This window comes from Protomyctophum parallelum, assembly GCF_964188405.1.
Source record: "Protomyctophum parallelum genome assembly, chromosome: 17".
Classification (NCBI taxonomy): Eukaryota; Metazoa; Chordata; class Actinopteri; order Myctophiformes; family Myctophidae; genus Protomyctophum; species Protomyctophum parallelum.
This window is the reverse complement of record NC_139719.1, coordinates 44,033,344-44,103,843: the sequence shown is the minus strand read 5'-3', so window position 1 is coordinate 44,103,843 and position 70,500 is coordinate 44,033,344. Positions and strand designations below refer to the sequence as shown.

The window sequence follows — 70,500 nt, the reverse complement described above, 5'->3', positions numbered from 1 at the left end:
CCTCCCCTTCCTACTCTCCCCCTGTCTGGCCCCTCCCCCTTCTGGCCCCTCCCCCTCCCCCTGCCTGGCCCCTCCCCCTTCCTGGCCCCTCCCCCTGCCTGGCCCCTCCCCTTCCCCCTGCCTGGCCCCTCCCCCCTCCCCCTTCCTGGCCCCTCCCCTTCTGGCCCCTCCCCCTGTCTGGCCCCTCCCCCTTCCTTAGCATTAGCTTGTTAGCATGAGCTTGTTAGCATTAGCTTGTTAGCATGTTAGCATTAGCTTGTTAGCATTAGCTTGTTAGCATGAGCTTGTTAGCGTTAGCTTGTTAGCATGTTAGCATGTTAGCTTGTTAGCTCGTTAGCATTAGCTCGTTAGCATTAGCTTGTTAGCATGAGCTTGTTAGCGTTAGCTTGTTAGCATGTTAGCATTAGCTTGTTAGCATTAGCTTGTTAGCATTAGCTGGTTAGCATGTTAGCTTGTTAGCATTAGCTTGTTAGCATTAGCTTGTTAGCATGTTAGCATTAGCTTGTTAGCATTAGCTTGTTAGCATTAGCTTGTTAGCATGAGCTTGTTAGCGTTAGCTTGTTAGCATGTTAGCATTAGCTTGTTAGCATTAGCTTGTTAGCATTAGCTGGTTAGCATGTTAGCTTGTTAGCATGTTAGCATTAACTTGTTAGCATTAGCTGGTTAGCTCGTTAGCATGTTAGCATGTTAGCATTTGCTTGTTAGCATGTTAGCATGTTAGCTTGTTAGCTCGTTAGCATTAGCTCGTTAGCATTAGTTTGTTAGCATTAGCTTGTTAGCATGTTAGCTTGTTAGCATGAGCTGGTTAGCATGTTAGCTTGTTAGCATGTTAGCATTAGCTTGTTAGCATTAGCTGGTTAGCTCGTTAGCATGTTAGCTTGTTAGCATGTTAGCATTAGCTTGTTAGCATGTTAGCATGTTAGCTTGTTAGCTCGTTAGCATTAGCTCGTTAGCATTAGCTTGTTAGCATGAGCTTGTTAGCATTAGCTTGTTAGCATGTTAGCATTAGCTTGTTAGCATGTTAGCATGTTAGCTTGTTAGCTCGTTAGCATTAGCTCGTTAGCATTAGCTTGTTAGCATGAGCTTGTTAGCATTAGCTTGTTAGCATGTTAGCATTAGCTTGTTAGCATTAGCATGTTAGCTTGTTAGCATGTTAGCATTAGCTTGTTAGCATGTTAGCATGTTAGCTTGTTAGCTCGTTAGCATTAGCTCGTTAGCATTAGCTTGTTAGCATGAGCTTGTTAGCATTAGCTTGTTAGCATGTTAGCATTAGCTTGTTAGCATGTTAGCATGTTAGCTTGTTAGCTCGTTAGCATTAGCTCGTTAGCATTAGCTTGTTAGCATGAGCTTGTTAGCATTAGCTTGTTAGCATGTTAGCATTAGCTTGTTAGCATTAGCTTGTTAGCATTAGCTTGTTAGCATTAGCTTGTTAGCATGTTAGCATTAGCTTGTTAGCATTAGCTTGTTAGCATTAGCTTGTTAGCATTAGCTTGTTAGCATTAGCTTGTTAGCATGTTAGCATTAGCTTGTTAGCATTAGCTTGTTAGCATTAGCTGGTTAGCATGTTAGCTTGTTAGCATGTTAGCATTAGCTTGTTAGCATTAGCTGGTTAGCATGTTAGCTTGTTAGCATGTTAGCATGTTAGCATTTGCTTGTTAGCATGTTAGCATGTTAGCTTGTTAGCATTAGCTCGTTAGCATTAGCTTGTTAACATGAGCTTGTTAGCATTAGCTTGTTAGCATTAGCTTGTTAGCATGTTAGCATTAGCTTGTTAGCATGTTAGCATGTTAGCTTGTTAGCTCGTTAGCATTAGCTTGTTAGCATTAGCTTGTTAGCATGAGCTTGTTAGCATTAGCTTGTTAGCATGTTAGCATTAGCTTGTTAGCATTAGCTTGTTAGCATTAGCTTGTTAGCATGAACTTGTTAGCGTTAGCTTGTTAGCATGTTAGCATTAGCTTGTTAGCATGTTAGCATGTTAGCTTGTTAGCTCGTTAGCATTAGCTCGTTAGCATTAGCTTGTTAGCATGAGCTTGTTAGCATTAGCTTGTTAGCATGTTAGCATTAGCTTGTTAGCATGTTAGCATGTTAGCTTGTTAGCTCGTTAGCATTAGCTCGTTAGCATTAGCTTGTTAGCATGAGCTTGTTAGCATTAGCTTGTTAGCATGTTAGCATTAGCTTGTTAGCATTAGCTTGTTAGCATTAGCTTGTTAGCATTAGCTTGTTAGCATGTTAGCATTAGCTTGTTAGCATTAGCTTGTTAGCATTAGCTTGTTAGCATTAGCTTGTTAGCATTAGCTTGTTAGCATGTTAGCATTAGCTTGTTAGCATTAGCTTGTTAGCATTAGCTGGTTAGCATGTTAGCTTGTTAGCATGTTAGCATTAGCTTGTTAGCATTAGCTGGTTAGCATGTTAGCTTGTTAGCATGTTAGCATGTTAGCATTTGCTTGTTAGCATGTTAGCATGTTAGCTTGTTAGCATTAGCTCGTTAGCATTAGCTTGTTAACATGAGCTTGTTAGCATTAGCTTGTTAGCATTAGCTTGTTAGCATGTTAGCATTAGCTTGTTAGCATGTTAGCATGTTAGCTTGTTAGCTCGTTAGCATTAGCTTGTTAGCATTAGCTTGTTAGCATGAGCTTGTTAGCATTAGCTTGTTAGCATGTTAGCATTAGCTTGTTAGCATTAGCTTGTTAGCATTAGCTTGTTAGCATGAACTTGTTAGCGTTAGCTTGTTAGCATGTTAGCATTAGCTTGTTAGCATTAGCTGGTTAGCTCGTTAGCATGTTAGCATGTTAGCATTAGCTTGTTAGCATGAGCTTGTTAGCATTAGCTTGTTAGCATGTTAGCATTAGCTTGTTAGCATTAGCATGTTAGCTTGTTAGCATGTTAGCATTAGCTTGTTAGCATGTTAGCATGTTAGCTTGTTAGCTCGTTAGCATTAGCTCGTTAGCATTAGCTTGTTAGCATGAGCTTGTTAGCATTAGCTTGTTAGCATGTTAGCATTAGCTTGTTAGCATGTTAGCATGTTAGCTTGTTAGCTCGTTAGCATTAGCTTGTTAGCATGAGCTTGTTAGCATTAGCTTGTTAGCATGTTAGCATTAGCTTGTTAGCATTAGCTTGTTAGCATTAGCTTGTTAGCATTAGCTTGTTAGCATGTTAGCATTAGCTTGTTAGCATTAGCTTGTTAGCATTAGCTTGTTAGCATTAGCTTGTTAGCATTAGCTTGTTAGCATGTTAGCATTAGCTTGTTAGCATTAGCTTGTTAGCATTAGCTGGTTAGCATGTTAGCTTGTTAGCATGTTAGCATTAGCTTGTTAGCATTAGCTGGTTAGCATGTTAGCTTGTTAGCATGTTAGCATGTTAGCATTTGCTTGTTAGCATGTTAGCATGTTAGCTTGTTAGCATTAGCTCGTTAGCATTAGCTTGTTAACATGAGCTTGTTAGCATTAGCTTGTTAGCATTAGCTTGTTAGCATGTTAGCATTAGCTTGTTAGCATGTTAGCATGTTAGCTTGTTAGCTCGTTAGCATTAGCTTGTTAGCATTAGCTTGTTAGCATGAGCTTGTTAGCATTAGCTTGTTAGCATGTTAGCATTAGCTTGTTAGCATTAGCTTGTTAGCATTAGCTTGTTAGCATGAACTTGTTAGCGTTAGCTTGTTAGCATGTTAGCATTAGCTTGTTAGCATTAGCTGGTTAGCTCGTTAGCATGTTAGCATGTTAGCATTTGCTTGTTAGCATGTTAGCATGTTAGCTTGTTAGCTCGTTAGCATTAGCTTGTTAGCATTAGCTTGTTAGCATGAGCTTGTTAGCATTAGCTTGTTAGCATGTTAGCATTAGCTTGTTAGCATTAGCTTGTTAGCATTAGCTTGTTAGCATTAGCTGGTTAGCTCGTTAGCATGTTAGCATGTTAGCATTTGCTTGTTAGCATGTTAGCATGTTAGCTTGTTAGCTCGTTAGCATTAGCTTGTTAGCATTAGCTTGTTAGCATGAGCTTGTTAGCATTAGCTTGTTAGCATGTTAGCATGTTAGCTTGTTAGCTCGTTAGCATTAGCTCGTTAGCATTAGCTTGTTAGCATGTTAGCATTAGCTTGTTAGCATTAGCTTGTTAGCATTAGCTTGTTAGCATGAGCTGGTTAGCATGTTAGCTTGTTAGCATGTTAGCTTGTTAGCATGAGCTGGTTAGCATGTTAGCTTGTTAGCATGTTAGCTTGTTAGCATGAGCTGGTTAGCATGTTAGCTTGTTAGCATGTTAGCATTAGCTTGTTAGCATTAGCTGGTTAGCTCGTTAGCATGTTAGCTTGTTAGCATGTTAGCATTTGCTTGTTAGCATGTTAGCTCGTTAGCATTAGCTTGTTAGCATTAGCTCGTTAGCATTAGCTTGTTAGCATTAGCTTGTTAGCATTAGCTTGTTAGCATTAGCTTGTTAGCGTTAGCTTGTTAGCATGCATTAGCATGTTAGCATTAGCTTGTTAGCATGTTTGCTTGTTAGCATGTTAGCATTAGCTTGTTAGCATTAGCTTGTTAGCATGAGCTGGTTAGCATGTTAGCTTGTTAGCTTGTTAGCATTAGCTTGTTAGCATGAGCTGGTTAGCATGTTAGCTTGTTAGCATGTTAGCATTAGCTTGTTAGCATTAGCTGGTTAGCTCGTTAGCATGTTAGCATGTTAGCATTTGCTTGTTAGCCAGGCAAGGGGGAGGGGCCAGGCAGGGAAGGGGGAGGGTCAGGCAGGGAAGGGGGAGGGGCCAGGCAAGGGGGAGGGGCCAGGCAGGGAAGGGGGAGGGGCAGGCAGGCAAGGGGGAGGGGCCAGGCAGGGACGGGGGAGGGGCCATGGGGGGGAGGGGCCAGGCGGGGGGGGGGGGCAGGCAGGGAAGGGGGAGGGGCCAGGCGGGGAAGGGGGAGGGGCCAAGCACGCACGCAGGGGGAGGGGCCAGGCAGAGAAGGGGGAGGAGCCAGGCAGGGAAGGGGGAGGGGCCAGGCAAGGGGGAGGGGCCAGGCAGGGAAGGGGGAGGGGCCAGGGAAGGGGGAGGGGCCAAGCACGCACGCAGGGGGAGGGGCCAGGCAGAGAAGGGGGAGGGGGCAGGCAGGGAAGGGGGAGGGGCCAGGCAGGGGGAGGGGGATAGGCCAGGAAGGGGGAGGGGGCAGGGGGGGGAGGGGCCAGGCGGGGGAGCAGGCAGGGAGGGGGGAGGGGCCAGGGGGGGGAAGGGGAGGGGCCAGGAAGGGGGAGGGGCCAGGCAGGGGGCGGGGCCAGGCAGGGGGAGGGGGATGGGCCAGGCAGGGGGAGGGGGAGGGGCCAGAAGGGGGAGGGGGAGGGGCCAGAAGGGGGAGGGGAGGGGCCAGACAGGGTGAGAGTAGGAAGGGGAGGGGCCAGGCAAGAGGAAGGGGAGGGGCCAGACATGGGGAGGGGAAGGGGCCAGGAAGGGGGAGGGGCAGGCAGGGAAGGGGGAGGGGCAGGCAGGGAAGGGGGAGGGGCAGGCAGGCAAGGGGGAGGGGCCAGGCAGGGAAGGGGGAGGGCCCATGGGGGGGAGGGGCCAGGCGGGGGGGGGGGCAGGCAGGGAAGGGTGAGGGGCAGGCAAGGGGGAGGGGACAGGCAGGGAAGGGGGAGGGGCCAGGGGGGGGGGCAGGCGGGGGGGGGCAGGCAGGGAAGGGGGAGGGGCCAAGCACGCATGCAGGGGGAGGGGCCAGGCAGAGAAGGGGGGGGGGCCAGGCAGGGAAGGGGGAGGGACCAGGGGGTGGGGGCAGGCAGGGAAGGGGGAGGGGCCAAGCACGCACGCAGGGGGAGGGGCCAGGCAAGGGGGAGGGGCCAGGCAGGGAAGGGGGAGGGGCCAGGGGGGGCAGGCGGGGGGGCAGGCAGGGAAGGGGGAGGGGCCAAGCACGCACGCAGGGGGAGGGGCCAGTCAGAGAAGGGGGAGGGGCCAGGCAGGGAAGGGGGAGGGGCCAGGCAAGGGGGAGGGGCCAGGCAGGGAAGGGGGAGGGGCAGGCAGGGAAGGGGGAGGGGCCAGGCAAGGGGGAGGGGCCAGGCAGGGAAGGGGGAGGGGCAGGCAGGCAAGGGGGAGGGGCCAGGCAGGGAAGGGGGAGGGGCCATGGGGGGGGAGGGGCCAGGCGGGGGGGGGGGGGGCAGGCAGGGAAGGGGGAGGGGGCAGGCAAGGGGGAGGGGCCAGGCAGGGAAGGGGGAGGGACCAGGGGGGCGGGGGGGCAGGCAGGGAAGGGGGAGGGCCAAGCACGCACGCAGGGGGAGGGGCCAGGCAAGGGGGAGGGGCCAGGCAGGGAAGGGGGAGGGCAGGCAGGGGAGGGGGAGGGGCCAGGCAGGGAAGGGGGAGGGGCCGGGGGGGGGGGGGAAGGGGGAGGGGCCAGGCAGAGAAGGGGGAGGGGCCAGGCAGGGAAGGGGGAGGGACCAGGGGCGGGGGGCAGGCAGGGAAGGGGGAGGGGCCAAGCACGCACGCAGGGGGAGGGGCCAGGCAAGGGGGAGGGGCCAGGCAGGGAAGGGGGAGGGCAGGCAGGGAAGGGGGAGGGGCCAGGCAGGGAAGGGGGAGGGACCAGGGGGCGGGGGCAGGCAGGGAAGGGGGAGGGGCCAAGCACGCACGCAGGGGGAGGGGCCAGGCAAGGGGGAGGGGCCAGGCAGGGAAGGGGGAGGGGGGCAGGCGGGGAAGGGGGAGGGGCCAAGCACGCACGCAGGGGGAGGGGCCAGGCAGAGAAGGGGGAGGGGCCAGGCAGGAAAGGGGGAGGGGCCAGGCAGGGGGAGGGGCCAGGCAGGGGGAAGAGTAGGAAGGGGAGGGGCCAGGCAGGAGGAGGGGGAGGGGTCAGGCAGGGAAGGGGAGGGGCCAGGCAGGGAAGGGGGAGGGGCCAGGCAAGGGGGAGGGGCCAGGCAGGGAAGGGGGAGGGGCAGGGAAGGGGGAGGGGCCAAGCACGCACGCAGGGGGAGGGGCCAGGCAGAGAAGGGGGAGGGGCCAGGCAGGGAAGGGGGAGGGGCCAGGGGGGGCAGGCGGGGGCAGGCAGGGAAGGGGGAGGGGCCAAGCACGCACGCAGGGGGAGGGGCCAGGCAAGGGGGAGGGGCCAGGCAGGGAAGGGGGAGGGACCAGGGGGGGCGGGGGGCAGGCAGGGAAGGGGGAGGGGCCAAGCACGCACGCAGGGGGAGGGGCCAGGCAGAGAAGGGGGAGGGGCCAGGCAGGGAAGGGGGAGGGGCCAGGGGGGGCAGGCGGGGGCAGGCAGGGAAGGGGGAGGGGCCAAGCACGCACGCAGGGGGAGGGGCCAGGCAAGGGGGAGGGGCCAGGCAGGGAAGGGGGAGGGACCAGGGGGGGCGGGGGGCAGGCAGGGAAGGGGGAGGGGCCAAGCACGCACGCAGGGGGAGGGGCCAGGCAAGGGGGAGGGGCCAGGCAGGGAAGGGGGAGGGGCCAGGGGGGGCAGGCGGGGCAGGCAGGGAAGGGGGAGGGGCCAAGCACGCACGCAGGGGGAGGGGCCAGGCAAGGGGGAGGGGCCAGGCAGGGAAGGGGGAGGGGCCAGGGGGGGCAGGCGGGGGCAGGCAGGGAAGGGGGAGGGGCCAAGCACGCACGCAGGGGGAGGGGCCAGGCAAGGGGGAGGGGCCAGGCAGGGAAGGGGGAGGGACCAGGGGGGGCGGGGGGCAGGCAGGGAAGGGGGAGGGGCCAAGCACGCACGCAGGGGGAGGGGCCAGGCAAGGGGGAGGGGCCAGGCAGGGAAGGGGGAGGGGCCAGGGGGGGCAGGCGGGGCAGGCAGGGAAGGGGGAGGGGCCAAGCACGCACGCAGGGGGAGGGGCCAGGCAAGGGGGAGGGGCCAGGCAGGGAAGGGGGAGGGGCCAGGGGGGGGAAGGCGGGGGGCATGCAGGGAAGGGGGAGGGGCCAAGCACGCACGCAGGGGGGAGGGGCCAGGCAGAGAAGGGGGAGGGGCCAGGCAGGGAAGGGAAGGGGGAGGGGCCAGGCAAGGGGGAGGGGCCAGGCAGGGAAGGGGGAGGGGCAGGCAGGGAAGGGGGAGGGGCCAGGCAGGGAAGGGGGAGGGACCGGGGGGGCAGGCAGGGAAGGGGGAGGGGCCAAGCACGCACGCAGGGGGAGGGGCCAGGCAAGGGGGAGGGGCCAGGCAGGGAAGGGGGAGGGACCAGGGGGGGCGGGGGGCAGGCAGGGAAGGGGGAGGGGCCAAGCACGCACGCAGGGGGAGGGGCCAGGCAAGGGGGAGGGGCCAGGCAGGGAAGGGGGAGGGGCCAGGGGGGGGCAGGCGGGGCAGGCAGGGAAGGGGGAGGGGCCAAGCACGCACGCAGGGGGAGGGGCCAGGCAAGGGGGAGGGGCCAGGCAGGGAAGGGGGAGGGGCCAGGGGGGGGAAGGCGGGGGGCATGCAGGGAAGGGGGAGGGGCCAAGCACGCACGCAGGGGGGAGGGGCCAGGCAGAGAAGGGGGAGGGGCCAGGCAGGGAAGGGGGAGGGGCCAGGCAAGGGGGAGGGGCCAGGCAGGGAAGGGGGAGGGGCAGGCAGGGAAGGGGGAGGGGCCAGGCAGGGAAGGGGGAGGGACCGGGGGGGCAGGCAGGGAAGGGGGAGGGGCCAGGGCAGGGAAGGGGGAGGGGCCATGGGGGGGGGCAGGCGGGGGGGGGAGGGGCCAGGGAGGGAAGGGGGAGGGGCCAGGGGGGGGCAGGCGGGGAGGGCAGGCAGGGAAGGGGGAGGGGCCAAGCACGCATGCAGGGGGGGGGGGCCAGGCAGAGAAGGGGGAGGGGAGGGGCCAGGAAGGGGGCAGGGGGAGGGGCCAGGCAGGGAAGGGGGAGGGGCCAGGGGGGGGGGAGGGGCCAGGCAGGGAAGGGGAGGGGCCAGGGGGGGTGGGAGGGGGCATTCAGGGGGAGGGGGAGTGGCCAGGAAGGGGGAGGGGCCAGGCAAGCCACACCCACAAACAAAGCCACACCCACAAACAATCAAGCCACGCCCATGAACAATAAAGCCACACCCACAAACAAGCCACGCCCACAAGCAAACAAGCCACGCCCACACACAAGCCACACCCGGGAGGGGCCAGGCAAGGGGGAGGGGCCAGGCAGGGAAGGGGGAGGGGCCAGGGGGGGCAGGCAGGGAAGGGGGAGGGGCCAGGCACGCACGCACACACGCACAGGCAGGGAAGGGGGAGGGGCCAGGCAAGGGGGAGGGGCCAGGCAGGGAAGGGGGAGGGGCCAGGCAGGGAAGGGGGAGGGGCCAGGCACGCACGCACGCACGCACGCACGCACAGGCAGGGAAGGGGGAGTGGCCAGGCAAGGGGGAGGGGCCAGGCAGGGAAGGGGGAGGGGCCAGGCGGGGGGGGGGGAGGGGCCAGGCAGGGAAGGGGGAGGGGCCATGCACGCACGCACGCGCACAGGGGGGAGGGGCCAGGCAGGGAAGGGGGAGGGGCCAGGCACGCACGCACGCACACAGGGGGGAGGGGCCAGGCAGGGAAGGGGGAGGGGCCAGGCGGGGGGAGGGGCCAGGAAGGGGGAGGGGCCAGGCAGGGAAGGGGGAGGGGCCAGGCGGGGGGGGAGGGGCCAGGCAGGGAAGGGGGAGGGGCCAGGCAGGGAAGGGGGAGGGGCCAGGCAGGGAAGGGGGAGGGGCCAGGCAAGGGGGAGGGGCCAGGCAGGGGAGGGGGAGGGGCCAGGCGGGGGGGGAGGGGCCAGGCAAGGGGGAGGGGCCAGGCAGGGAAGGGGGAGGGGCCAGGCGGGGGGGGGGGAGGGGCCAGGCAGGGAAGGGGGAGGGGCCAGGCAGGGAAGGGGGAGGGGCCAGGCAGGGAAGGGGGAGGGGCCAGGCAAGGGGGAGGGGCCAGGCAGGGGAGGGGGAGGGGCCAGGCGGGGGGGGGGGCAGGCAGGGAAGGGGGAGGGGCCAGGCACGCACGCACGCACGCACGCACACAGGGGGGGGGAGGGGCCAGGCAGGGAAGGGGGAGGGGCCAGGCACGCACGCACGCACGCACGCACGCACAGGCAGGGAAGGGGGAGGGGCCAGGCAAGGGGGAGGGGCCAGGCAGGGAAGGGGGAGGGGCCAGGCGGGGGGGGGGGAGGGGCCAGGCGGGGGGGAGGGGCCAGGCAGGGAAGGGGGAGGGGCCAGGCACGCACGCACGCACGCACGCACGCACGCACGCACGCACGCACGCACGCACGCACGCACAGGCAGGGAAGGGGGAGGGGCCAGGCAGGGAAGGGGGAGGGGCCAGGCAGGGAAGGGGGAGGGGCCAGGCACGCACGCACGCACGCACGCACGCACAGGCAGGGAAGGGGGAGTGGCCAGGCAAGGGGGAGGGGCCAGGCAGGGAAGGGGGAGGGGCCAGGCGGGGGGGGGGGGAGGGGCCAGGCAGGGAAGGGGGAGGGGCCATGCACGCACGCACGCGCACAGGGGGGAGGGGCCAGGCAGGGAAGGGGGAGGGGCCAGGCACGCACGCACGCACGCACGCACACAGGGGGGAGGGGCCAGGCAGGGAAGGGGGAGGGGCCAGGCGGGGGGAGGGGCCAGGAAGGGGGAGGGGCCAGGCAGGGAAGGGGAGGGGCCAGGCGGGGGGGGAGGGGCCAGGCAGGGAAGGGGGAGGGGCCAGGCAGGGAAGGGGGAGGGGCCAGGCACGCACGCACGCACGCACGCACAGGCAGGGAAGGGGGAGGGGCCAGGCAAGGGGGAGGGGCCAGGCAGGGGAGGGGGAGGGGCCAGGCGGGGGGGGGGGGGGGGCAGGCAGGGAAGGGGGAGGGGCCAGGCACGCACGCACGCACGCACGCACACAGGGGGGGGAGGGGCCGGGCAGGGAAGGGGGAGGGGCCAGGCGGGGGGAGGGGGAGGGGCCAGGCGGGGAAGGGGGAGGGGCCAGGCGGGGGGGGAGGGGCCAGGCAGGGAAGGGGGAGGGGCCAGGCACGCACGCACGCACGCACGCACGCACGCACGCACAGGCAGGGAAGGGGGAGGGGCCAGGCAGGGAAGGGGGAGGGGCCAGGCAGGGAAGGGGGAGGGGCCAGGCCGGGGGGGGAGGGGCCAGGCAGGGAAGGGGGAGGGGCCAGGCACGCACGCACGCACGCACGCACACAGGGGGGAGGGGCCAGGCAGGGAAGGGGGAGGGGCCAGGCGGGGGGAGGGGGAGGGGCCAGGAAGGGGGAGGGGCCAGGCAGGGGGAAGAGGAGGGGCCAGGCAGGGAAGGGGGAGGGGGGCTGGGGACAGGAAGTAAGCTATTACACCCACTTCCTGACGTCCTAGAGAGACGGGACCACCACCGTTGCAATCGGGGCAAAAAAGTGAGTCTGGGGAACCCGCTCCCGTTGCTCAAAGACACTCCTAGGGTCTAGGGTCAAGGGTTGACCTTTGAAAGGCTTCGTTTCGGGCCTTGTGCTTTTAAAAATCTATAAAATATTCAGATAAAATCCTGTCTCTACAAACAAGACTGTTTCTGAATGTTTGAAGCATGCCGAATCCAATGGAATGGGTTTCGTAGCCCTACGACATTGCCAACTCTCCGCCAAATCAAAAGAGACACGTTTTTTTAGCCCCAAAAGCTCAATTAATTAAATAATTTTTCAAACACCACTTTTTCCGACTCACTTTTTCCAGCTGGATCTAATGGATTTGGTCCCGTTGAAAAAAAATGTTTTGTTATTTGTCTAACCACTTTAACGCTTATAAGTCAAAAACCCTTATATATTACGGGCCCATCTTTTAGTATGTTATATAGCTTGTCAAGACGAACAATCTGATATGTGGTTCATATGTGGTTCTCCACACACGGTCGTGTAATTCCTAACCCTAGGGTTACACTTTGAGGCGCGATAGCTCCTCCCACAAACGTCGAAAATGGGCGTGCCTTGCATCCACGCGTAGCTATCGATTAGACGAACGTGCTGATATGTGTCTCCCCGCGCACGGATGTGTGGTTCTCAAATTTTAAAATTTCAATTCCCCCTTCAATACACTGTCAGCTTCACCATGTCTATAAGGCTTCCGCTTTACACATGATAGTTGGAAAACTTTTGCTACGGGTGTCGCACGACAATGGCGGACATATCAGAGCGAAGATCTCGAAAAACTGAACACGCCCATGTAAATTACTTGGCTGACGGACTTATCGTTCTCGAGCTATCGCGCGTTGAAAACTAACCAATTAACTAGCCAATTAAGATAACCGTAAGTCCCTGTGCTGGGAAACACATATCGGCGTGTTCGGCTCGTCGTGCTGAGTCCGAAAATGGTCTCGGTTTTTTCCAGAAGGTTTCGGGGGGCTGGGGACAGGAAGTAGCCGTTTACACCCACTTCCTGACGTCGTAGAGAGATGAGACCACCACCATTGGAATCGGGGCAAAAAAGTAAGTGGGAATACATGCCCCTTGATTAGAAAAAATAATAGGAAATATCTTCTTTTTGGATGCATTGGTGCCATTTTTACAAACTTTGGCGCCCTTTTTCACCACTTTCCCAACGTCAGACAATCTCGTCGTTGATATATTCGGATTCAGCGGGAAAAAGTGAGTCTAGAAAGGTATTTTAAAAAGAAAATGCACAACACTCCCTGTAGTTTAACCGTTAGCGCCACCTTTAGGCCCTTTCCCAAAGTCGTTTTGTTTCAAACAAGACATACTTTTGTTCAGAAGGTGAAGCTGAATCTGGGGAACCCACTCCCGTCGCTCAAAGACACTCCTAAGGTCTAGGGTCAAGGTGTGGCCTTAGACAGGCTTCGTATGCGGCCTCCCAGCTCTAAAATCAATAACATATTCAGAAAAAATCCTGTTTCCACAAACAATACTGTTTCTGAATGTTTGAAGCATGCCGAATCCAATGGAAGGGGTCTCTAAGCTCTACGGCACTTCTAACTATCCACAAAATCAAAAGAGACACGTTTTTTCAGCCCCAAAAGCTCAAATAATTTATTTATTTTTCAAACACCACTTTTTCTGACTCACTTTTTCCAGCTGGATTTAATGGAATTGGTCCTATTGAAAGAAAATGTTTCGTTATTTGTCTAACCTCTCTAAGGCTTCTAAGCTACTGGATATTAAGGGCCCATACAAACTTTGGCGCCCTTTTTCACCACTTTCCTGAGGTCAGACAGTCTCGTCATTGCAATATTCTGATTCAGCGTAAGAAAGTGAGTCTAGAGAGGTACCTTTTAAAAAAAATAGCAGATCTACAAGCTCATAGTGCGAGTGGCGCGCTACGAGCTTGTAGGTCTGCTATTTTTGAAAAACACACACACACACACACACACACACACACACACACAGACAGACAGACAGACAGACAGACAGACAGACAGACAGACAGACAGACAGACAGACAGACAGACGGACGGACAGACAGACAGACAGACAGACAGACAGACAGACGCATGCACATATAGTAGGCTATTCTTTATTCAATTGTATGCATTGCAATTATTTGAAAACAAGACTTTTCAGAAAACCGTGTATTCATATTAGATGTTAAATAATTGGATGGCCAAAACAAATTTATGTTTTATGTTTTACTTTTGGCTGTCTGCTAATCACAAGGTAATTTTCTGCCTGTAGCACTTTGAGATTTGTTTCAAATGTAAAGTGCGTTATAAATACAATTTATTATTATTATTATTATTATAAAATATCTCATATTGCTTTCTCTAGCCCCCCCCTCTCTGTGTCTGTGTAACCCGGTTGGGTATATAATATTTTTTGGTTTCATGTTTTCTGTTTAAAAACGTTTTTGTTACTTCATAACTCATTTTTTAGGAGTTTGTTTTGTCTTGTTTTAAAAGAAAGCACTCATGGGGTTAACATTGTGTCTGGAACAGGGGGAGTGTGCTGCTGACGGACCGGCAGGAAGTGAACACCAGAGAGGATGTTGTTGCTCCATAAGAGGAGGGTGGCTGTAGCAAAGCAGTGATTCAGATAAACTGTGTCTTATATTCTCTAGTCTGCATTGCACAAACCTGCATGCACATGCTGTGTCTCCAGAGAGTTTACACAACAATCAGAGAGGACAGTCATCATGTTTGGAGAAGCAACTGAATGTCTCCACGGAATGCAGTGACAGTGACTGTCTTTGTGTTGACAACATGCTAACGCTAATGCTAACGCTAGCTCAGTGAGGTTAGTGGGATGAGAGGAGACTGTCTGTCTGTCTGTCTGTCTGTCTGTCTGTCTGTCTGTCTGTCTGTCTGTCTGTCTGTCTGTCTGTCTGTCTGTCTGTCTGTCTGTCTGTCTGTAGGATAATGCATCTCACAGGTCTGTCTGTTTGATTTTTTTAAAAGATTTTTCAATAGCTAAAGCACAACAAAAGGGGTTCCCCATTGTAGCTCTGCTATTTTTGAAAAACCTAAGACACTTTTAGAATCTGATCTCAGGTCAGAATGGGTAATTAATGAAACTGTCAGGATGTAGAGGACATTTTTAGAATCTGATCTCAGGTCAGAATGGGTTAAGCTGTATGCCTCACTGTGTGGAGTCTGGAATCATTATTTTGTGTAAGGCAACATCAAGGCTTGACTTAAACATTACTTTCCCAACTTTGTAAAACAAAATGTAACAAACACAGATATAAATGCACTGAATGATTTATTAAATAACTGTGCAACAATTAGACCAGGTTAATGTGTGAGCAGGCTAGCCTGGCTGCATTCCACATGTTATACTGTCAATACTACACTGCTGTGTCACAGAGGAGGTAGAGTTGTTTTCATACTGTAATTAACAAGGAGAGCAGCGGTTGTAAAAAAGCTCATCAGAGAAAACGATGGATTGTGAATTTGTTTTTTAAATCATTCTGACCTGAGATCAGATTCATACGAGGTTTCCACTGGGACACACACACTGGTCTGATGAACCCATTCTGACCTGAGATCAGATTGTAGAAATGTCAGACGTTCTTCGATTCTTTCAAAAATAGCAGACCTACAAGCTCGTATCGCGCCACTCGGTGGCGCGCTACGAGCTTGTAGATCGGCTATTTTTCAATAGCCGATCTACAAGCTCGTATCGCGCCACCGAGTGTCGCGCTACGAGCTTGTAGGTCTGCTGTCTGTCTGTCTGTGTGTGTGTGTGTGTGTGATTCTTTTTTTAATAGCAGACTTACAAGCTCGTAGCGCGCCACCGAGTGGCGCCATATGAGCTTGTAGGTCTGCTATCTGTCTGTCTGTCTGTCTGTCTGTCTGTCTGTCTGTCTGTCTGTGTGTGTGTGTGAGATTCTTTTTTAAATAGCAGACTTACAAGCTCGTAGCGCGCCACCGAGTGGCGCGCTACGAGCTTGTAGGTCTGCTATCTGTCTGTCTGTCTGTCTGCTGCTATGGTGCACGTTGGCTCATTTAGTGTATGGTGGTTCTCAAACCTTTTTAAATTCAAGGGCCCCCATAACTCTTAGAGGTACCATACCCATTTGGAAACCACTCAAGGACACTTTGAGACCCACTGGTGTAGCAGAGGGTTTCCAGTGAGCCAACATGCACAATAGCAGCACTCAAGACACTCTTTGTCTTGTTGGTTGATAAAGTACTCCTGATAAAGTACTCCTGATAAAGTACTCCTGACTGTAACGTAGCTTCTCTGCTCTCCTCTCCTGTACAGCGGTGAAGTTTGGTCGAATGTCCAAGAAGCAGCGAGACAGCCTCTACGCGGAGGTCCAGAAACACAGGCTTCAACAAGCACAAGCACAGGGTCAGGCGGCCCACCTCCTGCACTCCCACCCTGGCCTGAGCGGCCAGACGCCCGGGGAGGCGTCGCCTCTCTCCGCCCAGTATGGCCTCTCCGCTACGGGCCTCACGGAGCTCCACCATGAGCTGGGAGGATATCTGGAGCAGCGCTCCCCTGGGGAAGGTTCAGCATCCTCCAAGGTCTGTCATTTGTCATGTGGATCCCTTTAATGGTAATTTGGAATGTTTTGTTTTTGTTTTTATTTTAAACCATGGTGTGAAATTATGCACCATTCACAACCAGTTTACTACGGAGCCCGTGAATGGCCATGAATTCAAAATATATTTGATCTTGTACGTACAAGATAATATCTCGTCCGTACAAGATTTTATCTCGTACGTACAAGATAAAATATATTTTGAATGCATGGCCATTCAGGGGCTCCGTAGTTTTCAGTTCAACAGCATTTTATTAATTATTCAAGTTTCACCGTATTTCTTTTAGGTTGGGATGTGTTAAAACACCTTGAGGGCCCGGCCCTATTTAATCCATTAATAAAATGTGCCCATCGTCAGCAAGCGCCTCTAGGCTGTAGAGCGATGCCATCAGTTTTCATATAGCACTAATTTGAGATTATCAATCTCCGTCTCGGGGCACATGACCGTGCACTTGAACTTGACGGTCATGGGCCCCGATGGTGTTAATTGTGCCCCAATATTTCCCCGAATGAATGAGGTATTTGGTATCGGCATAATACTTTTACGGTTCAGTTTTCCATAGCTTTACTTGATTGGCGCAAAAGATGTGTCTTGGATCGTAATTGCATTAAGCCAAGCCAAGCCAAGCCAAGGAACGTCAGGTTACGTTTTGAGCACTATAACCCCCTGTGCCAGGACGTCAATAGAAACGCTGGCACCTGGTCTGCGTTTCTATTGTAATGTACTGGCATGGATTGTGTTTTAACCCATTTTGCGCGGGCACCCCTTTTGGTGTTAGCATTACGTTCTGCTTTAGCTATTGAAAAATACTACAAGCTCATAGCGCGCCACCGAGTGGCGCGCTATGAGCTTGTAGGTCTGCTACTTTTTTGAAAAATCGAAGAGCGACTGACATAGAAACATAGCTTTTTCAGAAAACTGTCAGGATGTAGAAGACATTTTTAGAATCTGATCTCAGGTCAGAATGGGTTAATAAAATGTAGGCTTTAGCACTAAATCATTGATCAGCATTAGTCTATCAAATGTACCGTAGGTCCTGGTTCACTTATTTGACTGACTGCTGTATATAAACGCCACAGTGATGCTTTTCAAAGTGGGGGGGGGCAGCCAGGGTGTGCAAGAGATAAGGAGCCAATTAGAAAAAGGCTCCAATAAGCCGTCGCTGCGTGACGTGTCGAGACGTTGTAGATCGGCTATTTTCAACATTTCTTTCTCCTACTTTTTATGGTTATTTCTTTAAACCATTCTGACCTGAGATCAGATTCATACGAGGTTTCCACTGGACACACACTGGTCTGATGAACCCATTCTGACCTGAGATCAGATTCATACGAGGATTCCACTGGACACACACTGGTCTGATGAACCCATTCTGACCTGAGATCAGATTCATACGAGGTTTCCACTGGACACACACTGGTCTGATGAACCCATTCTGACCTGAGATCAGATTCTAGAAATGTCAGTTGCTCTTCGATTTTTCAAAAATAGCAGACCTACAAGCTCGTAGCGCGCCACTCGGTGGCGCGCTACGAGCTTGTAGATCTGCTATTTTTCAATAGCTAAAGCATAACATGATGCTAACACCAAAATGGGTTCCCGTTCAGAATGGATTAATATGTTATTACCGTACATAATAATAATAATAATAATAATAATAATACATAAATAAAAAATACTTGGGCAAATTAGTAGCCCATACCTTTGCAGGATCAAGTGTGCATAATTTGCAATGTTTTCACCCCATTCTTAACTGGTTTGTTAAACAAGTGCGAGGTAGCCTAGGATCATTTAGTCTTCGGTGACATCATGTTTTAGAGACATTTGGTCGTGTGTATGCGTGCGTGTGTGTGTGTGTGTGCGTGCGCTCCAGCCTTGAGGCCTCATCCTGTTTAGCCTGTTCTTAGTAGTAAAGTCAGGAGGTTAAAACAAACCGAGACTGGAGACAATGTTTACACTTTACTCTTCAGATGTCTTACTACATTTTCAGACAAAAATAAATAATACATGCATTCTATTAACCCATTCTGACCTGAGATCATATTCATACGAGGTTTCCACTGGACACACACTGGTCTGATGAACCCATTCTGACCTGAGATCAGATTCTAAAAATGTCAGTCGCTCTTCAATTTAAAAAAAAATAGCAGACCTACAAGCTCGTATCGCGCCACTCGGTGGCGCGATATGAGCTTGTAGATCTGCTATTTTTCAATAGCTAAAGCATAACATGATGCCAACACCAAAATGGGTGCGTTTTCAATAGCTAAAGCATAACATGATGCCAACACCAAAATGGGTGCGTTTTCAATAGCTAAAGCATAACATGATGCCAACACCAAAATGGGTGCGTTTTCAATAGCTAAAGCATAACATGATGCGGACACCAAAATGGGTGCGTTTTCAATAGCTAAAGCATAACATGATGCCAACACCAAAATGGGTGCGTTTTCAATAGCTAAAGCATAACATGATGCCAACACCAAAATGGGTGCGTTTTCAATAGCTAAAGCATAACATGATGCCAACACCAAATGGGTGCGTTTTCAATAGCTAAAGCATAACATGATGCTGACACCCAAATGGGTGCGTTTTCAATAGCTAAAGCATAACATGATGCCAACACCAAAATGGGTGCGTTTTCAATAGCTAAAGCATAACATGATGCCAACACCAAAATGGGTGCGTTTTCAATAGCTAAAGCATAACATGATGCCAACACCAAAATGGGTGCGTTTTCAATAGCTAAAGCATAACATGATGCCAACACCAAAATGGGTGCGTTTTCAATAGCTAAAGCATAACATGATGCCAACACCAAAATGGGTGCGTTTTCAATAGCTAAAGCATAACATGATGCTGACACCAAAATGGGTGCGTTTTCAATAGCTAAAGCATAACATGATGCCAACACCAAAATGGGTGCGTTTTCAATAGCTAAAGCATAACATGATGCTGACACCAAAATGGGTGCGTTTTCAATAGCTAAAGCATAACATGATGCTGACACCAAAATGGGTGCGTTTTCAATAGCTAAAGCATAACATGATGCCAACACCAAAATGGGTGCGTTTTCAATAGCTAAAGCATAACATGATGCCAACACCAAAATGGGTGCGTTTTCAATAGCTAAAGCATAACATGATGCCAACACCAAAATGGGTGCGTTTTCAATAGCTAAAGCATAACATGATGCCAACACCAAAATGGGTGCGTTTTCAATAGCTAAAGCATAACATGATGCCAACACCAAAATGGGTGCGTTTTCAATAGCTAAAGCATAACATGATGCGGACACCAAAATGGGTGCGTTTTCAATAGCTAAAGCATAACATGATGCCAACACCAAAATGGGTGCGTTTTCAATAGCTAAAGCATAACATGATGCCAACACCAAAATGGGTGCGTTTTCAATAGCTAAAGCATAACATGATGCCAACACCAAAATGGGTGCGTTTTCAATAGCTAAAGCATAACATGATGCTGACACCCAAATGGGTGCGTTTTCAATAGCTAAAGCATAACATGATGCCAACACCAAAATGGGTGCGTTTTCAATAGCTAAAGCATAACATGATGCCAACACCAAAATGGGTGCGTTTTCAATAGCTAAAGCATAACATGATGCCAACACCAAAATGGGTGCGTTTTCAATAGCTAAAGCATAACATGATGCCAACACCAAAATGGGTGCGTTTTCAATAGCTAAAGCATAACATGATGCTGACACCAAAATGGGTGCGTTTTCAATAGCTAAAGCATAACATGATGCTGACACCAAAATGGGTGCGTTTTCAATAGCTAAAGCATAACATGATGCCAACACCAAAATGGGTGCGTTTTCAATAGCTAAAGCATAACATGATGCCAACACCAAAATGGGTGCGTTTTCAATAGCTAAAGCATAACATGATGCCAACACCAAAATGGGTGCGTTTTCAATAGCTAAAGCATAACATGATGCCAACACCAAAATGGGTGCGTTTTCAATAGCTAAAGCATAACATGATGCCAACACCAAAATGGGTGCGTTTTCAATAGCTAAAGCATAACATGATGCCGACACCAAAATGGGTGCGTTTTCAATAGCTAAAGCATAACATGATGCCAACACCAAAATGGGTGCGTTTTCAATAGCTAAAGCATAACATGATGCCGACACCAAAATGGGTGCGTTTTCAATAGCTAAAGCACGACATGATGCCAACACCAAAATGGGTGCGTTTTCAATAGCTAAAGCATAACATGATGCCGACACCAAAATGGGTGCGTTTTCAATAGCTAAAGCATAACATGATGCCAACACCAAAATGGGTGCGTTTTCAATAGCTAAAGCATAACATGATGCCAACACCAAAATGGGTGCGTTTTCAATAGCTAAAGCATAACATGATGCCGTTTTCAATAGCTAAAGCATAACATGATGCCGACACCAAAATGGGTGCGTTTTCAATAGCTAAAGCATAACATGATGCCGACACCAAAATGGGTGCGTTTTCAATAGCTAAAGCACGACATGATGCCAACACCAAAATGGGTTAAGCCTGTCAGCAACATGACATTTAACTTGATGATTAATTGTCATCCAAGTAATTGCGATTAATGATTTATTTTGTGTGTTTTTGACATTGAACATATAAATACAAATGAAATTTGCAGAGATGGAGACAAAACTGTGCAGAGATGGCAAATAACAAGTTACTGAGATATTCAATAATGATACTTAATAATGAGACACAGCATCGTCATGAGCTTGTGGATCTGTTTTAAATGTATGTTTGAAAGAGTCTATTATCTTCAATATGCCATTATGTAATTGTGACAGGCCCAGTGTCGTCAAGTGTAGCTTTGTTTTGATTACATGTTGATTAATTGCCCCGTGCCCACTGCCCACAGCCACGAGGGAGGAAACGGCGGAACAGCGATCGATCAGAAGATGGTTATCACTCTGACGGAGACTTCCCCGAGCAAGATTACAGGAGAGAGCAAGGGGACGACAAGAAGAGCAAGACCATCATGCTCTGGGGTCTGTCACTTCACGCCACAGAGGACCATGTAAGGCTTTCTACATCACTAATCCATTCTGACCTGAGATCAGATTCTAAAAATGTTCTTCTACATCCTGACAGTTTTCTGAAAAAGCTATGTTTCTATGTCAGTCGATTTTTCAAAAATAGCAAGCTCGTATCGCGCCACTCGGTGGCGCGATATGAGCTTGTAGATCTGCTATTTTTCAATAGCTAAAGCATAACATGATGCCAACACCAAAAGGGGTTCCCGCCCAAAATGGGTTAAACCCCAGAGGGGTTTAGGGGGGAAAGAGTTGGAAGTTGAACCGGAGACCAATTGGGTCTCCATTAACCCACTGAGCGCTGTTCAGAGGTGGACAGCCGCTGCCCCTGCTGGTGGGGGCAATGGGGCTTAATGCGTTTAGCAGAGCGACTAAAACGATTGCGGATAATCAGAATATGCAAAGTTACGCGTGAACAACAAGGTAAATAATAGAGGCAACTGTGATACCAGTTGCACAATGAACCTAGCATAATGGAAAGGTCAAAGATAATATGTTAAAGCTTAATGTGCGCACGGCTTTCAGGAGCTGTAGACTCTTAAGTAACATTCAAAGATTGTGGATTCATTGTCTGGTTTGAGAAACTACTTGTTTATTTTATTTGATTTATTTACAGGTCTAACTTTGAATGTTTGTCTTGTGTTTTAGATTCGAGCTGCCATGGAGCAGCTTGAAGGCCCCCAGCCAGTGGATGTCAGGCTGATGAAGAAGAAGACAGGTGAGAACCATGTGTGCCATAGGGCCATTCCTTCCCCCAGTCTTTGACCATAGGGCCAATCTGCTTCCGTTTTCAGACCCGTTTTGCCATAGCAACTGAGAATTACTTTTCATGATACGAATGGCTTAAAGAAAACATAAGAAATGTAACATTTAAATGTGGTAAGTGAGAGGAGCAGGGATATTTCTATTTGGAGAAAGTAAAAAATGCCGGGAGGCACACGTTTTTGGTTGAATGTGGTTCTTGCTGTGGCATTCAGGAATGTATTTTTCTTTTCTTTGTTGCTGTGGTAAAACTCCTAAATGGCCCGTTTTACTAAACCGGGCCTGGGTGGTGAAGCAGTTTGTGACAGTTTGCATAATATTGCCCATGGACTCTGACTAACACGCCTCCCGTCTATATCTGAATGCTGTCCCTAGGTATAAGCCGTGGTTTCGCCTTCGTGGACTTTTATCACTTGCAAGATGCTACCCGATGGATGGAGACCAATCAGGTTGCTTCATAATCGCCAAGTCTAGTTTTTGGTCTTGGGGATCTGGAACGATAACACAAAATGAAACCAAAAAAAAAGAAAAAGTATCAAGGGAGTGTGGAGGTTATACAGATGACATCTCTGTTTACAAAAAGAAAAAGAATATATATAAAAAAAAACTAATCCTGAGAGATATAAGTTATGTTTAGTAGATTGTACAGTTATATGCACAGCCTTGCTGCTGTCAGTTTAGTTACCCAGTTAAACCATGCAGTAACACAGGCCAGGAACATCTTTTATTTTACAACCTTCCAAATGTGGCCCTTAAAAAGAATGACCAGTTAACGTTTTAGAGTGGAACTTGTATTCAGTTTAAGTCCAACTGTCAGGAGCTGGTTTTCTTTATGTTTTGTTGGGGGTTTTTGTCTATAAATAATACTGTGAATGGGACATCTTTTCCCCCTTGATATTGGCTGTGGGAATTCAATCCCTGGTTTTGTCTCTTTCCCACTGTATGGTACCGGCTCCACTGGACTGGACTCCACTCGTCTCTTGGGGTTTTCTATGAGGTGAAAGTACCTCCAAAGGTTGACATGAATACACTGCAGACTACTGATAGATGAGAGTCAAAGGACTCTCCCTTCATGAATGCTCCCAAATACTGTTGACAAACTTATAGTAAACGGATGAATGAATGTCAACGAATCATAAATGAACAATTGCACGGCCAGGCCTACCTCATTCCTAAAATGGTAGCGGTTTGTCTCGGACGCTACACTACATACCTCACTTGGCACTCTCCTATCTGCAGTGGGAAGCAAAGCGAGTAGAGTGGAGTGGAGTCGAGCTGGTACCGTGCGGTGGAAATGTGACTTTAGAGAAAGCAGTCCAAAGGGTCTTATCAGGGTGACATTTATACACACACTGCTCCAGCTCAGTCTGGGCACTCTGGTCCCAAACACATTAAGAAAAGCCATCATGCTCACATACACATCAAGCACCTGTCGGGAGGGTCCCTGTCCCCCTTCTCTCCCTTCCAACACTGCTTGCTCTATTGGTGAGATCCACTCCAGCCATGGAAGTGTTGAGTCATTGTTGTCGTCCTCTTGCAGAAACGGCTGATCATCAGTGGCCAAAGTGTGGACATGCTGTACAGTCACCCCCGGAACAAATATGAAGACTGGCTCTGCAACACTGTAAGTTAACGTTCTGCCCACCGTATCCCCAACAAAGCCCCTCAAATGGCAGGCCTTTATTATCTCTGTACAATGTCCTAGGGATGCACAATTAATAATGTATCTCATCAGTATTGACCAATGTTTACTTAAAAGTGCGATATCTGCAATATAATCCACATATCTTTAGCCAATATTTTATGTTGTAATTTAGTTGAATGAAAAACTTTAACCCATTCTGACCGGGCACCCATTTTGGTGTCGGCATCATGTCATGCTTTAGCTATTGAAAAATAGCAGATCTACAAGCTCATATCGCGCCACCGAGTGGCGCGATACGAGCTTGTAGGTCTGCTATTTTTGAAAAAATCGAAGACACTTTTAGAAATCTGATCTCAGGTCAGAACGGGTTAATAATGAAACTGTCAGGATGTAATAGACATTTTTAGAATCTGATCTCAGGTCAGAATGGGTTAAATTATCCTCATTTCACAGTGTGAACAATAGGAGTATGAATGGGCCCTTATAGGCTGGGACTGAGGCGGGGCCAGCCAGGCTATGGGATGGAGCGGCTGCCCTAGGCGCTCCACTCCGCGTACATGACGGTGAGGAACACGGACACGGTGCAGCAGTAGAACACCAGGAAGGCCTTGTTGATCTTGGCGGCCACGGCGGTCCAGCGTCCTCCAGACCGCCACGCCGCGTCCTGTCCGCCCTGCAGGACGGCCGACGCCACGCGCCTCTGCAGCTCTCTGAGCTGGACAGACAGGTATACGCAGACAACAGAACAACGTTGGCTTCATTATAGGTTATAGTGACTTAAGGCTCATTCATAGTCTGGATTTTCGGTGGTGAGGTGACCACCGCCGCTCCGGTGGTGAGCTGACCACCGCTCCGGTGGTGAGCTGACCGCCGCTCCGGTGGTGAGCTGACCACCGCTCCGGTGGTGAGCTGACCACCGCTCCGGTGGTGAGCTGACCACCGCTCCGGTGGTGAGCTGACCACCGCTCCGGTGGTGAGCTGACCACCGCTCCGGTGGTGAGCTGACCGCCGCTCCGGTGGTGAGCTGACCACCGCTCCGGTGGTGAGCTGACCGCCGCTCCGGTGGTGAGCTGACCACCGCTCCGGTGGTGAGCTGACCACCGCTCCGGTGGTGAGCTGACCACCGCTCCGGTGGTGAGCTGACCGCCGCTCCGGTGGTGAGCTGACCACCGCTCCGGTGGTGAGCTGACCACCGCTCCGGTGGTGAGCTGACCACCGGAGCTGAAATAACGTTGAGCGGTGGTGAGTAAAATCAGAGAGAAGGGCTGGAGCGGTGGTTTGCTCTTCACCGCGGCTCAGTGATGTCATGTTGTAGTTCGGTGGTCACCTCACCACCGAAAATCCAGACTATGTATGAGCCTTTAGAAGGTATTGAGGCCTAAAAAAAAAAAAAACTTTGGTTTCCGATTGGCTGTCATTTTTGGGCTGAGTAGGTAGGGAATGTATTTTATTTTTTATTTTATTTTTTCATGGGAAGGATGGGTAGCAAGGACTTTATTTTATTTTATTTATTTTTTTTTTTCGTGGGAAGGATGGGTAGCAAGGATTAAAAAAAAAAATCCTACGGCAATGATGGATAGGCTTCTACATTTTTCATATTTTGGCTATGTGAAATAACTGGCAGTTTTAATGGTTAATACAACTTTACATTGTTTTCATTACACAGTGACATGCCTGGAGTAGAGGCAGCAGGTTTAGAAAATAGGGTTGCTGATATTTTCTGCTGCCCTGCGGTTGGCTTTGGCAATTTTTTTGGTGGCATTTTAATGTGCGGTGGCAATGGCACCACAACACACATGCAACAGAAACACAACACTATCGGCGTGTGTTATTCAATGTGTGTTTGTGTTTCCCATTGAACCGGGTCTGCATGTCACGTTAAAACATGTTCCCCTAAATATTTCTGTCGGAGGCAGCGCGCTTTAGTTGAGAGAGTTGCGACATCTCCGTTCACTGCTTATTGGTGGGGCTGCATGCGTCATTGATCAGTCCATTGTCGTCACTCTCTGTCTCTAAACGGCTCTAGTCTAGAGGCTGCGCTCCGCTCCGCGGTCAGAGCTGAGCAACATGGCGGCGCACAGAGCGCTCTGTTGACAGTGTTGACTTACAAACGATAGTGGTTCCTACGTGGATTATATTTTTTATAACGTAGGATGAGGTTGCTTGTCCCGATGGTCTCATCAAAGATAGTTTTAATGATCAAAGACCTTTTTGGTCTTGACTCGGTCGTATTCTGAGCTTTTTTTTTTTTTTCCACCAAATGCCAATAAAATAATATGGGTCGCGCATATTTAATAGAGTCGGTCGGCAACCGTAAACCAAAGTTTTTTTTTTTTAGGCCTGACCCATTTAGGCCTGACATCGAAATTGATTGATTGATTGATTGAAATATGTATTAACAGTTTGCAGAATTACAGTACACTTCAAGCACAAACTCAATAAAACAGACTGTTAACTGTGAGTGGACGACCCAATAAAGCATTACACATGTTTGCAACAGGGTCCACCATGTTCAATTCATCAAAACATTTAGACACGTACAAATAGACACTTCTATATAGTTAAAGAACAGAACAGGATTTCATCATAAAGGAGGTAAAAAGGGGAAAGAAACTTATACAGTGAGGGGGAAAAGGGGGGGGGGGGGGTCTTCTGAAAGAATATTCAAAGATCTGTGCCAAATCTTTGCGATTTTTCAAAAATAGCAGACCTACAATCTCATGGCGCGCTATGATATTGTAAACTTTTCATTATATATATTCATTAAATTCATTATAACTAAGATATTAGATTTTTTTCAAAGCCACCTGCAATTAGCGGACTAACGCGAACTCTGCTACAGTGTCACGCAAACCTACGAGATCTAAAACGTTTTTAACTTGTAGATCTGCTAGTTTTGTACCGATATGAACTGTTTGGTTGATTCCGTTCTAAAGGAACTATAGATCTGTGATTGAAGGGAAGTGTACTAGGCTACTTTGGACTTTTACGTTGAACGTGAACACAGTTCTAACCTCTGCAGCCATCGTCATCAGGTCACATGGTGTGTCTCCACCAATCACATCACAGCGTTGATTCTGTCTTCTTTCATCTAAAATGACACGTTTAATTAAAACATTAAAGCATTAACCCATTCTGAACGGGCACCCATTTTGGTGTCAGCATCATGTTATGCTTTAGCTATTGAAAAATAGCAGATCTACAAGCTCATATCGCGCCACCGAGTGGCGCGATACGAGCTTGTAGGTCTGCTATTTTTGAAAAATCGAAGACACTTTTAGAATCTGATCTCAGGTCAGAATGGGTTAATAATGAAACTGTCAGGATGTAATAGACATTTTTAGAATCTGATCTCAGGTCAGAATGGGTTAAAGGAATAGTTCACCCTGTGAGGCCTTGAATTCATGGAGATCTGTTTGTTTTTTTTATCACAAAAAACAAAGATGCAATACGTCACGAGAGAATACTTATTATAGGACAGACTGACAATAACCTTTATATTTGTGTGGCATTCAACCCATTCTGACCTGAGATCAGATTCATACGAGGTTTCCGCCGGACAAACACTGGTCTGATGAACCCATTCTGACCTGAGATCAGATTTTAAAAAATGTCAGTCGTTCTTCGATTTTTCAAAAATAGCAGACCTACAAGCTCGTATCGCGCCACTCGGTGGCGCGATACGAGCTTGTAGATCTGCTATTTTTCAATAGCTAAAGCATAACATGATGCTGACACCAAAATGGGTGCCCGGTCAGAAGGGGTTAAACACTAAAACCCCAGCATTCCTTTTTTTGGGGAGAACATTCACCAAAAATAGCAGATCTACAAGCACAACACTTGTAGATTGGCTATTTTTGGTGGGGCCCTAGCATTTGTGACTTTGGCGTGAGGCTGAGAGCGCTCGCCACACAATCAGTCAAAGTCATACGATTTGTAGTATTATTACTCAAACTAATACTCAAGTATTCAAACAAGTGCAAATCACGAAGCACACTTTCTGTTTTCATATCAATGCATCGTTGTATTTAAATGTATAGGGGGGGGAAAAAGCAATCAGGCATTTTCAGAAAATGCTCAAAAATGTTAAAAAATAGCAGATCTGCAAAAGCTGCACGTCAAATGATCGTCTCTGGAAATAATTCAAGGCTTCATGATGTGTGTTATTCATAGAAAATAAAGTCATGTTTTGGGTTTGGGTTTTGGTCTCTCGAGACAAAGAGGGCGCACTGTTTTCCTTTATTTGCCGATGGTGTTTTGGGTGAACTATTCCTTTAGGTGCAGTACTGTACAGTAACTGTCCATCATCAGTGGTCACAACAGTCCATGTCCTCAGTCATAACTATACCTGTGCCTTCTCCTTACTTCCACCAGGGGTCAGCAGAGGTTCCACTTTTTTATCGAGAACCAGCTGTATGTCATTGTCACTATTATGCACAGTGTCCTCAGTCTGTTGTTGTGGTTCATCATTGCCTGTTTGATGTTCAGCTGTTTATTAGTTGTTTGGACCGTGCATTTAAAAAACTATTAAGTTAACTTAAAGCAAATTAGTTTTGCACTTTATGCATCTTGTCTTTTGTTGTGAGCTTGGCTATTTTCACAATGTTTGCGTCTTTGTGTTATCTGGCTAATGTTTGACCAATTTTCTATATGATCAGCTTGTTGAGTACTTTTGACGCAGTCTTTTTATTGTCTTTCTTAAGTATTAAAAAGGTCTTAAAAGTCCTTAAATTGTCACGTCACCGTCATCATGGGTTTGAGAACCACTGATCTATGACACTGCAGGCCCCGGGCCGGGAAGCTTGTTGTCATTTATTTAATTTAATTTCGTATTGGTTCTTATTTCCGTTCCAGATGTCCTCCTCTCTCTCACCTCCGTCTCGGCCGTGGACCTTGCCGTCCTCCCGTTTGTCCTGTCGGTCCATCGTCAGGCTGCAGTCCGTGTCTGTCCCTGTCGTGCTGTGGAGGACGGGGACGTTGTCCAACTCCATCAGGTACGTCACCACCACCGTCACCAACAGGCTGAGCAGCATCAGACCAAAGATCACCATGCAGTAGGTGGCTGTGAGGGGAAACATCTCAACGTCAGACCACAGATCACCATGCAGTAGGTGGCTGTGAGGGGAAACATCTCAACGTCAGACCACAGATCACCATGCAGTAGGTGGCTGTGAGGGGAAACATCTCAACGTCAGACCAAAGATCACGATGCAGTAGGTGGCTGTGAGGGGAAACATCTCAACGTCAGACCAAAGATCACCATGCAGTAGGTGGCTGTGAGGGGAAACATCTCAACGTCAGACCAAAGATCACCATGCAGTAGGTGGCTGTGAGGGGAAACATCTCAACGTCAGACCACAGATCACCATGCAGTAGGTGGCTATGAGGGGAAACATCTCAACGTCAGACCACAGATCACCATGCAGTAGGTGGCTGTGAGGGGAAACATCTCAACGTCAGACCAAAGATCACCATGCAGTAGGTGGCTGTGAGGGGAAACATCTCAACGTCAGACCACAGATCACCATGCAGTAGGTGGCTGTGAGGGGAAACATCTCAACGTCAGACCAAAGATCACCATGCAGTAGGTGGCTGTGAGGGAAAACATCTCAACGTCAGACCACAGATCACCATGCAGTAGGTGGCTGTGAGGGAAAACATCTCAACGTCAGACCACAGATCACCATGCAGTAGGTGGCTGTGAGGGAAAACATCTCAACGTCAGACCACAGATCACCATGCAGTAGGTGGCTGTGAGGGAAAACATCTCAACGTCAGACCACAGATCACCATGCAGTAGGTGGCTGTGAGGGAAAACATCTCAACGTCAGACCACAGATCACCATGCAGTAGGTGGCTGTGAGGGAAAACATCTCAACGTCAGACCACAGATCACCATGCAGTAGGTGGCTGTGAGGGAAAACATCTCAACGTCAGACCAAAGATCACCATGCAGTAGGTGGCTGTGAGGGGAAACATCTCAACGTCAGACCACAGATCACGATGCAGTAGGTGGCTGTGAGGGGAAACATCTCAACGTCAGACCAAAGATCACCATGCAGTAGGTGGCTGTGAGGGGAAACATCTCAACGTCAGACCAAAGATCACGATGCAGTAGGTGGCTGTGAGGGGAAACATCTCAACGTCAGACCAAAGATCACCATGCAGTAGGTGGCTGTGAGGGGAAACATCTCAACGTCAGACCACAGATCACCATGCAGTAGGTGGCTGTGAGGGGAAACATCTCAACGTCAGACCACAGATCACCATGCAGTAGGTGGCTGTGAGGGAAAACATCTCAACGTCAGACCACAGATCACCATGCAGTAGGTGGCTGTGAGGGGAAACATCTCAACGTCAGACCAAAGATCACGATGCAGTAGGTGGCTGTGAGGGGAAACATCTCAACGTCAGACCAAAGATCACGATGCAGTAGGTGGCTGTGAGGGGAAACATCTCAACGTCAGACCACAGATCACCATGCAGTAGGTGGCTGTGAGGGGAAACATCTCAACGTCAGACCAAAGATCACCATGCAGTAGGTGGCTGTGAGGGGAAACATCTCAACGTCAGACCACAGATCACCATGCAGTAGGTGGCTGTGAGGGAAAACATCTCAACGTCAGACCAAAGATCACGATGCAGTAGGTGGCTGTGAGGGGAAACATCTCAACGTCAGACCAAAGATCACCATGCAGTAGGTGGCTGTGAGGGGAAACATCTCAACGTCAGACCACAGATCACCATGCAGTAGGTGGCTGTGAGGGGAAACATCTCAACGTCAGACCACAGATCACCATGCAGTAGGTGGCTGTGAGGGAAAACATCTCAACGTCAGACCACAGATCACCATGCAGTAGGTGGCTGTGAGGGGAAACATCTCAACGTCAGACCAAAGATCACGATGCAGTAGGTGGCTGTGAGGGGAAACATCTCAACGTCAGACCAAAGATCACGATGCAGTAGGTGGCTGTGAGGGGAAACATCTCAACGTCAGACCACAGATCACCATGCAGTAGGTGGCTGTGAGGGGAAACATCTCAACGTCAGACCAAAGATCACCATGCAGTAGGTGGCTGTGAGGGGAAACATCTCAACGTCAGACCACAGATCACCATGCAGTAGGTGGCTGTGAGGGAAAACATCTCAACGTCAGACCACAGATCACCATGCAGTAGGTGGCTGTGAGGGGAAACATCTCAACGTCAGACCAAAGATCACGATGCAGTAGGTGGCTGTGAGGGGAAACATCTCAACGTCAGACCAAAGATCACCATGCAGTAGGTGGCTGTGAGGGGAAACATCTCAACGTCAGACCACAGATCACCATGCAGTAGGTGGCTGTGAGGGAAAACATCTCAACGTCAGACCAAAGATCACCATGCAGTAGGTGGCTGTGAGGGAAAACATCTCAACGTCAGACCAAAGATCACCATGCAGTAGGTGGCTGTGAGGGGAAACATCTCAACGTCAGACCAAAGATCACCATGCAGTAGGTGGCTGTGAGGGGAAACATCTCAACGTCAGACCACAGATCACGATGCAGTAGGTGGCTGTGAGGGGAAACATCTCAACGTCAGACCAAAGATCACCATGCAGTAGGTGGCTGTGAGGGGAAACATCTCAACGTCAGACCAAAGATCACCATGCAGTAGGTGGCTGTGAGGGAAAACATCTCAACGTCAGACCACAGATCACCATGCAGTAGGTGGCTGTGAGGGGAAACATCTCAACGTCAGACCAAAGATCACCATGCAGTAGGTGGCTGTGAGGGGAAACATCTCAACGTCAGACCAAAGATCACCATGCAGTAGGTGGCTGTGAGGGGAAACATCTCAACGTCAGACCAAAGATCACCATGCAGTAGGTGGCTGTGAGGGAAAACATCTCAACGTCAGACCACAGATCACCATGCAGTAGGTGGCTGTGAGGGGAAACATCTCAACGTCAGACCAAAGATCACCATGCAGTAGGTGGCTGTGAGGGGAAACATCTCAACGTCAGACCAAAGATCACCATGCAGTAGGTGGCTGTGAGGGGAAAACATCTCAACGTCAGACCACAGATCACGATGCAGTAGGTGGCTGTGAGGGGAAACATCTCAACGTCAGACCACAGATCACCATGCAGTAGGTAAAATGGTGCATTTATATAGCGCCTTTATCCAAGGCGCTTTACAGAGATTGTGCATTACATTCACCCATTCACACACACATTCATACACCGATGGCGGAGGAAACCATGCAAGGCACCAACCAGCACATCGGGAGCAATTAGGGGTTCAGTGTCTTGCTCAAGGACACTTCGACAGTAACTCTGGGGGAGCCCACAGGGTTCGAACTGGCAACCTTACGGTTACCATCCAGGCACTCTACCCCTGAGCCACCGCCGCCGTAGGTGTTAGTGTGCAGATAGAGAAACGTCTCAGTCTCTCATTTAGACCTGAGGCCGTTTTCTGAAAAAAAAACAATGTTTCTATAATGTGGTTCTCAGACTATTTCATGTCAAGGACCCCAAAAATGATATGCAATTGGCCACCGACCGTAGCACAGCACTATGAGCTTGTAGATATGCTATTTTACAACAGCTATAGAATAACATGATGCTTAAAAGGGCTTGTTCTACAGGGGACTCATTTGTATGAGTGGTTTTCAATCATTTTCCATCTCGTGGACCCCCAAATGAATAACCAGACATGTCGTTTAACCCATTCTGACCTGAGATCAGATTCATACGAGGTTTCCGCCGGACACACACTGCTCTGATGAACCCATTCTGACCTGAGATCAGATTCTAAAAATGTCAGTAGTTCTTCGATTTTTCAAAAATGGCAGACCTACAAGCTCGTATCGCGCCACTCGGTGGCGCGATATGAGCTTGTAGATCTGCTATTTTTAAATGGCTAAAGCATAACATGATGCTAACACCAAAATGGTTGCCCGGTCAGAATGGGTTAAGATGTGTTTTACCAATGGGTGGAGACCCAGACATGTGATTTAAGATGTTTTACCAATGGGTGGAGACCCAGACATGTGATTTAAGATGTTTTACCAATGGGTGGAGACCCAGACATGTGATTTAAGATGTTTTACCAATGAGGGGAGACCCAGACATGTGATTTAAGATGTTTTACCAATGAGGGGAGACCCAGACATGTGATTTAAGATGTTTTACCAATGAGTGGAGACCCAGACATGTGATTTAAGATGTTTTACCAATGAGGGGAGACCCAGACATGTGATTTAAGATGTTTTACCAATGAGTGGAGACCCAGACATGTGATTTAAGATGTTTTACCAATGAGTGGAGACCCAGACATGTGATTTAAGATGCTTTACCAATGAGTGGAGACCCAGACATGTGATTTAAGATGTTTTACCGATGAGGGGAGACCCAGACATGTGATTTAAGATGTTTTACCAATGAGTGGAGACCCAGACATGTGATTTAAGATGTTTTACCAATGAGGGGAGACCCAGACATGTGATTTAAGATGTTTTACCGATGAGGGGAGACCCAGACATGTGATTTAAGATGTTTTACCAATGAGGGGAGACCCAGACATGTGATTTAAGATGTTTTACCGATGAGGGGAGACCCAGACATGTGATTTAAGATGTTTTACCGATGAGGGGAGACCCAGACATGTGATTTAAGATGTTTTACCAATGAGGGGAGACCCAGACATGTGATTTAAGATGTTTTACCGATGAGGGGAGACCCAGACATGTGATTTAAGATGTTTTACCGATGAGGGGAGACCCAGACATGTGATTTAAGATGTTTTACCGATGAGGGGAGACCCAGACATGGAGGGCAGCATGTCGTTTAAGATGAGCAGCAGGACGGAGATGGCCAGCAGCACGGTCACCTTGAAGCACAGGGATGGACACGATCAATTCAACCATTCATCAATTCAGCAAATAAAGCTGACTTTAACCCATTCTGACCTGAGATCAGATTCATACGAGGTTTCCGCCGGACACACACTGGTCTGATGAACCCATTCTGACCTGAGATCAGATTCTAAAAATGTCAGTCGCTCTTCGATTTTTCAAAAATAGCAGACCTACAAGCTCGTATCGCGCCACTCGGTGGCACGATATGAGCTTGTAGATCTGCTATTTTTAAATAGCTAAAGCATAACATGATGCTGACACCAAAATGGGTGCCCGCCCAGAATGGGTTAACCGATAATTATCTGTTGTTGATGAGCATCGACTTTGATCGATGTTGGTGTGCTGCTTATCTGTAGTCTACCACGCTGTAGATTCAGTTAACAGTTATTTGGTATAATGAAGAAGTATTTGTTTCCCTTGGCACTCTGAGAGTGTACACGTGGAATCAAATGGACTAAGGGGTCCATGTGGTTAAATTTGTACACTCTCAGAGTTACAGACCCATAAGGGTCTATAGAGCACCGAAGTTACTGACGTAACTCGCTCATCCCTTCCATTCCCCTGGTTATAAAGTCCTGACGTCACTCGCTCATCCCTTCCATTCCCCTGGTTCTAAAGTCCTGACGTAACTCGCTCATCCCTTCGATTCCCCTGGTTCTAAAGTCCTGACGTAACTCGCTCATCCCTTCGATTCCCCTGGTTCTAAAGTCCTGACGTAACTCGCTCATCCCTTCGATTTCCCTGGTTCTAAAGTCCTGACGTAACTCGCTCATCCCTTCGATTCCCCTGGTTCTAAAGTCCTGGCGTAACTCGCTCATCCCGACGATTCCCCCCTGGTTCGCGGAAGTAATTTCTCTATGGAGAATAACATGGGGTGATCTTAATATTATCGTCTACTATAAGCGTTGTGGTCCAAAAATAAACAAGCTGTCTCGGCGATATTGTCAGGGAGGTGTCTCTGTATCGTTTGCAACAGTCAGTCACTCATATATGATACAGTCTGCTTCTAGCGAAAACCTAACTAATTCAGCAGCAGTAACGATAGCGTTTTCTCTCAGTCAGTTGATTCTTCATATCCATATGAGTGAAGCGGCCGGGGTGACATGTTTATTTTTCAAACACAGTTGTTATATGAGGCGATCTAAAATCGCCTCAATGGGGATTTCAATGCAACTAAACAAATACATGAACCTGGGGACTGACGCCCTCTACTGAAAGTGACGTCAGACTTTGGTTCCAAACTAACATTTAGCTGGGGACCCCCTGGAACTCTCTCAAGGACCCCTGCAGGGCTGGGGGTCCCCGGACCCCACTTTGCACTGTCCTAGTGGATGGCTTAACCCATATTGGGGCGGGAACCCCTTTTGGTGTTAGCATTATGTTATGCTTTAGCTATTGCAAAATAGCAGATCTACAAGCTCATAGCGCGCCACCGAGTGGCGTGCTATGAGCTTGTAGGTCTGCTATTTTTGAAAAATCGAACGACTGACAGAAACATGGCTTTTTCAGAAAACTGTCAGGATGTAGAAGACATTTTTTAGAATCCGATTTCAGGTCAAAATGGGTTAATGGGTACTATAGTGATGGTACAGTGTTAGGGTAGTGTTAGGGTAGTAATGGTTAAGTTAGTGATGGTTTAACCCTTTGTGTACCTTGAAGCCCAGCTGGTCTCCTAGTGGATGGATTAATGGGTACTATAGTGATGGTACAGTAATGGTTAAGTTAGTAATGGTTTAACCCTTTGTGTACCTTGAAGCCCAGCTGGTCTCCTAGTGGATGGCTTAATGGGTACTATAGTGATGGTACAGTGTTAGGGTAGTAATGGTTTAACCCTTTGTGTACCTTGAAGCCCAGCTGGTCTCCTAGTGGATGGCTTAATGGGTACTATAGTGATGGTACAGTAATGGTTAAGTTTGTGATGGTTAACCCTTTGTGTACCTTGAAGCCCAGCTGGTCTCCTAGTGGATGGCTTAATGGGTACTATAGTGATGGTACAGTGTTAGGGTAGTGATGGTTTAACCCTTCGGGTACCTTGAAGCCCAGCTTCTCTCCGCGCTGCTCAGCGATCAGGAAGGAGCTGAGGTCCAGAACCAGGAAGAACAGGATGGGAATCAGGAAGTTGATGACACAGAGGATCGGGATCCTCTTCATTGTGATCTATATACGGTAGGACGGCGGCTTATCACTTCCTATTGGTCCATTGATTGATTAGCAGACCTTGTATTGAACCGTACCGTCTGGTGCTTGTCTTTGCAAACTGTCAATCAATCATTCAAGCAAGCAAGCAAGCATTGATTGATTGAAATATTGTGCAGAATTACAGTACATTTGAAGCACAAACTCAATACAACAGACTTAACTGAACAATAAAGCATTACACTTGTTTACAACAGGGTCCACCTTGTTCAATATTCATCAACACATTTAGAGACATACAAATAGACACTTCCATATAGTCAAAGAATAGAACAGGAATTCATCATAAAGGAAGCAAAAAGGGAAAAGAAACATATACAGTGAGGGGAAAGGGGGGGGGGGGTGACAAGTGGTGTTTACTTGAGTAGGCCTACTGTACTTGTTGTGTATGTAGTCCTACTTTGCTTCAACTACTACAGTGTATGTGATACTAGTGTTGACTTTGACAGCACATTTTGATTTAGTTTTAGTCATATTTTAGTAATCTGAACTGCTTTAGTGTTAGTCTAGTTTTAGTAGACTGTTTTGAGTGTCTTAAGTACCAGGTCTTATTCCCTAACTTGAGTAAACTAAAGACCTGGAGGCGTGACCAATGCTCTTTGGCCACTCAGAATAGCCAAAGAGCATTGATCACGCCTCCAGGTCTTTAGTTTACTCAAGTTAGGGAATAAGACCTGGTACTTAAGACACGCAAAATACAGCCCTAAATGTCATAAGATTTCAGTTGAATGTGTAGACTAAAATGTGTTTTGATGACTACAAAACAATACTACAACATGACTTAACGATATCATCCTGATGACTACAAAACAATACTACAACATGACGTAACGATATCATCCTGATGACTACAAAACAATACTACAACATGACGTAATGATATCATCCTGATGACTACAAAACAATACTACAACATGACGTAACCATATCATCCTGATGACTACAAAACAATACTACAACATGACGTAACGATATCATCCCGATGACTACAAAACAATACTACAACATGACGTAACAATATCATCCTGATGACTACAAAACAATACTACAACATGACGTAACGATATCATCCTGATGACTACAAAACAATGACTACAACATGACGTAACGATATCATCCTGATGACTACAAAACAATGACTACAACATGACGTAACGATATCATCCTGATGACTACAAAACAATACTACAACATGACGTAACGATATCATCCTGATGACTACAAAACAATACTACAACATGACCTAACGATATCATCCTGATGACTACAAAACAATACTACAACATGACGTAACGATATCATCCTGATGACTACAAAACAATACTACAACATGACGTAACGATATCATCCTGATGACTACAAAACAATACTACAACATGACGTAACGATATCATCCTGATGACTACAAAACAATACTACAACATGACTTAACGATATCATCCTGATGACTGATGATTTTTGATGAATTGAACAATGTGGACCCTGTTGTAAACAAGTGTAATGCTTAATTGGGTCGTCCACTCACAGTTAACAGTCTTTGTATTGAGTTTGTGCTTGAAATGTACTGTAATTCTGCAAACTGTTAATAAATACTTCAATCAATCAATCAATCAATGACTACAAAACAATACTACAACATGACGTAACGAATGAAGGGAAAACAGCGCCCCCTAAAGTCACAGATCACTGCTGATATCTTTGAATGTGGAATGCTCTATTTTGACTTTTCTGTTTCACTAGGTGTCAAATGGTCATATCTTCTTCATTTCCCCCCCAATTTCAATGAGCAATGCATCATATGAAAGGTTACAGTGTGCCGTTTCATAATATGTAAAGAACTGAAAAATGACCATGGCCCCCCTTGTATATCAAACTACTGTCCCTGGTCACATATCATCCGCTCCCAACCGGACCATGCGGCCTTTTGAAACAGAGACCCTATAGGCTTTCCTCCGAGGTGGAAAGCCCGGTGAGGCGAGGTCTACTGATGGCTACATACGGTGTACGTGACGCGGCTCCAGACTCCCGGTATGGAGGCGTTCAGGGTGTGGTTGTTACATACGGTGTACGTGACGCGGCTCCAGACTCCCGGTATGGAGGCGTTCAGGGTGTGGTTGTTACATACGGTGTAGGTGACGCGGCTCCAGACTCCCGGTATGGAGGCGTTCAGGGTGTGGTTGTTACATACGGTGTAGGTGACGCGGCTCCAGACTCCCGGTATGGAGGCGTTCAGGGTGTGGTTGTTACATACGGTGTACGTGACGCGGCTCCAGACTCCCGGTATGGAGGCGTTCAGGGTGTGGTTGTTACATACGGTGTAGGTGACGCGGCTCCAGACTCCCGGTATGGAGGCGTTCAGGGTGTGGTTGTTACATACGGTGTACGTGACGCGGCTCCAGACTCCCGGTATGGAGGCGTTCAGGGTGTGGTTGTTACATACGGTGTAGGTGACGCGGCTCCAGACTCCCGGTATGGAGGCGTTCAGGGTGTGGTTGTTACATACGGTGTAGGTGACGCGGCTCCAGACTCCCGGTATGGAGGCGTTCAGGGTGTGGTTGTTACATACGGTGTACGTGACGCGGCTCCAGACTCCCGGTATGGAGGCGTTCAGGGTGTGGTTGTTACATACGGTGTAGGTGACGCGGCTCCAGACTCCCGGTATGGAGGCGTTCAGGGTGTGGTTGTTACATACGGTGTACGTGACGCGGCTCCAGACTCCCGGTATGGAGGCGTTCAGGGTGTGGTTGTTACATACGGTGTACGTGACGCGGCTCCAGACTCCCGGTATGGAGGCGTTCAGGGTGTGGTTGTTACATACGGTGTACGTGACGCGGCTCCAGACTCCCGGTATGGAGGCGTTCAGGGTGTGGTTGTTACATACGGTGTACGTGACGCGGCTCCAGACTCCCGGTATGGAGGCGTTCAGGGTGTGGTTGTTACATACGGTGTACGTGACGCGGCTCCAGACTCCCGGTATGGAGGCGTTCAGGGTGTGGTTGTTACATACGGTGTACGTGACGCGGCTCCAGACTCCCGGTATGGAGGCGTTCAGGGTGTGGTTGTAACATACGGTGTACGTGACGCGGCTCCAGACTCCCGGTATGGAGGCGTTCAGGGTGTGGTTGTTACATACGGTGTACGTGACGCGGCTCCAGACTCCCGGTATGGAGGCGTTCAGGGTGTGGTTGTTACATACGGTGTACGTGACGCGGCTCCAGACTCCCGGTATGGAGGCGTTCAGGGTGTGGTTGTTACATACGGTGTACGTGACGCGGCTCCAGACTCCCGGTATGGAGGCGTTCAGGGTGTGGTTGTTACATACGGTGTACGTGACGCGGCTCCAGACTCCCGGTATGGAGGCGTTCAGGGTGTGGTTGTTACATACGGTGTACGTGACGCGGCTCCAGACTCCCGGTATGGAGGCGTTCAGGGTGTGGTTGTAACATACGGTGTACGTGACGCGGCTCCAGACTCCCGGTATGGAGGCGTTCAGGGTGTGGTTGTAACATACGGTGTACGTGACGCGGCTCCAGACTCCCGGTATGGAGGCGTTCAGGGTGTGGTTGTTACATACGGTGTACGTGACGCGGCTCCAGACTCCCGGTATGGAGGCGTTCAGGGTGTGGTTGTTACATACGGTGTACGTGACGCGGCTCCAGACTCCCGGTATGGAGGCGTTCAGGGTGTGGTTGTTACATACGGTGTACGTGACGCGGCTCCAGACTCCCGGTATGGAGGCGTTCAGGGTGTGGTTGTTACATACGGTGTAGGTGACGCGGCTCCAGACTCCCGGTATGGAGGCGTTCAGGGTGTGGTTGTTACATACGGTGTACGTGACGCGGCTCCAGACTCCCGGTATGGAGGCGTTCAGGGTGTGGTTGTTACATACGGTGTAGGTGACGCGGCTCCAGACTCCCGGTATGGAGGCGTTCAGGGTGTGGTTGTTACATACGGTGTACGTGACGCGGCTCCAGACTCCCGGTATGGAGGCGTTCAGGGTGTGGTTGTTACATACGGTGTAGGTGACGCGGCTCCAGACTCCCGTTATGGAGGCGTTCAGGGTGTGGTTGTTACATACGGTGTAGGTGACGCGGCTCCAGACTCCCGGTATGGAGGCGTTCAGGGTGTGGTTGTTACATACGGTGTACGTGACGCGGCTCCAGACTCCCGGTATGGAGGCGTTCAGGGTGTGGTTGTTACATACGGTGTACGTGACGCGGCTCCAGACTCCCGGTATGGAGGCGTTCAGGGTGTGGTTGTTACATACGGTGTACGTGACGCGGCTCCAGACTCCCGGTATGGAGGCGTTCAGGGTGTGGTTGTTACATACGGTGTACGTGACGCGGCTCCAGACTCCCGGTATGGAGGCGTTCAGGGTGTGGTTGTTACATACGGTGTACGTGACGCGGCTCCAGACTCCCGGTATGGAGGCGTTCAGGGTGTGGTTGTTACATACGGTGTAGGTGACGCGGCTCCAGACTCCCGGTATGGAGGCGTTCAGGGTGTGGTTGTTACATACGGTGTACGTGACGCGGCTCCAGACTCCCGGTATGGAGGCGTTCAGGGTGTGGTTGTACATACGGTGTAGGTGACGCGGCTCCAGACTCCCGGTATGGAGGCGTTCAGGGTGTGGTTGTTACATACGGTGTACGTGACGCGGCTCCAGACTCCCGGTATGGAGGCGTTCAGGGTGTTGTTGTTACATACGGTGTACGTGACGCGGCTCCAGACTCCCGGTATGGAGGCGTTCAGGGTGTGGTTGTTACATACGGTGTACGTGACGCGGCTCCAGACTCCCGGTATGGAGGCGTTCAGGGTGTGGTTGTTACATACGGTGTACGTGACGCGGCTCCAGACTCCCGGTATGGAGGCGTTCAGGGTGTGGTTGTTACATACGGTGTAGGTGACGCGGCTCCAGACTCCCGGTATGGAGGCGTTCAGGGTGTGGTTGTTACATACGGTGTAGGTGACGCGGCTACTATTGAAAAATAGAAGATCAACAAGCGCGTAGCGCGCCACAGAGTGAACTACAGTCTTTTCACATTGAAAATGACATTTCTAAAAGATAACTGTGCATGAATGGTTAGAATGCATCCCAGTGCTTCTCAATTAAGCGTTCGTGGACCCCCGGGGGCCCTTGGGGGATTCCCAGGGGGTCCCCAGTAAACGTAGGTAACGCAGCTACTATTGAAAAATAGAAGATCAACAAGCGCGTAGCGCGCCACAGAGTGAACTACAGTCTTTTCACATTGAAAATGACATTTCTAAAAGATAACTGTGCATGAATGGTTAGAATGCATCCCAGTGCTTCTCAATTAAGCGTTCGTGGACCCCCGGGGGCCCTTGGGGGATTCCCAGGGGGTCCCCAGTAAACGTAGGTAACGCAGCTACTATTGAAAAATAGAAGATCAACAAGCGCGTAGCGCGCCACCGAGTGAACTACAGTCTTTTCACATTGAAAATGACATTTATAAAAGATAGCTGTGCATGAATGCTTAGAATGCATCGCAGTGCTTCTCAATTAAGCGTTCGTGGACCCCCGGGGGCCCTTGGGGGATTCCCAGGGGGTCCCCAGTAAAAGGCTGAGTGTCGCGCTACGCGCTTGCAGGTCTGCTATTTTTGAAAAATGGAAGAAAAATAGCTTTTTCAGAAAACTGTAAAAGACATTTTTAGAATCTGGTACCCAGGCCGGTTACCCAGGCTATTGAAAAATAGCAGATCTACAAGCTCATAGCGCGCGCCACCGAGTGGCGCGCTACGAGCTTGTAGGTCTGCTATTTTTGAAAAATGAAACAACAAACAAAATATTAGTATAAAACTAGTTGCCTGCTAGTGACTGTAACCATGTTTTGCAATTATATACTGTTCATATCTCTCTCTCTCTCTCTCTCTCTCTCTCTCTCATGCCCTACACATCTGTCAGACCCCACTTCATTGCTGTACTGCAACGTCCCACACCTGTCCTCAGACGATTGACAATTAAAATTGCATTTCAATATCACACAAATGATGTTGTTGTATTGCTGTTGTATGTCTTATGATAACATTTCATGTAATAAACATACAAGCAGGACATGCTGCATTAAGCCTTCTATCACTGCAGGGACTTGAACCCCGTTTCAGAAAACTGAAAGTACCTTCTACCGGTGATTGTTTTGGCCATGCTAACATGTCCTTACTTGCATGATAAAATAAAACATCTGCTGATGCACAAACCTGGACTGTCAATGTTGTAATCTTGAATCATGTGATGTTTCTGCGTCTCTCAACAGGACACCGTCCACGGCTGATGAGACACCTTGAGTCCAAGTGGATTGACCTGTAATGACCATGTACAATAGCAAATTGGGTTAAGGTTATAGGGCTTATAAGGATGCTTTTAATGTTTTCTATCATATACATGTCCATCTCATTTAAAAACTGTCTCTGCTGTTTCTCTGAACATAGTTGGTTGGATGTAACTTTTTCTGAATGGCCTGTGTATCCATTGCAGCTTTAATTCAATACTTAACTAATGTCATATTAATGTCAATTTGTGTTGCTATACAAATGCTCATTTAACCCATTCTGGACCCCTTTTGGTGTTTTAAGCATCAATTATACTTTAGCTAAAATAGCCGATCTACAAGCTCATAGTGCCGGGCGGAGCAGTAGCAGGTTGCCTGTTGATGGTGTGGGCAGGGCTGATAATCTGCACACCTGAGGGCCTATACAAACATTTGTCTCTCTCTCACTGACAGACAACTCCTATGTGCCTGTATACCGAATGATGCATTCATGTAAGTCTGCTTTCCTATATATATCGCCTATGTTTCCTACTGTGTATTACGCCTGACTTATCCCCATTATTGATTGTTATTTATTCACCACTGCCATACCTGTATCTGCAAAGACTGAATAAACACTCAATGTCAATACTGTCTGGTCTGGTTCATGATAGAACAACATATTTTCCAAATTTTCCAGACATGGGTTTTTCAGAAAACTTTTAGAATACTTTTATCTTTTTGACACTAAGGAGTGCCCGGCACCTGCCCCTGGCAGCTAAATAAAACACTAAGGGGTGCCCACCTGCCCCTGGCAGCTAAATAACACTTTGGGGCAGGTGGAGTCTGCTTTACCTGTTGTGCTGTTTACCTGAGCACTGTTTACCTGATGTGCTGTTTTCACCGTTGCTACACTTGACATTATAAAATATCAACTGTGTGAACCCATAGTCATTCATAGCTACTGTGTGTAGGTTAATAAGGCTGTTTGCTGGATGTTTAGCGGTCCTTTTGGTGCTGTTATGTGGATGTTTAGCGGTCTGCTGTTATGTGGATGTTTAGCGGTCCTTTTGGTGCTGTTATGTGGATGTTTAGCGGTCCTGAATTGTTTGGGGAGTGGCCTCCTCCCCAGTAATGGGTAGGCATGTAAAATGGATCAATGTAATTATACAAGCTGAACAAAAGGGTTGATATTATATATTCTGTTGTTGTCTCTTATGATGTAATGTTTTGATTAGAGATTCCTAGAGATTCCCTAACGCAGACATCCAGATGGATGACAAATGTATTGACAGCATCAAACGTTTCACCACATTAAAGCCTTGGTCAGAAAGAGGCAATCTACAAGCTTGCAGATCTGCTATTTTCATCAAATCAAAGCCTTTGTTTACCAACTGTAGTTATGATGATGAAGATGATGATGATGTCAAAAACGGCTCATCTGCTTCATAAGAAAACAGGCTAAATATAGTTCTCAGCGCAGCAGCTCCTCTGGACTGACAGGCAGCAATGACATGACGTAGGGAAGCAGCGTCATGCAGGGTTTAGTTAATTTTTATAAATGAATGGGATAGAAAAAAGAGTCCTCTACTCAACAAGAATACATGGTAACAGTAGGGCACCCTAACATTTGACTGGTTTTATTTTTTGAGCTCATGTTGCAAGTGGAAAAAGAGAAAATGACCATAAATCCCGTTGGTTTCATATCCTCCGTGGCGTGACGGCTGCGCCTCGGGGTTTGAGATCCAATGCCCAGTCATACGCGGCCGGAGATCGAGACCCACGGGACCCACGGACCAAGGACTAAGGATCAAGAGAGAAAACATTTAGCCACTATGTACAGTACAAAGCATTTTAGCTGTAATCCATTCTTCAGCTGTAAATGTCTGCTGCCTGCGCTGCGCTGCTCTGGTCTCTCCTCCTTGCTTGCCTGGAAGTAAGGAAGGAATGATGTAATGACTGTCAGACCGGCCAATAGAAAGTCTTGTTACATAGCTATGCTACGGCCCCACTCTATTCTATATCCCATACCCCGGAAGGTACTGCCTGTGTAAGCAACCCGTGGCTGAGTGGGTAGAGCAGACGGACATAGTGTTTTTTTTTTACTGAGGCCGCTGGTTCAAACCAGGGCTCCGACATTTTAAATTTTTAATGTTCTATGAACAGGGCTTGGCTGTAAACAAGTGTTATGCACACTATCTGTGTGTATGATGAATTCCTGTTCTGTTTATGATGAATTCCTGTTCTGTTCTTTAGCTACATAGAAATGTCTATTTGTATGTCTCTAAATGTTTTGATGAATTGAACAATGTGGACCCTGTTGTAAACAAGTGTAATGCTTAATTGGGTCGTCCACTCACAGTTAACAGTCTTTGTATTGAGTTTGTGCTTGAAATGTACTGTAAATTCTGCAAACTGTTAATAAATATTTCAATCAATCAATCAATCAAAAGTGTGCGTGTGTGTGTGTGTGTGTGTGTGTGTGTGTGTGTGTGTGTGTGTGTGTGTGATTTATTTTAAATAACTCGGTGGCGCGCTATGAGCTTGTAGGTCTGCTGTCTGTCTGTCTGTCTGTCTGTCTGTCTGTCTGTCTGTCTGTCTGTCTGTCTGTCTGTCTGTCTGTCTGTCTGTCTGTCTGTCTGTCTGTCTGTGTGTGTGTGTGTGTGTGTGTGTGTGTGATTTTTTTAAATAGCAGACCTACAAGCTCATATCGCTCATATGTCTGTCGTCTGTCTGCCCCCCCCCCCCCCTGGCCCCTCCCCCCCCTGGCCCCTCCCCCTTCCGTGTGTGCGTGCGTGCGTGCGTGCGTGCGTGCGTGCGTGCGTACCCCTCCCCCCCCCCTGGCCCCTCCCCCCCCCTTTGGCCCCTCCCCCTTCCCTGCCTGCCCCCCCCCCCCTGGCCCCTCCCCCCCCTGGCCCCTCCCCCTTCCGTGTGTGCGTGCTTGCGTGCGTGCGTGCGTGCGTGCGTGCGTACCCCTCCCCCCCCCCCTGGCCCCTCCCCCCCCCTTTGGCCCCTCCCCCTTCCCTGCCTGCCCCCCCCCCCCCTGGCCCCTCCCCCCCTGGCCCCTCCCCCTTCCGTGTGTGCGTGCTTGCTTGTGTGCGTGCGTGCGTGCGTGCGTACCCCTCCCCCCCCACTTTGGCCCCTCCCCCTTCCCTGCCTGCCCCCCCCCCTGGCCCCTCCCCCCCCTGGCCCCTCCCCCTTCCGTGTGTGCGTGCTTGCGTGCGTGCGTGCGTGCGTGCGTACCCCTCCCCCCCCCCTGGCCCCTCCCCCCCCCTTTGGCCCCTCCCCCTTCCCTGCCTGCCCCCCCCCCCCTGGCCCCTCCCCCCCCTGGCCCCTCCCCCTTCCGTGTGTGCGTGCTTGCTTGTGTGCGTGCGTGTGTGCGTGCGTACCCCTCCCCCCCCACTTTGGCCCCTCCCCCTTCCCTGCCTGCCCCCCCCCCTGGCCCCTCCCCCCCCTGGCCCCTCCCCCTTCCGTGTGTGCGTGCGTGCGTGCGTGTGTGCGTGCGTACCCCTCCCCCCCCCCCTGGCCCCTCCCCCCCCTAACAAATGTTATCTACAAATCAAAGGGACGGCCATGGGAAAGCGATTTGCACCATCTTATGCAAACATTTACATGAGCATATGGGAACAGACAGCACTAGAAAAATGCAGACTTAAACCAACACATTATTATAGATTTCTGGATGATATTTTTGGAATATGGGAACATAGCAAGGAAGATTTCCAGGAATTTATTGATGTTCTTAATAGCCATCACAGATCCATAACGATAAAATTTGTGACACACACTGAAAGGATTGACTTTCTTGATGTAACAATCTTCAAGGGCCCAAACTTTAACACAAATGGGAAACTAGACTTAAAAGTATTCTTTAAAGAAACAGACACCCACGCCCTATTACACAAAACGTCATTCCACCCGACACACTGTTACACAGGGATAGTCAAATCACAACTACTAAGATTCCATAGGATTTGCACGCAAAGAAGTGATTTCAAAATAGCTTGTAAAACACTATTTAAAGCACTTAGACCAAGGGGATACACTAGGACATTCCTCCGGAAAGCTCAAAGTACTTTTTTAGAAATAAGAGTACGAGATCCAGGCCCTAAATTGGCCCTGATAACCAGTTATTCAACACAGAGCACACTAGCCAACAACAGAATAAAAAGGAACTTTGAGAACCGAACGGATGATCTTCTAAAAGATTATAAAATTATATCAGCCTACAGAAAAAACAAAAACCTTAAAGATTATCTAGTACACAGCAAACTAAAAGAAATCAACGCACCAGCACGCGAGGGACCAGAATACTTCAAACCCAAACAATTAGTCAAAAATAGAACTACAAAACGCGTTTTAGAGATTAAACAACGATTAACAAGCAGAACGAGCAACTGCATTTACTTAATCACATGTAACAAATGTGGTTTACAATATGTCGGAGAAACAGGTAAAACAATAAGTACAAGGCTGGGACAACACAGATACAATATTAACAATGGAAGAAAGACAACCACAAGATTTGTGCAACATTTTATGGCTCATGGCATTGAAGCTTTAACATGCACTGGACTGCAACACAATCCCAACTGGACAGTGGGACAAAGACGTTTTAATGAAAAACAGTGGATTAAGAACCTCAACACGGATTTCCCTGGAGGCTTAAACATACCTAAAATCAGATCTTGAACACAACAAAACCTAAACGCAGGATTAAACTGGAGAAATCTAAAAATGATTGGATCAGACTTCCTTCAAATACATGGCGAATGCATTTATTCCTTGCACTGTACCTACACATGATGCGACCTGCGGTCGCATCATGGGTAGGCACAGTGCACTGAAGTCTTTTAAATCCCTCCCCCCCCTTTGGCCCCTCCCCCTTCCCTGCCTGCCCCCCCCCCCTGGCCCCTCCCCCCCTGGCCCCTCCCCCTTCCGTGTGTGCGTGCTTGCGTGCGTGCGTGCGTGCGTGCGTGCGTGCGTACCCCTCCCCCCCCCCTGGCCCCTCCCCCCCCTGGTCCCTCCCACTTCCCTTCCCCCCCCTGGCCCCTCCCCCTTCCCTGGCCCCCCTGGCCCCTCTCCCCCCCCCCCCCCCTGGCCCCTCCCCCTTCCGTGTGTGCGTGCGTACCCCTCCCCCCCCCCTGGCCCCTCCCCCCCCTGGTCCCTCCCACTAACCCTTCCCCCCCCTGGCCCCTCCCCCTTCCCTGGCCCCCCTGGCCCCTCTCCCCCCCCCCCCCTGGCCCCTCCCCCTTCCGTGTGTGCGTGCGTACCCCTCCCCCCCCCTGGCCCCTCCCCCTTCCCTGCCTGCCCCCCCCCGGCCCCTCCCCCTTCCCTGCCCCCCCCTGGCCCCTCCCCCCCCCTGGCCCCTCCCCCTTCCGTGTGTGCGTGTGCGCGTGCGTGCGTACCCCTCCCCCCCTGGCCCCTCCCCCTTCCCTGCCTGGCCCCTCCCCCTTCCTGCCCCCTCCCCTCCCCCTTCCTGGCCCCTCCCCCTCCCCCTGCCTGGCCCCTCCCCTTCCTACTCTCCCCCAGCCTGGCCCCTCCCCCTTCCGTGTGTGCGTGCTTGCTTGTGTGCCTGGCCCCTCCCCCTTCCTGGCCCCTCCCCCTCCCCCTTCCTGGCCCCTCCCCTTCCCCCTGCCTGGCCCCTCCCCCTCCCCCTGCCTGGCCCCTCCCCTTCCCCCTGCCTGGCCCCTCCCCCTCCCCCTCCCCCTTCCTGGCCCCTCCCCCTTCTGGCCCCTCCCCCTGTCTGGCCCCTCCCCCTTCCTTAGCATTAGCTTGTTAGCATTAGCTTGTTAGCATGAGCTTGTTAGCATGAGCGTGTTAGCATGTTAGCATTAGCTTGTTAGCATTAGCTTGTTAGCATTATCTTGTTAGCATGAGCTTGTTAGCGTTAGCTTGTTAGCATGTTAGCATTAGCTTGTTAGCATTAGCTTGTTAGCATTAGCTGGTTAGCATGTTAGCTTGTTAGCATGTTAGCATTAGCTTGTTAGCATTAGCTGGTTAGCTCGTTAGCATGTTAGCATGTTAGCATTTGCTTGTTAGCATGTTAGCATGTTAGCTTGTTAGCTCGTTAGCATTAGCTCGTTAGCATTAGCTTGTTAGCATGTTAGCTTGTTAGCATGAGCTGGTTAGCATGTTAGCTTGTTAGCATGTTAGCATTTGCTTGTTAGCATGTTAGCTTGTTAGCATTAGCTTGTTAGCATGTTAGCTTGTTAGCATGAGCTGGTTAGCATGTTAGCTTGTTAGCATGTTAGCATTAGCTTGTTAGCATTAGTTGGTTAGCTCGTTAGCATGTTAGCTTGTTAGCATGTTAGCATTTGCTTGTTAGCATGTTAGCTCGTTAGCATTAGCTTGTTAGCATTAGCTTGTTAGCATTAGCTTGTTAGCATTACCTTGTTAGCGTTAGCTTGTTAGCATGCATTAGCATGTTAGCATTAGCTTGTTAGCATGTTAGCTTGTTAGCATGTTAGCTTGTTAGCATGTTAGCATTAGCTTGTTAGCATAGCTTGTTAGCATGTTAGCATTAACTTGTTACCTTTAGCTTGTTAGCCCCGCAGCGCACCTCGGAGCATTGCCCCGTCGGGCCTATGAGTTGTCGGACAAAAGGATGCCCCCCCATTAGCTTGTTAGCATGTTAGCTTGTTAGCATTAGCTTGTTAGCATTAGCTTGTTAGCATTAGCATGTTAGCGTTAGCTTGTTAGCATGTTAGCATTAGCTTGTTAGCATGTTAGCTTGTTGGCCCCTCCCCCTGCCTGGCCCCTCCCCCTTCCTGGCCCCTCCCCCTTCTGGCCCCTCCCCCTCCCCCTCCCCCTTCTGGCCCCTCCCCCTCCCCCTCCCCCTGCCTGGCTGGCCCCTCCCCCTGCCTGGCCCCTCCCCTTCCCCTTGCCTGGCCCCTCCCCTTCCTACTCTCCCCCTGTCTGGCCCCTCCCCCTTCTGGCCCCTCCCCCTCCCCCTGCCTGGCCCCTCCCCCTCCCCCTTCCTGGCCCCTCCCCCTTCCTGGCCCCTCCCCCTCCCCATGTCTGGCCCCTCCCCTTCCCCCTGTCTGGCCCCTCCCCCTTCTGGCCCCTCCCCCTCCCCTGCCTGGCCCCTCCCCTTCCCCTTGCCTGGCCCCTCCCCTTCCTACTCTCCCCCTGTCTGGCCCCTCCCCCTTCTGGCCCCTCCCCCTCCCCTGCCTGGCCCCTCCCCTTCCCCTTGCCTGGCCCCTCCCCTTCCTACTCTCCCCCTTCCTGGCCCCTCCCCCTCCCCCTGTCTGGCCCCTCCCCCTCCCCCTTCTGGCCCCTCCCCCTGTCTGGCCCCTCCCCCTCCCCCTTCTGGCCCCTCCCCCTCCCCCTGCCTGGCCCCTCCCCTTCCCCCTGCCTGGCCCCTCCCCCTCCCCCTTCTGGCCCCTCCCCCTCCCCTGCCTGGCCCCTCCCCCTTCCCCCTGCCTGGCCCCTCCCCCTCCCCCTTCCTGGCCCCCCCCTCCCCAAGTCTGGCCCCTCCCCTCCCCCCTGTCTGGCCCCTCCCCCTCCCCCTGCCTGGCCCCTCCCCTTCCCCCTGCCTGGCCCCTCCCCCTCCCCCTCCCCCTCCCCCTGCCTGGCTGGCCCCTCCCCCTGCCTGGCCCCTCCCCTTGCCTGGCCCCTCCCCTTCCTACTCTCCCCCTGTCTGGCCCCTCCCCCTTCTGGCCCCTCCCCCTCCCCCTGCCTGGCCCCTCCCCCTCCCCCTTCCTGGCCCCTCCCCCTTCCTGGCCCCTCCCCCTCCCCATGTCTGGCCCCTCCCCTTCCCCCTGTCTGGCCCCTCCCCCTTCTGGCCCCTCCCCCTCCCCTGCCTGGCCCCTCCCCTTCCCCTTGCCTGGCCCCTCCCCTTCCCCCTTCTGGCCCCTCCCCTTCCCCTTGCCTGGCCCCTCCCCTTCCTACTCTCACCCTTCCTGGCCCCTCCCCCTCCCCCTTCTGGCCCCTCCCCCTCCCCTGCCTGGCCCCTCCCCTTCCCCCTGTCTGGCCCCTCCCCCTCCCCCTTCCTGGCCCTTCCCCCTTCCTGGCCCCTCCCCCTCCCCATGTCTGGCCCCTCCCCTTCCCCTTGCCTGGCCCCTCCCCTTCCTACTCTCCCCCTGTCTGGCCCCTCCCCCTTCTGGCCCCTCCCCCTCCCCCTGCCTGGCCCCTCCCCCTTCCTGGCCCCTCCCCCTGCCTGGCCCCTCCCCTTCCCCCTGCCTGGCCCCTCCCCCTCCCCCTTCCTGGCCCCTCCCCCTTCTGGCCCCTCCCCCTGTCTGGCCCCTCCCCCTTCCTTAGCATTAGCTTGTTAGCATGAGCTTGTTAGCATTAGCTTGTTAGCATGTTAGCATTAGCTTGTTAGCATTAGCTTGTTAGCATGAGCTTGTTAGCGTTAGCTTGTTAGCATGTTAGCATGTTAGCTTGTTAGCTCGTTAGCATTAGCTCGTTAGCATTAGCTTGTTAGCATGAGCTTGTTAGCATTAGCTTGTTAGCATGTTAGCATTAGCTTGTTAGCATGTTAGCATGTTAGCTTGTTAGCTCGTTAGCATTAGCTCGTTAGCATTAGCTTGTTAGCATGAGCTTGTTAGCGTTAGCTTGTTAGCATGTTAGCATTAGCTTGTTAGCATTAGCTTGTTAGCATTAGCTGGTTAGCATGTTAGCTTGTTAGCATTAGCTTGTTAGCATTAGCTTGTTAGCATGTTAGCATTAGCTTGTTAGCATTAGCTGGTTAGCTCGTTAGCATGTTAGCTTGTTAGCATGTTAGCATTAGCTTGTTAGCATGTTAGCATGTTAGCTTGTTAGCTCGTTAGCATTAGCTCGTTAGCATTAGCTTGTTAGCATGAGCTTGTTAGCATTAGCTTGTTAGCATGTTAGCATTAGCTTGTTAGCATGTTAGCATGTTAGCTTGTTAGCTCGTTAGCATTAGCTCGTTAGCATTAGCTTGTTAGCATGAGCTTGTTAGCATTAGCTTGTTAGCATGTTAGCATTAGCTTGTTAGCATTAGCTTGTTAGCATTAGCTTGTTAGCATTAGCTTGTTAGCATGTTAGCATTAGCTTGTTAGCATTAGCTTGTTAGCATTAGCTTGTTAGCATGTTAGCATTAGCTTGTTAGCATTAGCTTGTTAGCATTAGCTTGTTAGCATTAGCTTGTTAGCATTAGCTTGTTAGCATGTTAGCATTAGCTTGTTAGCATTAGCTTGTTAGCATGAGCTTGTTAGCGTTAGCTTGTTAGCATGTTAGCATGTTAGCTTGTTAGCTCGTTAGCATTAGCTCGTTAGCATTAGCTTGTTAGCATGAGCTTGTTAGCATTAGCTTGTTAGCATGTTAGCATTAGCTTGTTAGCATGTTAGCATGTTAGCTTGTTAGCTCGTTAGCATTAGCTCGTTAGCATTAGCTTGTTAGCATGAGCTTGTTAGCGTTAGCTTGTTAGCATGTTAGCATTAGCTTGTTAGCATTAGCTTGTTAGCATTAGCTGGTTAGCATGTTAGCTTGTTAGCATTAGCTTGTTAGCATTAGCTTGTTAGCATGTTAGCATTAGCTTGTTAGCATTAGCTTGTTAGCATTAGCTTGTTAGCATGAGCTTGTTAGCGTTAGCTTGTTAGCATGTTAGCATTAGCTTGTTAGCATTAGCTTGTTAGCATTAGCTGGTTAGCATGTTAGCTTGTTAGCATGTTAGCATTAACTTGTTAGCATTAGCTTGTTAGCATTAGCTGGTTAGCATGTTAGCTTGTTAGCATTAGCTTGTTAGCATTAGCTTGTTAGCATGTTAGCATTAGCTTGTTAGCATTAGCTTGTTAGCATTAGCTTGTTAGCATGAGCTTGTTAGCGTTAGCTTGTTAGCATGTTAGCATTAGCTTGTTAGCATTAGCTTGTTAGCATTAGCTGGTTAGCATGTTAGCTTGTTAGCATGTTAGCATTAACTTGTTAGCATTAGCTGGTTAGCTCGTTAGCATGTTAGCATGTTAGCATTTGCTTGTTAGCATGTTAGCATGTTAGCTTGTTAGCTCGTTAGCATTAGCTCGTTAGCATTAGTTTGTTAGCATTAGCTTGTTAGCATGTTAGCTTGTTAGCATGAGCTGGTTAGCATGTTAGCTTGTTAGCATGTTAGCATTAGCTTGTTAGCATTAGCTGGTTAGCTCGTTAGCATGTTAGCTTGTTAGCATGTTAGCATTTGCTTGTTAGCATGTTAGCATGTTAGCTTGTTAGCTCGTTAGCATTAGCTCGTTAGCATTAGTTTGTTAGCATTAGCTTGTTAGCATGTTAGCTTGTTAGCATGAGCTGGTTAGCATGTTAGCTTGTTAGCATGTTAGCGTTAGCTTGTTAGCATGTTAGCATTAGCTTGTTAGCATTAGCTTGTTAGCATTAGCTGGTTAGCATGTTAGCTTGTTAGCATGTTAGCATTAACTTGTTAGCATTAGCTGGTTAGCTCGTTAGCATGTTAGCATGTTAGCATTTGCTTGTTAGCATGTTAGCATGTTAGCTTGTTAGCTCGTTAGCATTAGCTCGTTAGCATTAGTTTGTTAGCATTAGCTTGTTAGCATGTTAGCTTGTTAGCATGTTAGCATTAGCTTGTTAGCATGTTAGCATGTTAGCTTGTTAGCTCGTTAGCATTAGCTCGTTAGCATTAGCTTGTTAGCATGAGCTTGTTAGCATTAGCTTGTTAGCATGTTAGCATTAGCTTGTTAGCATGTTAGCATGTTAGCTTGTTAGCTCGTTAGCATTAGCTCGTTAGCATTAGCTTGTTAGCATGAGCTTGTTAGCATTAGCTTGTTAGCATGTTAGCATTAGCTTGTTAGCATTAGCTTGTTAGCATTAGCTTGTTAGCATTAGCTTGTTAGCATGTTAGCATTAGCTTGTTAGCATTAGCTTGTTAGCATTAGCTTGTTAGCATTAGCTTGTTAGCATTAGCTTGTTAGCATTAGCTTGTTAGCATGTTAGCATTAGCTTGTTAGCATTAGCTTGTTAGCATTAGCTGGTTAGCATGTTAGCATTAGCTTGTTAGCATGTTAGCATGTTAGCTTGTTAGCTCGTTAGCATTAGCTCGTTAGCATTAGCTTGTTAGCATGTTAGCTTGTTAGCATGAGCTGGTTAGCATGTTAGCTTGTTAGCATGTTAGCATTTGCTTGTTAGCATGTTAGCTTGTTAGCATTAGCTTGTTAGCATGTTAGCTTGTTAGCATGAGCTGGTTAGCATGTTAGCTTGTTAGCATGTTAGCATTAGCTTGTTAGCATTAGTTGGTTAGCTCGTTAGCATGTTAGCTTGTTAGCATGTTAGCATTTGCTTGTTAGCATGTTAGCTCGTTAGCATTAGCTTGTTAGCATTAGCTTGTTAGCATTAGCTTGTTAGCATTACCTTGTTAGCGTTAGCTTGTTAGCATGCATTAGCATGTTAGCATTAGCTTGTTAGCATGTTAGCTTGTTAGCATGTTAGCTTGTTAGCATGTTAGCATTAGCTTGTTAGCATAGCTTGTTAGCATGTTAGCATTAACTTGTTACCTTTAGCTTGTTAGCCCCGCAGCGCACCTCGGAGCATTGCCCCGTCGGGCCTATGAGTTGTCGGACAAAAGGATGCCCCCCCATTAGCTTGTTAGCATGTTAGCTTGTTAGCATTAGCTTGTTAGCATTAGCTTGTTAGCATTAGCATGTTAGCGTTAGCTTGTTAGCATGTTAGCATTAGCTTGTTAGCATGTTAGCTTGTTGGCCCCTCCCCCTGCCTGGCCCCTCCCCCTTCCTGGCCCCTCCCCCTTCTGGCCCCTCCCCCTCCCCCTCCCCCTTCTGGCCCCTCCCCCTCCCCCTCCCCCTGCCTGGCTGGCCCCTCCCCCTGCCTGGCCCCTCCCCTTCCCCTTGCCTGGCCCCTCCCCTTCCTACTCTCCCCCTGTCTGGCCCCTCCCCCTTCTGGCCCCTCCCCCTCCCCCTGCCTGGCCCCTCCCCCTCCCCCTTCCTGGCCCCTCCCCCTTCCTGGCCCCTCCCCCTCCCCATGTCTGGCCCCTCCCCTTCCCCCTGTCTGGCCCCTCCCCCTTCTGGCCCCTCCCCCTCCCCTGCCTGGCCCCTCCCCTTCCCCTTGCCTGGCCCCTCCCCTTCCTACTCTCCCCCTGTCTGGCCCCTCCCCCTTCTGGCCCCTCCCCCTCCCCTGCCTGGCCCCTCCCCTTCCCCTTGCCTGGCCCCTCCCCTTCCTACTCTCCCCCTTCCTGGCCCCTCCCCCTCCCCCTGTCTGGCCCCTCCCCCTCCCCCTTCTGGCCCCTCCCCCTGTCTGGCCCCTCCCCCTCCCCCTTCTGGCCCCTCCCCCTCCCCCTGCCTGGCCCCTCCCCTTCCCCCTGCCTGGCCCCTCCCCCTCCCCCTTCTGGCCCCTCCCCCTCCCCTGCCTGGCCCCTCCCCCTTCCCCCTGCCTGGCCCCTCCCCCTCCCCCTTCCTGGCCCCCCCCTCCCCAAGTCTGGCCCCTCCCCTCCCCCCTGTCTGGCCCCTCCCCCTCCCCCTGCCTGGCCCCTCCCCTTCCCCCTGCCTGGCCCCTCCCCCTCCCCCTCCCCCTCCCCCTGCCTGGCTGGCCCCTCCCCCTGCCTGGCCCCTCCCCTTGCCTGGCCCCTCCCCTTCCTACTCTCCCCCTGTCTGGCCCCTCCCCCTTCTGGCCCCTCCCCCTCCCCCTGCCTGGCCCCTCCCCCTCCCCCTTCCTGGCCCCTCCCCCTTCCTGGCCCCTCCCCCTCCCCATGTCTGGCCCCTCCCCTTCCCCCTGTCTGGCCCCTCCCCCTTCTGGCCCCTCCCCCTCCCCTGCCTGGCCCCTCCCCTTCCCCTTGCCTGGCCCCTCCCCTTCCCCCTTCTGGCCCCTCCCCTTCCCCTTGCCTGGCCCCTCCCCTTCCTACTCTCACCCTTCCTGGCCCCTCCCCCTCCCCCTTCTGGCCCCTCCCCCTCCCCTGCCTGGCCCCTCCCCTTCCCCCTGTCTGGCCCCTCCCCCTCCCCCTTCCTGGCCCTTCCCCCTTCCTGGCCCCTCCCCCTCCCCATGTCTGGCCCCTCCCCTTCCCCTTGCCTGGCCCCTCCCCTTCCTACTCTCCCCCTGTCTGGCCCCTCCCCCTTCTGGCCCCTCCCCCTCCCCCTGCCTGGCCCCTCCCCCTTCCTGGCCCCTCCCCCTGCCTGGCCCCTCCCCTTCCCCCTGCCTGGCCCCTCCCCCTCCCCCTTCCTGGCCCCTCCCCCTTCTGGCCCCTCCCCCTGTCTGGCCCCTCCCCCTTCCTTAGCATTAGCTTGTTAGCATGAGCTTGTTAGCATTAGCTTGTTAGCATGTTAGCATTAGCTTGTTAGCATTAGCTTGTTAGCATGAGCTTGTTAGCGTTAGCTTGTTAGCATGTTAGCATGTTAGCTTGTTAGCTCGTTAGCATTAGCTCGTTAGCATTAGCTTGTTAGCATGAGCTTGTTAGCATTAGCTTGTTAGCATGTTAGCATTAGCTTGTTAGCATGTTAGCATGTTAGCTTGTTAGCTCGTTAGCATTAGCTCGTTAGCATTAGCTTGTTAGCATGAGCTTGTTAGCGTTAGCTTGTTAGCATGTTAGCATTAGCTTGTTAGCATTAGCTTGTTAGCATTAGCTGGTTAGCATGTTAGCTTGTTAGCATTAGCTTGTTAGCATTAGCTTGTTAGCATGTTAGCATTAGCTTGTTAGCATTAGCTGGTTAGCTCGTTAGCATGTTAGCTTGTTAGCATGTTAGCATTAGCTTGTTAGCATGTTAGCATGTTAGCTTGTTAGCTCGTTAGCATTAGCTCGTTAGCATTAGCTTGTTAGCATGAGCTTGTTAGCATTAGCTTGTTAGCATGTTAGCATTAGCTTGTTAGCATGTTAGCATGTTAGCTTGTTAGCTCGTTAGCATTAGCTCGTTAGCATTAGCTTGTTAGCATGAGCTTGTTAGCATTAGCTTGTTAGCATGTTAGCATTAGCTTGTTAGCATTAGCTTGTTAGCATTAGCTTGTTAGCATTAGCTTGTTAGCATGTTAGCATTAGCTTGTTAGCATTAGCTTGTTAGCATTAGCTTGTTAGCATGTTAGCATTAGCTTGTTAGCATTAGCTTGTTAGCATTAGCTTGTTAGCATTAGCTTGTTAGCATTAGCTTGTTAGCATGTTAGCATTAGCTTGTTAGCATTAGCTTGTTAGCATGAGCTTGTTAGCGTTAGCTTGTTAGCATGTTAGCATGTTAGCTTGTTAGCTCGTTAGCATTAGCTCGTTAGCATTAGCTTGTTAGCATGAGCTTGTTAGCATTAGCTTGTTAGCATGTTAGCATTAGCTTGTTAGCATGTTAGCATGTTAGCTTGTTAGCTCGTTAGCATTAGCTCGTTAGCATTAGCTTGTTAGCATGAGCTTGTTAGCGTTAGCTTGTTAGCATGTTAGCATTAGCTTGTTAGCATTAGCTTGTTAGCATTAGCTGGTTAGCATGTTAGCTTGTTAGCATTAGCTTGTTAGCATTAGCTTGTTAGCATGTTAGCATTAGCTTGTTAGCATTAGCTTGTTAGCATTAGCTTGTTAGCATGAGCTTGTTAGCGTTAGCTTGTTAGCATGTTAGCATTAGCTTGTTAGCATTAGCTTGTTAGCATTAGCTGGTTAGCATGTTAGCTTGTTAGCATGTTAGCATTAACTTGTTAGCATTAGCTTGTTAGCATTAGCTGGTTAGCATGTTAGCTTGTTAGCATTAGCTTGTTAGCATTAGCTTGTTAGCATGTTAGCATTAGCTTGTTAGCATTAGCTTGTTAGCATTAGCTTGTTAGCATGAGCTTGTTAGCGTTAGCTTGTTAGCATGTTAGCATTAGCTTGTTAGCATTAGCTTGTTAGCATTAGCTGGTTAGCATGTTAGCTTGTTAGCATGTTAGCATTAACTTGTTAGCATTAGCTGGTTAGCTCGTTAGCATGTTAGCATGTTAGCATTTGCTTGTTAGCATGTTAGCATGTTAGCTTGTTAGCTCGTTAGCATTAGCTCGTTAGCATTAGTTTGTTAGCATTAGCTTGTTAGCATGTTAGCTTGTTAGCATGAGCTGGTTAGCATGTTAGCTTGTTAGCATGTTAGCATTAGCTTGTTAGCATTAGCTGGTTAGCTCGTTAGCATGTTAGCTTGTTAGCATGTTAGCATTTGCTTGTTAGCATGTTAGCATGTTAGCTTGTTAGCTCGTTAGCATTAGCTCGTTAGCATTAGTTTGTTAGCATTAGCTTGTTAGCATGTTAGCTTGTTAGCATGAGCTGGTTAGCATGTTAGCTTGTTAGCATGTTAGCGTTAGCTTGTTAGCATGTTAGCATTAGCTTGTTAGCATTAGCTTGTTAGCATTAGCTGGTTAGCATGTTAGCTTGTTAGCATGTTAGCATTAACTTGTTAGCATTAGCTGGTTAGCTCGTTAGCATGTTAGCATGTTAGCATTTGCTTGTTAGCATGTTAGCATGTTAGCTTGTTAGCTCGTTAGCATTAGCTCGTTAGCATTAGTTTGTTAGCATTAGCTTGTTAGCATGTTAGCTTGTTAGCATGTTAGCATTAGCTTGTTAGCATGTTAGCATGTTAGCTTGTTAGCTCGTTAGCATTAGCTCGTTAGCATTAGCTTGTTAGCATGAGCTTGTTAGCATTAGCTTGTTAGCATGTTAGCATTAGCTTGTTAGCATGTTAGCATGTTAGCTTGTTAGCTCGTTAGCATTAGCTCGTTAGCATTAGCTTGTTAGCATGAGCTTGTTAGCATTAGCTTGTTAGCATGTTAGCATTAGCTTGTTAGCATTAGCTTGTTAGCATTAGCTTGTTAGCATTAGCTTGTTAGCATGTTAGCATTAGCTTGTTAGCATTAGCTTGTTAGCATTAGCTTGTTAGCATTAGCTTGTTAGCATTAGCTTGTTAGCATTAGCTTGTTAGCATGTTAGCATTAGCTTGTTAGCATTAGCTTGTTAGCATTAGCTGGTTAGCATGTTAGCATTAGCTTGTTAGCATGTTAGCATGTTAGCTTGTTAGCTCGTTAGCATTAGCTTGTTAGCATTAGCTTGTTAGCATGAGCTTGTTAGCATTAGCTTGTTAGCATGTTAGCATTAGCTTGTTAGCATTAGCTTGTTAGCATTAGCTTGTTAGCATGAACTTGTTAGCGTTAGCTTGTTAGCATGTTAGCATTAGCTTGTTAGCATTAGCTGGTTAGCTCGTTAGCATGTTAGCATGTTAGCATTTGCTTGTTAGCATGTTAGCATGTTAGCTTGTTAGCTCGTTAGCATTAGCTTGTTAGCATTAGCTTGTTAGCATGAGCTTGTTAGCATTAGCTTGTTAGCATGTTAGCATTAGCTTGTTAGCATTAGCTTGTTAGCATTAGCTGGTTAGCATGTTAGCTTGTTAGCATGTTAGCATTAGCTTGTTAGCATTAGCTGGTTAGCATGTTAGCTTGTTAGCATGTTAGCATGTTAGCATTTGCTTGTTAGCATGTTAGCATGTTAGCTTGTTAGCATTAGCTCGTTAGCATTAGCTCGTTAGCATTAGCTTGTTAGCATGAGCTTGTTAGCATTAGCTTGTTAGCATGTTAGCATTAGCTTGTTAGCATGTTAGCATGTTAGCTTGTTAGCTCGTTAGCATTAGCTCGTTAGCATTAGCTTGTTAGCATGAGCTTGTTAGCATTAGCTTGTTAGCATGTTAGCATTAGCTTGTTAGCATTAGCTTGTTAGCATTAGCTTGTTAGCATTAGCTTGTTAGCATGTTAGCATTAGCTTGTTAGCATTAGCTTGTTAGCATTAGCTTGTTAGCATTAGCTTGTTAGCATTAGCTTGTTAGCATTAGCTTGTTAGCATGTTAGCATTAGCTTGTTAGCATTAGCTTGTTAGCATTAGCTGGTTAGCATGTTAGCATTAGCTTGTTAGCATGTTAGCATGTTAGCTTGTTAGCTCGTTAGCATTAGCTTGTTAGCATTAGCTTGTTAGCATGAGCTTGTTAGCATTAGCTTGTTAGCATGTTAGCATTAGCTTGTTAGCATTAGCTTGTTAGCATTAGCTTGTTAGCATGAACTTGTTAGCGTTAGCTTGTTAGCATGTTAGCATTAGCTTGTTAGCATTAGCTGGTTAGCTCGTTAGCATGTTAGCATGTTAGCATTTGCTTGTTAGCATGTTAGCATGTTAGCTTGTTAGCTCGTTAGCATTAGCTTGTTAGCATTAGCTTGTTAGCATGAGCTTGTTAGCATTAGCTTGTTAGCATGTTAGCATTAGCTTGTTAGCATTAGCTTGTTAGCATTAGCTGGTTAGCATGTTAGCTTGTTAGCATGTTAGCATTAGCTTGTTAGCATTAGCTGGTTAGCATGTTAGCTTGTTAGCATGTTAGCATGTTAGCATTTGCTTGTTAGCATGTTAGCATGTTAGCTTGTTAGCATTAGCTCGTTAGCATTAGCTTGTTAACATGAGCTTGTTAGCATTAGCTTGTTAGCATTAGCTTGTTAGCATGTTAGCATTAGCTTGTTAGCATGTTAGCATGTTAGCTTGTTAGCTCGTTAGCATTAGCTTGTTAGCATTAGCTTGTTAGCATGAGCTTGTTAGCATTAGCTTGTTAGCATGTTAGCATTAGCTTGTTAGCATTAGCTTGTTAGCATGAACTTGTTAGCGTTAGCTTGTTAGCATGTTAGCATTAGCTTGTTAGCATTAGCTGGTTAGCTCGTTAGCATGTTAGCATGTTAGCATTTGCTTGTTAGCATGTTAGCATGTTAGCTTGTTAGCTCGTTAGCATTAGCTTGTTAGCATTAGCTTGTTAGCATGAGCTTGTTAGCATTAGCTTGTTAGCATGTTAGCATTAGCTTGTTAGCATTAGCTTGTTAGCATTAGCTTGTTAGCATGAACTTGTTAGCGTTAGCTTGTTAGCATGTTAGCATTAGCTTGTTAGCATTAGCTGGTTAGCTCGTTAGCATGTTAGCATGTTAACATTTGCTTGTTAGCATGTTAGCATGTTAGCTTGTTAGCTCGTTAGCATTAGCTTGTTAGCATTAGCTTGTTAGCATGAGCTTGTTAGCATTAGCTTGTTAGCATGTTAGCATTAGCTTGTTAGCATTAGCTTGTTAGCATTAGCTGGTTAGCATGTTAGCTTGTTAGCATGTTAGCATTAGCTTGTTAGCATTAGCTGGTTAGCATGTTAGCTTGTTAGCATGTTAGCATGTTAGCATTTGCTTGTTAGCATGTTAGCATGTTAGCTTGTTAGCATTAGCTCGTTAGCATTAGCTTGTTAACATGAGCTTGTTAGCATTAGCTTGTTAGCATTAGCTTGTTAGCATGTTAGCATTAGCTTGTTAGCATGTTAGCATGTTAGCTTGTTAGCTCGTTAGCATTAGCTTGTTAGCATTAGCTTGTTAGCATGAGCTTGTTAGCATTAGCTTGTTAGCATGTTAGCATTAGCTTGTTAGCATTAGCTTGTTAGCATTAGCTTGTTAGCATGAACTTGTTAGCGTTAGCTTGTTAGCATGTTAGCATTAGCTTGTTAGCATTAGCTTGTTAGCATTAGCTTGTTAGCATTAGCTGGTTAGCTCGTTAGCATGTTAGCATGTTAGCATTTGCTTGTTAGCATGTTAGCATGTTAGCTTGTTAGCTCGTTAGCATTAGCTTGTTAGCATTAGCTTGTTAGCATGAGCTTGTTAGCATTAGCTTGTTAGCATGTTAGCATGTTAGCTTGTTAGCTCGTTAGCATTAGCTCGTTAGCATTAGCTTGTTAGCATGTTAGCATTAGCTTGTTAGCATTAGCTTGTTAGCATTAGCTTGTTAGCATTAGCTTGTTAGCATGAGCTGGTTAGCATGTTAGCTTGTTAGCATGTTAGCTTGTTAGCATGAGCTGGTTAGCATGTTAGCTTGTTAGCATGTTAGCTTGTTAGCATGAGCTGGTTAGCATGTTAGCTTGTTAGCATGTTAGCATTAGCTTGTTAGCATTAGCTGGTTAGCTCGTTAGCATGTTAGCTTGTTAGCATGTTAGCATTTGCTTGTTAGCATGTTAGCTCGTTAGCATTAGCTTGTTAGCATTAGCTCGTTAGCATTAGCTTGTTAGCATTAGCTTGTTAGCATTAGCTTGTTAGCATTAGCTTGTTAGCGTTAGCTTGTTAGCATGCATTAGCATGTTAGCATTAGCTTGTTAGCATGTTTGCTTGTTAGCATTAGCTTGTTAGCATTAGCTTGTTAGCATGAGCTGGTTAGCATGTTAGCTTGTTAGCTTGTTAGCATTAGCTTGTTAGCATGAGCTGGTTAGCATGTTAGCTTGTTAGCATGTTAGCATTAGCTTGTTAGCATTAGCTGGTTAGCTCGTTAGCATGTTAGCATGTTAGCATTTGCTTGTTAGCCAGGCAAGGGGGAGGGGCCAGGCAGGGAAGGGGGAGGGTCAGGCAGGGAAGGGGGAGGGGCCAGGCAAGGGGGAGGGGCCAGGCAGGGAAGGGGGAGGGGCAGGCAGGCAAGGGGGAGGGGCCAGGCAGGGACGGGGGAGGGGCCATGGGGGGGAGGGGCCAGGCGGGGGGGGGGGGGCAGGCAGGGAAGGGGGAGGGGCCAGGCGGGGAAGGGGGAGGGGCCAAGCACGCACGCAGGGGGAGGGGCCAGGCAGAGAAGGGGGAGGAGCCAGGCAGGGAAGGGGGAGGGGCCAGGCAAGGGGGAGGGGCCAGGCAGGGAAGGGGGAGGCAGGGAAGGGGGAGGGGCCAGGGAAGGGGGAGGGGCCAAGCACGCACGCAGGGGGAGGGGCCAGGCAGAGAAGGGGGAGGGGCAGGCAGGGAAGGGGGAGGGGCCAGGCAGGGGGAGGGGGATAGGCCAGGAAGGGGGAGGGGGCAGGGGGGGGAGGGGCCAGGCGGGGGAGCAGGCAGGGAGGGGGGAGGGGCCAGGGGGGGGAAGGGGAGGGGCCAGGAAGGGGGAGGGGCCAGGCAGGGGGAGGGGCCAGGCAGGGGGAGGGGGATGGGCCAGGCAGGGGGAGGGGGAGGGGCCAGAAGGGGGAGGGGGAGGGGCCAGAAGGGGGAGGGGAGGGGCCAGACAGGGTGAGAGTAGGAAGGGGAGGGGCCAGGCAAGAGGAAGGGGAGGGGCCAGACATGGGGAGGGGAAGGGGCCAGGAAGGGGGAGGGGCAGGCAGGGAAGGGGGAGGGGCAGGCAGGGAAGGGGGAGGGGCAGGCAGGCAAGGGGGAGGGGCCAGGCAGGGAAGGGGGAGGGCCCATGGGGGGGAGGGGCCAGGCGGGGGGGGGGGCAGGCAGGGAAGGGTGAGGGGCAGGCAAGGGGGAGGGGACAGGCAGGGAAGGGGGAGGGGCCAGGGGGGGGGGCAGGCGGGGGGGGGCAGGCAGGGAAGGGGGAGGGGCCAAGCACGCATGCAGGGGGAGGGGCCAGGCAGAGAAGGGGGAGGGGCCAGGCAGGGAAGGGGGAGGGACCAGGGGGTGGGGGCAGGCAGGGAAGGGGGAGGGGCCAAGCACGCACGCAGGGGGAGGGGCCAGGCAAGGGGGAGGGGCCAGGCAGGGAAGGGGGAGGGGCCAGGGGGGGGCAGGCGGGGGGGCAGGCAGGGAAGGGGGAGGGGCCAAGCACGCACGCAGGGGGAGGGGCCAGTCAGAGAAGGGGGAGGGGCCAGGCAGGGAAGGGGGAGGGGCCAGGCAAGGGGGAGGGGCCAGGCAGGGAAGGGGGAGGGGCAGGCAGGGAAGGGGGAGGGGCCAGGCAAGGGGGAGGGGCCAGGCAGGGAAGGGGGAGGGGCAGGCAGGCAAGGGGGAGGGGCCAGGCAGGGAAGGGGGAGGGGCCATGGGGGGGGAGGGGCCAGGCGGGGGGGGGGCAGGCAGGGAAGGGGGAGGGGGCAGGCAAGGGGGAGGGGCCAGGCAGGGAAGGGGGAGGGGCCAGGGGGGGCAGGCGGGGGGGGGCAGGCAGGGAAGGGGGAGGGGCCAAGCACGCATGCAGGGGGAGGGGCCAGGCAGGGAAGGGGGAGGGACCAGGGGGGCGGGGGGGCAGGCAGGGAAGGGGGAGGGGGCAGGCAAGGGGGAGGGGCCAGGCAGGGAAGGGGGAGGGGCCAGGGGGGGCAGGCGGGGGGGGGCAGGCAGGGAAGGGGGAGGGGCCAAGCACGCATGCAGGGGGAGGGGCCAGGCAGGGAAGGGGGAGGGACCAGGGGGGCGGGGGGGCAGGCAGGGAAGGGGGAGGGCCAAGCACGCACGCAGGGGGAGGGGCCAGGCAAGGGGGAGGGGCCAGGCAGGGAAGGGGGAGGGCAGGCAGGGAAGGGGGAGGGGCCAGGCAGGGAAGGGGGAGGGGCCGGGGGGGGGGAAGGGGGAGGGGCCAGGCAGAGAAGGGGGAGGGGCCAGGCGGGGGGGGGGGAGGGGCCAGGCAGGGAAGGGGGAGGGGCCAGGCACGCACGCACGCACGCACGCACACAGGGGGGAGGGGCCAGGCAGGGAAGGGGGAGGGGCCAGGCGGGGGGAGGGGGAGGGGCCAGGAAGGGGGAGGGGCCAGGCAGGGGGAAGAGGAGGGGCCAGGCAGGGAAGGGGGAGGGGGGCTGGGGACAGGAAGTAAGCTATTACACCCACTTCCTGACGTCCTAGAGAGACGGGACCACCACCGTTGCAATCGGGGCAAAAAAGTGAGTCTGGGGAACCCGCTCCCGTTGCTCAAAGACACTCCTAGGGTCTAGGGTCAAGGGTTGACCTTTGAAAGGCTTCGTTTCGGGCCTTGTGCTTTTAAAAATCTATAAAATATTCAGATAAAATCCTGTCTCTACAAACAAGACTGTTTCTGAATGTTTGAAGCATGCCGAATCCAATGGAATGGGTTTCGTAGCCCTACGACATTGCCAACTCTCCGCCAAATCAAAAGAGACACGTTTTTTTAGCCCCAAAAGCTCAATTAATTAAATAATTTTTCAAACACCACTTTTTCCGACTCACTTTTTCCAGCTGGATCTAATGGATTTGGTCCCGTTGAAAAAAAATGTTTTGTTATTTGTCTAACCACTTTAACGCTTATAAGTCAAAAACCCTTATATATTACGGGCCCATCTTTTAGTATGTTATATAGCTTGTCAAGACGAACAATCTGATATGTGGTTCATATGTGGTTCTCCACACACGGTCGTGTAATTCCTAACCCTAGGGTTACACTTTGAGGCGCGATAGCTCCTCCCACAAACGTCGAAAATGGGCGTGCCTTGCATCCACGCGTAGCTATCGATTAGACGAACGTGCTGATATGTGTCTCCCCGCGCACGGATGTGTGGTTCTCAAATTTTAAAATTTCAATTCCCCCTTCAATACACTGTCAGCTTCACCATGTCTATAAGGCTTCCGCTTTACACATGATAGTTGGAAAACTTTTGCTACGGGTGTCGCACGACAATGGCGGACATATCAGAGCGAAGATCTCGAAAAACTGAACACGCCCATGTAAATTACTTGGCTGACGGACTTATCGTTCTCGAGCTATCGCGCGTTGAAAACTAACCAATTAACTAGCCAATTAAGATAACCGTAAGTCCCTGTGCTGGGAAACACATATCGGCGTGTTCGGCTCGTCGTGCTGAGTCCGAAAATGGTCTCGGTTTTTTCCAGAAGGTTTCGGGGGGCTGGGGACAGGAAGTAGCCGTTTACACCCACTTCCTGACGTCGTAGAGAGATGAGACCACCACCATTGGAATCGGGGCAAAAAAGTAAGTGGGAATACATGCCCCTTGATTAGAAAAAATAATAGGAAATATCTTCTTTTTGGATGCATTGGTGCCATTTTTACAAACTTTGGCGCCCTTTTTCACCACTTTCCCAACGTCAGACAATCTCGTCGTTGATATATTCGGATTCAGCGGGAAAAAGTGAGTCTAGAAAGGTATTTTAAAAAGAAAATGCACAACACTCCCTGTAGTTTAACCGTTAGCGCCACCTTTAGGCCCTTTCCCAAAGTCGTTTTGTTTCAAACAAGACATACTTTTGTTCAGAAGGTGAAGCTGAATCTGGGGAACCCACTCCCGTCGCTCAAAGACACTCCTAAGGTCTAGGGTCAAGGTGTGGCCTTAGACAGGCTTTGTATGCGGCCTCCCAGCTCTAAAATCAATAACATATTCAGAAAAAATCCTGTTTCCACAAACAATACTGTTTCTGAATGTTTGAAGCATGCCGAATCCAATGGAAGGGGTCTCTAAGCTCTACGGCACTTCTAACTATCCACAAAATCAAAAGAGACACGTTTTTTCAGCCCCAAAAGCTCAAATAATTTATTTATTTTTCAAACACCACTTTTTCTGACTCACTTTTTCCAGCTGGATTTAATGGAATTGGTCCCATTGAAAGAAAATGTTTCGTTATTTGTCTAACCTCTCTAAGGCTTCTAAGCTACTGGATATTAAGGGCCCATACAAACTTTGGCGCCCTTTTTCACCACTTTCCTGAGGTCAGACAGTCTCGTCATTGCAATATTCTGATTCAGCGTAAGAAAGTGAGTCTAGAGAGGTACCTTTTAAAAAAAATAGCAGATCTACAAGCTCATAGTGCGAGTGGCGCGCTACGAGCTTGTAGGTCTGCTATTTTTGAAAAACACACACACACACACACACACACACACACACACACACACAGACAGACAGACAGACAGACAGACAGACAGACAGACAGACAGACAGACAGACAGACAGACAGACAGACAGACAGACAGACAGACAGACAGACAGACAGACAGACAGACGCATGCACATATAGTAGGCTATTCTTTATTCAATTGTATGCATTGCAATTATTTGAAAACAAGACTTTTCAGAAAACCGTGTATTCATATTAGATGTTAAATAATTGGATGGCCAAAACAAATTTATGTTTTATGTTTTACTTTTGGCTGTCTGCTAATCACAAGGTAATTTTCTGCCTGTAGCACTTTGAGATTTGTTTCAAATGTAAAGTGCGTTATAAATACAATTTATTATTATTATTATTATTATAAAATATCTCATATTGCTTTCTCTAGCCCCCCCCTCTCTGTGTCTGTGTAACCCGGTTGGGTATATAATATTTTTTGGTTTCATGTTTTCTGTTTAAAAACGTTTTTGTTACTTCATAACTCATTTTTTAGGAGTTTGTTTTGTCTTGTTTTAAAAGAAAGCACTCATGGGGTTAACATTCTGTCTGGAACAGGGGGAGTGTGCTGCTGACGGACCGGCAGGAAGTGAACACCAGAGAGGATGTTGTTGCTCCATAAGAGGAGGGTGGCTGTAGCAAAGCAGTGATTCAGATAAACTGTGTCTTATATTCTCTAGTCTGCATTGCACAAACCTGCATGCACATGCTGTGTCTCCAGAGAGTTTACACAACAATCAGAGAGGACAGTCATCATGTTTGGAGAAGCAACTGAATGTCTCCACGGAATGCAGTGACAGTGACTGTCTTTGTGTTGACAACATGCTAACGCTAATGCTAACGCTAGCTCAGTGAGGTTAGTGGGATGAGAGGAGACTGTCTGTCTGTCTGTCTGTCTGTCTGTCTGTCTGTCTGTCTGTCTGTCTGTCTGTCTGTCTGTCTGTAGGATAATGCATCTCACAGGTCTGTCTGTTTGATTTTTTTAAAAGATTTTTCAATAGCTAAAGCACAACAAAAGGGGTTCCCCATTGTAGCTCTGCTATTTTTGAAAAACCTAAGACACTTTTAGAATCTGATCTCAGGTCAGAATGGGTAATTAATGAAACTGTCAGGATGTAGAGGACATTTTTAGAATCTGATCTCAGGTCAGAATGGGTTAAGCTGTATGCCTCACTGTGTGGAGTCTGGAATCATTATTTTGTGTAAGGCAACATCAAGGCTTGACTTAAACATTACTTTCCCAACTTTGTAAAACAAAATGTAACAAACACAGATATAAATGCACTGAATGATTTATTAAATAACTGTGCAACAATTAGACCAGGTTAATGTGTGAGCAGGCTAGCCTGGCTGCATTCCACATGTTATACTGTCAATACTACACTGCTGTGTCACAGAGGAGGTAGAGTTGTTTTCATACTGTAATTAACAAGGAGAGCAGCGGTTGTAAAAAAGCTCATCAGAGAAAACGATGGATTGTGAATTTGTTTTTTAAATCATTCTGACCTGAGATCAGATTCATACGAGGTTTCCACTGGGACACACACACTGGTCTGATGAACCCATTCTGACCTGAGATCAGATTGTAGAAATGTCAGACGTTCTTCGATTCTTTCAAAAATAGCAGACCTACAAGCTCGTATCGCGCCACTCGGTGGCGCGCTACGAGCTTGTAGATCGGCTATTTTTCAATAGCCGATCTACAAGCTCGTATCGCGCCACCGAGTGTCGCGCTACGAGCTTGTAGGTCTGCTGTCTGTCTGTCTGTGTGTGTGTGTGTGTGTGTGTGATTCTTTTTTTAATAGCAGACTTACAAGCTCGTAGCGCGCCACCGAGTGGCGCCATATGAGCTTGTAGGTCTGCTATCTGTCTGTCTGTCTGTCTGTCTGTCTGTCTGTGTGTGTGTGTGTGTGAGATTCTTTTTTAAATAGCAGACTTACAAGCTCGTAGCGCGCCACCGAGTGGCGCGCTACGAGCTTGTAGGTCTGCTATCTGTCTGTCTGTCTGTCTGCTGCTATGGTGCACGTTGGCTCATTTAGTGTATGGTGGTTCTCAAACCTTTTTAAATTCAAGGGCCCCCATAACTCTTAGAGGTACCATACCCATTTGGAAACCACTCAAGGACACTTTGAGACCCACTGGTGTAGCAGAGGGTTTCCAGTGAGCCAACATGCACAATAGCAGCACTCAAGACACTCTTTGTCTTGTTGGTTGATAAAGTACTCCTGATAAAGTACTCCTGATAAAGTACTCCTGACTGTAACGTAGCTTCTCTGCTCTCCTCTCCTGTACAGCGGTGAAGTTTGGTCGAATGTCCAAGAAGCAGCGAGACAGCCTCTACGCGGAGGTCCAGAAACACAGGCTTCAACAAGCACAAGCACAGGGTCAGGCGGCCCACCTCCTGCACTCCCACCCTGGCCTGAGCGGCCAGACGCCCGGGGAGGCGTCGCCTCTCTCCGCCCAGTATGGCCTCTCCGCTACGGGCCTCACGGAGCTCCACCATGAGCTGGGAGGATATCTGGAGCAGCGCTCCCCTGGGGAAGGTTCAGCATCCTCCAAGGTCTGTCATTTGTCATGTGGATCCCTTTAATGGTAATTTGGAATGTTTTGTTTTTGTTTTTATTTTAAACCATGGTGTGAAATTATGCACCATTCACAACCAGTTTACTACGGAGCCCGTGAATGGCCATGAATTCAAAATATATTTTATCTTGTACGTACAAGATAATATCTCGTCCGTACAAGATTTTATCTCGTACGTACAAGATAAAATATATTTTGAATGCATGGCCATTCAGGGGCTCCGTAGTTTTCAGTTCAACAGCATTTTATTAATTATTCAAGTTTCACCGTATTTCTTTTAGGTTGGGATGTGTTAAAACACCTTGAGGGCCCGGCCCTATTTAATCCATTAATAAAATGTGCCCATCGTCAGCAAGCGCCTCTAGGCTGTAGAGCGATGCCATCAGTTTTCATATAGCACTAATTTGAGATTATCAATCTCCGTCTCGGGGCACATGACCGTGCACTTGAACTTGACGGTCATGGGCCCCGATGGTGTTAATTGTGCCCCAATATTTCCCCGAATGAATGAGGTATTTGGTATCGGCATAATACTTTTACGGTTCAGTTTTCCATAGCTTTACTTGATTGGCGCAAAAGATGTGTCTTGGATCGTAATTGCATTAAGCCAAGCCAAGCCAAGCCAAGGAACGTCAGGTTACGTTTTGAGCACTATAACCCCCTGTGCCAGGACGTCAATAGAAACGCTGGCACCTGGTCTGCGTTTCTATTGTAATGTACTGGCATGGATTGTGTTTTAACCCATTTTGCGCGGGCACCCCTTTTGGTGTTAGCATTACGTTCTGCTTTAGCTATTGAAAAATACTACAAGCTCATAGCGCGCCACCGAGTGGCGCGCTATGAGCTTGTAGGTCTGCTACTTTTTTGAAAAATCGAAGAGCGACTGACATAGAAACATAGCTTTTTCAGAAAACTGTCAGGATGTAGAAGACATTTTTAGAATCTGATCTCAGGTCAGAATGGGTTAATAAAATGTAGGCTTTAGCACTAAATCATTGATCAGCATTAGTCTATCAAATGTACCGTAGGTCCTGGTTCACTTATTTGACTGACTGCTGTATATAAACGCCACACTGATGCTTTTCAAAGTGGGGGGGGGCAGCCAGGGTGTGCAAGAGATAAGGAGCCAATTAGAAAAAGGCTCCAATAAGCCGTCGCTGCGTGACGTGTCGAGACGTTGTAGATCGGCTATTTTCAACATTTCTTTCTCCTACTTTTTATGGTTATTTCTTTAAACCATTCTGACCTGAGATCAGATTCATACGAGGTTTCCACTGGACACACACTGGTCTGATGAACCCATTCTGACCTGAGATCAGATTCATACGAGGATTCCACTGGACACACACTGGTCTGATGAACCCATTCTGACCTGAGATCAGATTCATACGAGGTTTCCACTGGACACACACTGGTCTGATGAACCCATTCTGACCTGAGATCAGATTCTAGAAATGTCAGTTGCTCTTCGATTTTTCAAAAATAGCAGACCTACAAGCTCGTAGCGCGCCACTCGGTGGCGCGCTACGAGCTTGTAGATCTGCTATTTTTCAATAGCTAAAGCATAACATGATGCTAACACCAAAATGGGTTCCCGTTCAGAATGGATTAATATGTTATTACCGTACATAATAATAATAATAATAATAATAATACATAAATAAAAAATACTTGGGCAAATTAGTAGCCCATACCTTTGCAGGATCAAGTGTGCATAATTTGCAATGTTTTCACCCCATTCTTAACTGGTTTGTTAAACAAGTGCGAGGTAGCCTAGGATCATTTAGTCTTCGGTGACATCATGTTTTAGAGACATTTGGTCGTGTGTATGCGTGCGTGTGTGTGTGTGTGTGCGTGCGCTCCAGCCTTGAGGCCTCATCCTGTTTAGCCTGTTCTTAGTAGTAAAGTCAGGAGGTTAAAACAAACCGAGACTGGAGACAATGTTTACACTTTACTCTTCAGATGTCTTACTACATTTTCAGACAAAAATAAATAATACATGCATTCTATTAACCCATTCTGACCTGAGATCATATTCATACGAGGTTTCCACTGGACACACACTGGTCTGATGAACCCATTCTGACCTGAGATCAGATTCTAAAAATGTCAGTCGCTCTTCAATTTAAAAAAAAATAGCAGACCTACAAGCTCGTATCGCGCCACTCGGTGGCGCGATATGAGCTTGTAGATCTGCTATTTTTCAATAGCTAAAGCATAACATGATGCCAACACCAAAATGGGTGCGTTTTCAATAGCTAAAGCATAACATGATGCCAACACCAAAATGGGTGCGTTTTCAATAGCTAAAGCATAACATGATGCCAACACCAAAATGGGTGCGTTTTCAATAGCTAAAGCATAACATGATGCCAACACCAAAATGGGTGCGTTTTCAATAGCTAAAGCATAACATGATGCCAACACCAAAATGGGTGCGTTTTCAATAGCTAAAGCATAACATTATGCCGACACCAAAATGGGTGCGTTTTCAATAGCTAAAGCATAACATGATGCCAACACCAAAATGGGTGCGTTTTCAATAGCTAAAGCATAACATGATGCTGACACCAAAATGGGTGCGTTTTCAATAGCTAAAGCACGACATGATGCCAACACCAAAATGGGTGCGTTTTCAATAGCTAAAGCATAACATGATGCTGACACCAAAATGGGTGCGTTTTCAATAGCTAAAGCATAACATGATGCCAACACCAAAATGGGTGCGTTTTCAATAGCTAAAGCATAACATGATGCCAACACCAAAATGGGTGCGTTTTCAATAGCTAAAGCATAACATGATGCCAACACCAAAATGGGTGCGTTTTCAATAGCTAAAGCACG

General features: G+C 49.5%; 2 protein-coding genes across 4 annotated transcripts in view; both read left to right on the top strand.

The window, feature by feature from the left end:
• Window positions 1-13,999: 13,999 nt before the first annotated feature.
• On the top strand, window positions 14,000-23,389 carry LOC310874211 (RNA-binding protein 5-like). 2 transcript variants are annotated; one of them, XM_083786921.1, is made up of 6 exons: window positions 14,000-14,032; window positions 15,503-15,768; window positions 20,683-20,841; window positions 21,506-21,575; window positions 21,995-22,068; window positions 23,160-23,389. In XM_083786921.1, exons 2-6 carry the CDS (start codon window positions 15,520-15,522, stop codon window positions 23,250-23,252), a joined length of 645 nt encoding a protein of 214 aa, XP_083643047.1. In that variant the 5' UTR covers window positions 14,000-14,032; window positions 15,503-15,519; the 3' UTR covers window positions 23,253-23,389. The 2 variants fall into 2 exon arrangements, with proteins under 2 accessions (XP_083643047.1, XP_083643048.1); XM_083786922.1 differs by lacking the exon at window positions 21,995-22,068.
• Window positions 23,390-65,896: 42,507 nt separating this feature from the next.
• LOC310875074 (RNA-binding protein 5-like) overlaps window positions 65,897-70,500 on the top strand; it is a 7,664-nt gene continuing 3,060 nt past the window's right edge. For both annotated transcript variants that reach the window (XM_083788123.1, XM_083788122.1), the window contains exons 1-2: window positions 65,897-65,929; window positions 67,368-67,633. In XM_083788123.1, the coding sequence (XP_083644249.1) occupies window positions 67,385-67,633 (249 nt within the window). In that variant the 5' untranslated portion in view covers window positions 65,897-65,929; window positions 67,368-67,384. The remainder of the gene's footprint in view (window positions 65,930-67,367; window positions 67,634-70,500) is intronic.

Coding starts and splice junctions, on each gene's coding strand:
- LOC310874211 (XM_083786921.1), top strand. CDS start 15,520: ATGTCCAAGAAGCAGCGAGACAGCCTCTACGCGGAGGTCCAGAAACAC. Junction 15,769..20,682: donor AAGGTTCAGCATCCTCCAAG/GTCTGTCATTTG, acceptor CACTGCCCACAG/CCACGAGGGAGGAAACGGCG. Junction 21,576..21,994: donor GCTGATGAAGAAGAAGACAG/GTGAGAACCATG, acceptor TGCTGTCCCTAG/GTATAAGCCGTGGTTTCGCC.